Source organism: Rhinolophus sinicus, chromosome 18, assembly GCF_057876585.1.
Source record: "Rhinolophus sinicus isolate RSI-liver-muscle chromosome 18, RSI-T2T, whole genome shotgun sequence".
Classification (NCBI taxonomy): Eukaryota; Metazoa; Chordata; class Mammalia; order Chiroptera; family Rhinolophidae; genus Rhinolophus; species Rhinolophus sinicus.
The window spans coordinates 48,263,268-48,335,356 of record NC_142518.1 but is presented as its reverse complement, the minus strand read 5'-3'; the positions used below and the strand labels follow the sequence as shown (position 1 = coordinate 48,335,356).

Here is a 72,089-nt window from a genome sequence, read left to right as displayed (position 1 = left end):
TGTAATAAGTTTTGAAATTAGGAACTGTGAGTCCCCAACTTTTTTCTTCTTTTCTGAGATTACTTTGGCTATTCTAAACCCCTTTAATTTTCACATGAATTTACAGATTGTGTTAAATGTGCATATCAGTTGGGGTGGAGGTTAGGAAATTTGGGGAAATAACTGCTAATGGGTACAGGTGTTCTTCTTGGAGTGATTTAAATATTCTAAAATTGATTGTGGTGGTAGTTCCATGACTCTGAATATGCAAAATACATTAAATTGTACACTTTAAAAGAGTGAATTTTATGATATGTGAATATCTCAGTAAAGCTGCTTCATGAAAACAGAAATAAATCTAATGGTTAAATTTGGAGTTTGGTCATAACAGATTTAAAATATTAAAGGAGTCAAATATTAAATCTGAAACTCACTGCAACATTCAAGTTCAATATGAAATCAAATGATAGTATTCAAACTCAATGTGAAGATCCTAAAATGGTTATAATCAGTCCTTGCAACCAAACGGTAAAATAACACAATGAGAAAGGGCAGTACAGCACATAGAAAGATTTCTAACAGGCTAAAGTTCAATATTTAGTCAGCTGCTATGTTTAGGTTAGACAAGTTTTGTAATATGCATAAACACTGTGTTTTTTCAGTGTCATTCATGTTTGCCAAATGTAAATCTATTCATAGATTCATCATCAACAGTTTCATTCATTTTTTTTGGTACTCATTGAAAAAAAAACAGGTATTTTTATGTTCATTATATGTAATAAAAGAATTTTAATGGAAATTAAACTTACTTAAATTGCAATTCTTTTTATATTTAAAATTTTAATTGAAATATTGAAGTGCATTGACAGCAACAAAAAAACCCCAGAAATGTTAAATTGAAAAGATAATGGTTTTAAATTTTCATTTCAGTGAAATTATGTGGTATACATATAATGGTATACATGCCGCATATTTTCCAGTCTTATCAAGTCCACATCTTATGCGAGGAGGCTGAATTATTCCACAAATCGGGCTTGTCATTCATACCAGCCCTGCTTGTCTACAATGGTAGCTGGTCAAGATCAAATTTTCTATTTTGGCTGGGCACTAATATAGTCTTCCTCAATTCCAGCACATTTCCTTAGCATGGGTTTACATGGCTGTACTCAAGGCACAGTTCTACTTCTCTTTAGTCAAGGAAGAAAAAAAAGAAATGCTAGTTATTCAGCACTTCCTGAGAAATACATAGTTCAGATGGTCACTGAATTGTTCAGTTACATTAAAAAAAAATCAGGCAGCTGCACTAAGGCCTGGGAACAAAGCCAGAGCCTTTAATACAAAAATACTTCTCAAAGTGTGGACACACTACACTACTATGGGTGCCCCACAAGATAATTTGGGGAGGATACATTGGCAAGTATTCCAGTAGTTATATCTTTGTTTTAATGTGTATTACAAAAATAAATAATTAGCACAAGTCAGTATTTTTACAAATATTACTTATGTAGGATAAGTAAAGATATAATCATTAGTAATTCTTAGAATGCCCATTTCTCTTCTTTTATAATTTCCTCCTCAGTAAAGCCTTCCCAGACTTCCACACATTCAGACAGTATTAAATGTGAGTAAATCAGTTCTTACTCTGATTCCCATTTTGCACATATCTTGATTATATAACCTCTCTGATTACATTATAATTTTTGTAGGCACACCTATCTTTGTATTATATTGCAAGTTCCTCAAGAACCAGAGTCAAATCTTTTTATTCTCAATGCCAATGCACTGGCTAGGCCCTGGGAAGTACTCAGTGAATATTTAGGAAATGAATGAATGTGAATTACAGCTGTGGTCAGGATTATTACATTTTACAAGCATAGATCTAGTAGATATTTCACAGTTGGAGGCAAGATGGCACTGTGTCTGAGGGAGAACTGAAAATTTAAAACTGTAGGACAGGGAACCAAGCATAATTAATTCTCTATATAATTACATTAGCAATTTTTTTTAATTCTGAGTTTTCTTATAATTACGGATTTCTGAACTAAAATTCAAAAGTAGAATTACTAGGTAAAATAAACAGGTATTTTCATGTTCATTATATGTTGAAAGAACTGAAATGTAATTAAAAGAGCACAGGCTCTAGAGTCAAACTCATCTGAGTTTGAATTCTGGCTCAGCAATTACTAGCTGCATCATCTGTAAACTGAGGACCAGTGATAATTCCTATAAAGCCTAAACAGTACCCAACACACAGTAAGCTTCCAATAAATGGTAGTTGTTATTAATTTAATCTGGAGAAAAGTAGGAAATATCTTACTAATAATCTCCAACTAGTGACTCTCCGCAGGTCTGTCCCTAGAGCAAAATATAAAGAAGTCCAGTTCCCCTTTTTATCTTGCTCCCATTCCCATCCTAACCCCTCTCATAATAGCATTTTGATTATTGTTTTCCAAATTTATGCCAAGCACCAATCTAAAGCACAGCTGGTCTCTCGCCCTGAAGTTCCTGGTATAGATCTTCCTTATACAAGGAAATAAATCATTTTCTAATTCACACTTTCCTGGTGACAAGCAGATAATGGTTTGTAATTAAAAAGCTTTTTCATTCAATTTCTACTGGGTTATACTAAATCACAATACTGTCAAGCCAGAAAAGTACTTAATTAAGCAGAGGAGGTGACAATGAGTCAGTGTACTTTGTTGGAAAAGCTACAGGCCAAAAGTTGAAGTAGAAGACCTGACTGCTATTCTCAACTTTGCTAATAACTTACTTATAAATCTTAGTTGGATTGTTTCATTGCTGTAGTACTCAACTTCATTGCTTACATATGATTAGTTTTATGCAGAGACAACTGGATGATATTTTGGAAAAAAATAAAGCTATATCCCTATCACCCCTTAAAAAATAAAATCCAGAGGACTGAATAAATATTTAACTATTAAAAGTGAAACTATATAATTTCTAAAGAGAAGTGTGGATTGATATGTTTATAATTTTGAAATGGGGAAGTTCTTCTAAAAGAAACAGAACCAAGAAGTCATAAATAAAAAGTGATAAGAGTACAAAAAATCTTAAATCTTCTGTCTGGGAAAACATACCAGTATAAAAAATACCTCAGAAGATGAAAGATGAAAATCAAGTAGAAAAATAAAGGATATGATCTAATAATTCACAGGAGAAAAATACAAAAGGCTATTAAACATATAAAAAGATGTTCAACTCTATTCATAATCAAGGACATACAAATCAAAAAGAGACATTTTAACTTATCCAACTGGTAAAAATTAATATGTTTTAAGATACTAAATACTGGCCAAAGTAAGGGAAGTGGGCATGCTTCTGTGTTGGTCAGAGTGTAAAGTAGTGCCACTATCCAGAGCTGATTCTTGCTACCTGTCCCTGAGGCACTTCTGTTCCAATAATTTTCAAAGATACACCTCCTACAGCATTCCTACTTTCTTATTTGGAATCCAACAGCCACTTTATAATCTGGGACACTAAGTGCCAAGTAGGTACACTGGGTCTCACTATCCCATCCGCTGTCATCTCTGCCTTGAGGAAAGTTCAAAGTCTCCTTCAGTATGGTTCTTTCTCTCTCTTCTACTCTTTGGGACACCTTATTCTCTTTGATAAACAAGTTCCACAAATTCCAAGAATATAGACAGCGTAATTCTCAAAGCACAGCCATCAGCAACTGGATGAGAGGGGAAAAAACATTCAAAAAGATATATGCACCACTATGTTCATTGTAGCATTATTTAAAATAGCCAAGATATGGAACAAATCCAAGTGCCCATCAATAGACAGCTGGATAAATAAGAAGTGGTACATATATACAATGGAATATTACTCGGCTATAGAAAAAGAATGAAATCTTACCATTTGTGACAACACGGATGAACTTAGAGGGTATTATGCTAACTGAAATAAGTAAGACTGAGAAAAACAAATGCCATATGGTCTCACTTATATGTGAAATCTAAAGGACAAAAAACAAACAAATAAAACCAGAAATAGACTCATACAGACAGAGAACAAACAGATGGTTGCTAGAAGGGAGCGGTTTTGGGAGCAGGGTGAAAAAGGTGAGGTGATTAAGAAATGTAAATTGGTAGTTACAAAACAGTCACAGGAATGTAAAGTACAGCATAGAAAATATAGTCAATAATGTTGCAACAACTATGTATAGTGCAAGGTGGGCACTAGACTAACTGGGGTATCAGAGTATAAATTACGTAAATATCTAACTACTAAGCTATACACCTAAAACTAATGTAAAATAATATTGAATGTGAACTGTAACTGAAAAAAATAATTTAAAAGATTTGTGTAAGTTCTTGAAATGGAAACAAAATACAAATTAATACTTAAAGAAATTATCTTGCCACAGTTATTTTAAAGATAAAATAAAGATTACTATATATAATAGACTACTACTTTTGTTGGCAAAAGTTAGCATAAACTAACAAAATAATGTTTCTGTTTTCAAGAACAACACAAATAATATTTTTCACAGAACAAAACACACCTCATAGACCAAAATAGCATGCATTTTACTACTTTCTAAAAATCTCTATTAAAATAAATAAATAAAAATCTCAAGATTGGGTCCATGCTAGTGGATTAGGTAAATGCTATGCCTACTGCATCCCAGGATCACACTAAAATTACAAATAAATTATTAAAAAATCAACATCAAGAATTATCAGAAACTCATAGACACAGACAATAGTTTAGTGGTTACCAGAGGGTAAGGGGGGTGGGGGGTGGGAGATGAGGGTAAGGGGGATCGAATATATGGTGATGGAAGGAGAACTGACTCTGGGTGATGAACACACAATGGGATTTATAGATGATGTAATACAGAATTGTACACCTGAAATCTATGTAATTTTACTAACAATTGTCACCCCAATAAATTTAAATTAAAAAAAAAAAGAATTATCTGAAGACTGGCTGAACAGAACCCCTATAACTAAGGATATAAAGAAGAGGCCATATCAAGACTGGTAGGAGGGATAGACTTGAAACAGGCTGACCCCAAACCCAGAGATAGTGGTTGAATGCCTAGAGGGACACTTCAGTGGCAGAGGTCCCCCCTGAAGAGGGAAGGGTCCCAGCCTCATGCCGGGCTCCCTAGCCCAGGGGTCCTGTGCCAGGAAGAGGAGTTCCCATGGCACGTGGCAGTAAAAATCAGCAAGGACTCTGTCTGCCCTTCCCAGTGAAAGGACAGGCGGCTGGAAACCTAGACATCCTCTTGTAGAACTGGCACATAGACTTGCTTCCTCTCAGGCACTCATCTCGTCTCTGGTGGAGGGGCGGCAGCTCAGCAGAACCAGGGACATGAGAGGAAGGACTGAGTTGTGTGGCTTCATGGTGGGAGGTGGAGGGATCGGAGCCACTGTTGTCCCTGTGCGGAGCCTAACACACGTATGGCCTACAGAAGAGCACCATCTTTTCAGTGTTAAGCCCTCCCACAAAGGGCCAAGTCTGGGACTGCATTGGTCAGGTGGAATCCCCTTGTGTGCACTTCCTTGGTGATGCCCGGGGTCCCTGTGCCCCTCATAGCTGGTGTTACATTGCCCAGGAAACTCTTGACTGCTTGATTGTTTGCCCCAGCTCACAGGCTGCAGAAGCCCGTTTGCAGTGGACAGAGGGCCCGTGGGGTCCTGGGAAATATTTATTGGTCAGTGGTAACCCAAGACCTGCACTGTAGCATCTCCGGGGCAGCTCTTGGGAAACTACAGGCCTGAGATAGTCAGTGGCTGGCTGCGGTGTTCTTGGGGTGTTTTTGCAGGGTAGTCATGGTCACAGCAATGGTGTGGGAACTGCGAATGCATTGACTTTGTAGAAACCACTGACCACAGCCCTTAGATCCCTTGCACCCCACCCTATCAACCTAGAGCTGCATTGCCAGGGGCATTCTAGGTGCCTGGGTGGACAACCCTGCCTTAGAGCAGCAGACAATGTGCAACAGCCTGAGGAGATTTTGGTGGTGGACAGTGACTCAAAACCTGCGCCACAACTAGCTCTCAGGAATTTGCGAGCCTGAGGCAACTGTCGGCTGGTTGCAGTGTTCTAAGGGTGTTGTGTGAAGTAGTTACAGGCTAGGTGCTGCACTGAGGCAAGCGGTGGCTGGCTACTGTGTTCTAGAGGTACTGTGCAAAGTGGTCACAGGTTGTACCCTGACATAAGAATTGAGTCTGCATTAACTTTGTGAAAAGCACTGGCCACGTCTTGGGACTCCCTGGGAGTCCACCCCACCCAGCTAGTGCTACATCACTGAGGGCATTCTGAACAGTGGGTCCACCACACAGCCCATGCATCTAAGGAGACTCTTTCAATGGCTGGGCCTTACGGGTAGTTGGTGGGTGACATTAGGCCTAGGGGGCCCTAGGCCTTTTGCTAAGCTGCCTCAAGCACTCTATTGGTGACAGCCAGTCTCGGTTCACAGCAAGGGCACCCCCACATGCCTCCAGGTCCAGCACAGGCAGCAGCTAATAACATATACCTTTGTGATTCCTACTAGGTAGCTGTGGGCCAGTAACAGGCAAAGCAGAAACTGGCCTGCAGGGGAGTCTCTCCCAAGAGACACCAGGCACAACACACCCAGAGGCTAGCTTCAGACTACACCAGAACACTACCTGGTTAGACCCACAAGTGACACATGCGAAGGGGGTGTGTCAACAGGCACAAGAGCCTATGTGGGCAAAGTCTCCTCTGAGGGGTGAGTTCCCGCACAGCTCATACACTGTGAGCATAGCCAATCCTCACAGTCAGTCAGCCTGGGAGTTTGTCCCACCCACTGACATGCCAAAAGCAATCAAGGTTCAACTAGAACAGGAGAACACACACACACTAAAGAGACCCTCTTGGAACACACGCAAAGGAGATCAGGGAGACTGTGCCATTGAACCACACAGGACACATACTACATAAGGCTACCCATCAAAGACTGAGAGACAAAGGAGATCTACCAAATACATAGACACAAACAGAGAGAGGGAGCCAGAATAAGGAAATATAAAAAACATGTCCCAAATAAAAGAACAGGAAAAATCTCCAGAAATTGAACTAAATGAAAAGGAGGTAATCAACCTACCAGAAGCAGAGTTTAAAACACTGGTTATAAGAATGCTAAAGCAACTTAAGTAAATGCTATGCCTAATGCATAGCAAGCATAAAGAAATAGCAAGCATACAGAGAGAGCAAGCATAAAGAAGAACATAGAAACCATAAAAAAATAAAAATGTCAGAAATAGCAAATATAAAAACTGAAATGAAGAATACATTACAAGATATTAATAACAGATTAGATCAAGAAGAGGATTGAATCAGTGACTTAGAAGACAAGGTACTAGAATACACCCAATTGGAACAAGAATAAAACAAATAGAAACAAGGAAAAAAAGGAAGATGATATGAGGGACTTGTGGAACAACATTAAGCATAAAAATATTCACATCATAGGCGTACCAGAAGGAGAAGAGAGGGAGCAAGGGATCAAGAACCTATTTGAAGAAACAATGACTGAAAATTTCCTTAATCTAGTGAAGGAACTAGACATACAAGCCCAGGAAGTGCAGAGTCCCAAGCAAGATGAACCCAAACAGGCCCACACAAAAATAAATCAGCCCACACAAAAATAAATCATAATTAAAATGGCAAAGGTTAAAGACAAAGAGAGAATCCTAAATGAAGCAAGAGAAAGACAACTAGTTACTCACAAGGGAGCTTCCATAAGATTGTCAGCTGATTTCTCAACAGAAACTTTGCAGGCCAGAAGGGAGTGGCAGGAAATATTCAAAGTGATGAAAAATGGGGGCCTACAACCAAGACTACTGTACCCAGAAAGGCTACCATTTAAAATTGAAGTACAGATAAAGAGCTTCTAGACAAGAAAAAGCTAAAGGAATTCGTTATCACCAAGAAAGCATTACAAGAAATGTTAAAAGAAATTCTTTAAGCAGAAAAAAAGGAGAAAACAAACAAACAAATATCAAAAATATGAATGATAAAATGGCAGTAACTATGTAGCTTTCAGCAATCGGTATAAGTGTAAACAGATTAAATGCTCCAATCAAAAGAAATAGGGTAGCTGAATGTATAAGGAAACAAGATCCATACATATGCTGTCTACAAGAGACCCACCTCAGATTGAAAGATACACACAGACTGAAAGTAAAGGGATGGAAAAAGACATTTCATGCAAATGGAAATGAAAAGAAAGCTGGGGTAGCAGTACTTACATCAGACAAAACAGATTCAAAATGAAGACTATAATAAGAGACAAAGAAGGACATTACATAATAATAAAGGGATCAATCCAAACAGACGGCATAACCCTAGAAACGTTTACACACCTAACATAGGAGCACCTAAATTTATAAAGCAAATATTGACTGACATAAAGTCAGAGATCAACAGTAATACATTCACAGTAGGAGACTTTAACACCCAACTGACACAAATGGACAGATCTTCTAGACAGAAAATCAACATGGAAACAGCAGCCTTAAATGATGCACTAGACCAGATGGATTTAATTGATATTTTTACAGCGTTTCATCCCAAAGCAGCAGAATACACATTCGTTCCCAGTGTACATGGAATATTTCCCAAGATAGATCACATGTTAGGCCACAAAACAAGTCTCAATAAATTTAAGAAGATTTAAATCATACCAAGCATCTTCTCTGACCATAGTGGGATGAAACTAGAAATCAATTACAAAAAACAAAACACACACATGCACACACACAAACACATTGAGACTAAATACCATGATACTAAATAATGAATGGGTCAACAATGGGATCAAGGAAGAAATCAAAATATACCTTGAGACAAATGAAAATGAAAACACAATGACCCAAAATCTACACACACAGTGAAAGCAGTCCTAAAAAGGAAATTCATAGCAATGCAGGCCTACCAAAACAAAAACAAACAAACAAAAAAAAAAACAGAAACAAAAACATAAACATAAACAAAAAGACATGAAAAGTCTCAAATCAACAGTCCATATTTACACCTGAGGGAACTGGAAAAGGAAGAGCAAACAAAACCCAAAGTGAGTACAAGGAAGGAAATCATAAAGATCAGACCAGAAATAAACAAAACAGAGATTTAAAAACAAACAATATATCAAGGAAACCAAGAGCTGTTTTTTTTAAAAAAAATAAGCAAAATTTACAAACATTTAACCAGACATATAAAGAAAACAAGAGAGAGGATCCAAATAAATAAAATCAGAAATGAAAGAGGAGTGACAACAGAAAACAGAGAAATACAGAAACTTTTAAGAAAATACTACAAGCAACTGTACACCAACAAATTGGACAATCCAGAAGAAATGGATAAATTCCTAGAAGCATACAATCTTCCAATGCTAAATCAAGAAGAAACAGAAAATCTGAACAGATCAATTTCTACTGACGAAATTGAATAAATTATCAACAAGTTCCTAACAAACAAGTCCTGGACCAGATGGCTTTCCAGGTGAATTTTACCAAGCAGTGAAAACAGAATTAACCCCTATTCTCCTCAAACTATTCCAAAAATCCCAGGAGAAGGGAAGGCTCCCAAATTCATTTTATGAGACCACCATTATCCCGATCCCAAAACCAGACAAAGACATTACAATCAAAGAAAACTGTAGGCCAATATCCCTAATGTACATAAAGGCAAAAATCCTCAACAAAATATTAGCAAACTGAATTAAATACATTAAAAAGATCATACAAAACAATCAAGTGGGATTCATTCCTGGTATGCAAGGTTGGTTCAATATCAACAAATCTATTAACATGACACACCACATAAACAAAATGAAAAATAAAAAACATGATCATATCAACAGATGCAGAAAAAGCATTTGACAATATCCAATATCCATTTATGATAAAAACTCTCAGCAAAGTGGGAATAATAGAGAGAACATATCTCAACATAATAAAGGCCATAGAAGACATATCCACAGCTAATATCATATTCAGTGGGGGAAAGCTAAAAGCATTCTCCTCAAGATCAGGAACAAGGCAAGGATGCCCATTTTCAATGCTTTTATTCAACATAGTACTGGAAGTTTTAACCACAGCAATCAGAAAATCAAAAGAAATAAAAGGCGTCCAAATGGGAAAGGAAGATGTAAAATTGTCATTATTTAGAGATGACATGATACTATATAGAGAGAACTCCAAAGATTCCATAAAAAAAATTAGAATTGATAAATGAATTTAGTAAAGTAGCAGGATACAAAATTAATAGTCAGAAATTGGTTGCATTTTTATACACCAATAATGAACAAAGAGCAAGAGAAATGAAGAAAACAATCCCATTTACAAGTGCATGAAAAAAATAAAATAAAATACATTGGAATAAATGTAACCAAGGAAATAAAAAGCTTGTACTTAGAAAATTATAAGATGTTGACATAAGAAATTAAAGAAGATACAAATAAATGGAAACATATACCATTCTCATGGATAGGAAGAATAAATATAGTTAAAATGTCTATACTACCCAAAGCAATCTATAGATTCAATGCAATCCAAATCAAAACACCAATGACATTTTTCACAGAACTAGAACAAATAATCCTAAAATTTATATGGAACTATAAAAGACCCCAAATATCCATGGCAACCCTGAGAAATAAGAACAAAGCTGGAGGTATCACACTACCTGATATCAAATTATACAAGGTGATAGTAATCAAAACAGCATGTTACTGGCATAAAAACAGACACATCGAACAATGAAACAGAATAGAGAGAACAGAAATAAATCCATGACTATATGGTCATTTAGTCTATCACAAAGGAAACAAGAATTTACACTAGGGTAAAGACAGTATATTTAGTAAATGGTGCTGGGAAAACAGGACAGATACATGCTAAAAAATGAAATTGGACCACTTTCTTACACCATATACAAGAATAAACTAAAAATAAAATAAATACTTAAATATAAGACCCCAAACTATAAAACTCTTAGAAGAAAATATAGGAAACTCTTACATATTACCCCTAGTAGCATTTTTACTGATATATTTCCTTGGCCAAAAGAAACAAAAGAAAAAATAAACAAATGGAACTACAACAAAATTAAAAATGTTTTGTACAGCAAAGGAAACCATGAACAAAACAAAAAGACATCCTACTGAATGCAAGCAGATATTTGTCAGTGATATATCTGATATGGGGTTAATATCCAAAATTAACTTAAAAACTCATACAACTCAGCACCGAAAATATCAAATAATTCAATTTAAAAAATGGGCAAAGGGCCTGAATAGACATTTCTCCAAAGAGAACATACAGATGGCCAAAGACATATGAAAAGATGCTCAACATCATTAATCATCAGAGAAATGTAAATTAAAACTACAATGAGATATCACCTCACCTCTGTCAGAATGGCTATCATCAGTAAATCAACAAACAACAAGTGCTGGCGAGGATGTGGAGAAAATGGGAACCCTCATGTATTGTTGGTGGGATTCCAAATTTGTGTAGCCACTATGGAAAAAAGTATGGAGGTTTGTGAAAAAATTAAAAAAAATAGAACTACCTTGTGACCTAGCAATTCCATTCCTGGACAATTTATTGAAAGAAATCCAAAATACCAATACAAAAAACAAATATGTGCACCTTTATGTTTACTGCAGCACTATTCACAATAGCCAAGATGTGGAAACAACCGAAACGCCCATCAACAGACGATTGAGTAAAGAAATTGTGATACATTTATACAATGGAGTATTACTCTGACATAAAAAATAATGAAATCTTACTATTTGTATCAACATGGATGAACCTAGAGACTACTGTGCTAAGTGAAATCAGTCAGATGGACAAGACAAGTACCATATGATCTCACTTATATGTGGAATTTAAAGAACAGAATAAATGAGCAAACAAAACAGAAACAGATGCAAGGATACAGAGAACAAACTGATAGTTGCTAGTTGGGTGGGGTGGGGGATAGGTGGGAAAGGGGAAGGGATTAAAAAGTATAAATTGGTAGTCACAAAATAGCCACAGGAATGTGATATACAGTACAGGGAATATAATAAATAATCTTGTAAAGACTATGTAGGATGGGTACTAGACTTATCGGAGGGAATCACTTCATAGATTATATAACTGTCTAACCACTGTGCTGTACACCTGAGACTTATATAAAATAATGTTGAATGTCAACCATTTTATATATATATATATATATATATATATATATATATATATATATATATATATATATATGTCATAGGATGTAAAGTACAGCATAGGGAATAGGAATATAGCCAATGGTATTGTAATAGCTATGTGCGATGTCAGAGGGGTAGTAGACTTGGTGGGGTTATCACTTTGTGAAGGGTGTAAATGTCTAAGCATTATGTTGTTTTATACACCTGAAACTAATAAAAATAAAAATAAAATAAAGAAACCAAGAAAAAACAATCTCCAGTGTGGGCCTTGTCCAGTAGACATTAAGTGCTGAATGGCAATTAATCTCACAATAAATTTAGAAGTGAGCTAGAACATAAAAACAAAAGGAGATTGAAGGAGTAATTCTATTTCCCTTCAATTTGAATCAGAAATGAATCCATACATGAAATAGACTAGATAACATATAATCCAACAAGTAAACTATTCTTTGGGCATATTTAAAAAACTATATTGTCTTATTTGCATTTAGAAAACATAACCCTGAAACCAAGGGAAGAAGTTCCTAAGATATGTATAGTTTATTGGAAATAATGAAATATGTGAATGTAGATTTATACCATTGTCATCAAAATGTGTAGGAACTGAGGATGCCAATATTCTTCACTGTTTACTCATCTCAATATAAAATATAATTTCCCAGGTTTTAAGTAAGTGGGAAATGAATGAAGCATGTCAGCTATTGTCTAACAAATGAATTGAACATAGACTGACAAAAAGAGGATAAGAATAAACAAATGAAAAGAATGAATCCTTCAAAAAGAAGTAATTGGAGGAAACCTGCAGTACATTTTCCACCATGTGCATAGAATATAAGAATACCGAGATGTTTATAATTTATCCCCCCGAAAACGACTCTTAAGAGATTATTCCTTTTTTAGTGGGGATGTCAAATAATTTAAGTCAAGGTACTTAATGATACAAATTAATCAAATAAGGGTTCAAATATATTTTTCAATATGTTAATTTCTTTGAAATCATGTTCAGAGATGGTGTTGTTAAAAAAAACACACTATTAGAAAATGGTGTAGTAAGTAAACGCTGTGCTTACCTCTGATGACCACATCAAAATTAAAACTAAACTGCAAAACACCCACCATTAAGAATCACCTAAAATCTTGCTAAACTCAAGCTCTACAACTAAGGACTTGCAGAAGGAGCCACCTCAAGACTGGAAGGAGGGACAGAGATGTGGAATGGGCCAGTCCCACACCTGCTTGTGACCATTAAAAATTGGGAAGTATATGTCAGCTGTTGAGGTCCCCCCTGGAGGGGGCTAGAGGTCCCAGCCCCACCCCAGCCCTGGGTTCCAGTGTCGAGGAGAAAAGTTCCCACAATTTCTGATTGTGAAAACCAGCAGAGATTGCAACTGAGATGGAGGGTGGCTCCTCCAGAAGAGACCGCACTCGGACTTACCAACAGAGTCACTGGCTTTGAGTTCCAGCGCAGAGGCAGAAGGGACATACGGGGTGGACAGGGTTGTCTGGTTTCAGGATGGGCACTGGAGGGACAGCTTCCTCCTGGTCAGAGGAGCTGGCTGAGGCCATTGTTTCTTTGTTGAGCTCATCCCAATCCCACCATGCAGAAGCAGTCAGCGCACATTCACCATGGGCTGTTGATTCGAGACCTGGCTCCACCCAACTTTCAGGCACACCCAAGCCGCTTCCAGTGGATTTTTTGTACAAACTGCCTGCCTTGGCTCATGCTGCAGACTTTCCTGGGGTCTCTCAAAGGTTCACGGAACCCAGACAAGTAGCATCAGGCTTGATAGTGTCCTATACCTCTGGATGAGCAGCCCTAAGTTGGCACTAGCAGCAGCTGGCCTTGGTTCATGGCTTGGCCTCTCAAGGCACTTCCAAGCATGGCACAGGCAGCAGCCATCTTCAGATTGCTTTGTGGCTCCTACAGGATGACCCCGGGTTGGGCACTGGGCCACCAGCTGAACTTGACCTGCAGTGAGTCCCTTCTCAGATGGCCCTGGAACTGGCGTGACCAGTGGCAAGCTTTGAAAAGAGCTGGAGCATCACCCAGCCACCTCCAAGGATGACAAACCCAAGGGGCAGATCAGGCAGAACCTGCTCTGTAGGGTTAGCCCCTGCACCACAACTCCTGCATTATAGTCATGCCCAGTCCTCACAACCAATGAGCCTGAGGGTCAATCCAAAACTCAACTATAAGAGGAGGGCACACACAACCCACACAAGGGACACACCTGGAGTGTGGAACTCAGGTGACCAGGAAAACTGTGTCACAACCCCACAGCATACCTCCTACATAAGGCCATACTACTAAGACCGGGAGACATAGCAGCCCTACCTATTACATACAAACAAACCCAGAGAGGAAGCCCATTGGGGAAACATGTCCAAATAAAAGTACAGAACAAAGCTCCAAGAAAAGAACTAAATGAAATGGAGATAAGTAATCTACCAGAGGCAGTATTCCAAGCACTGGTTATGACAATGCTCACTGATCTCAGGGAGAACTTCAATGAAGCAATCAGAAACATAAAAATGGAGATAGACAACATAAAAAGAACCAGTCAGAAATAAAGAATATAATAACAAAAATGAAGGATACATTACAAGGAATCAACAGTAGATTAGATGAAACAGTGGATCAAATCAGCGATTTAGAAGACAAGGTAGCAGAAAATATCCAATCAGAAGACAAAAAGAAAAAAGGAATCCAAAAATAATGGGGAGAGTTTAAGCGACCTGTGGCACAACATCAAACACTCCAACATCCACATTATGAGGGTACCAGAAGGAGAAGAGAGAGAGCAAGAAATTGAAAACCTATTTGAAGAAATAATGATGGAAAACTTTCCTAATCTGGCAAACGACATAGATATACAAGCCCAGGAAGCACAGACAGTCCCAAACAAGATGAACCCAAACAGGCCAACACCAAGATACATCATAATTAAAATGCCAAAGGTTAAAGACAAAGAATCTTAAAAACAGCAAAAGAAAATCAGTTAATTACCTACAAGGGAGCTCACATAAGACTATCAGCTAATTTCTCAACAGAAATTTTGCAGGCCAGAAGGGATTGGCACAGAATATTCAATGTGAAGAAAAGCAAAGACCTACAGCCAAGATTATTCTACCCAGCAAAGCTATCATTTGGAATCAAAGGACAGATAAAGAGTTTCCCAGAAAAGAAAAAAAAAAACTAAAGGAGTTCATCACCACAAAACCAGTATTACAAGGAATCTTAGAGGGATTTCTTTAAGTTGAAAAAAAAATATGAATAATCAAATGGCAATAACTACATATCTATAAACAATAACTTTCAATGTAAATGGATTAAATGCTCAAATCAAAAGAGAGGTGCTGAATGGCTAAAAAAACAAAACCCTCAACACACCTCTGACAACAAGGGACAGGTCTTCCAGACAGAAAATCAATATGGACACAATAGTCTTAAGTGACACATGGAACCAGTTGGATTTAATAGACATTTTCAGAGCATTTCACCACAAAGCTGTAGGATACACATTCTTCTGAAGCACACATGGAACATTTTCAAGATATACCAAATGTTAGGCCACAAAACAAGTCTTAATAAGTTTAAGAAAATTGAAATCATACCAGTTGTCTTCTCTGACCACAGGGCTATGAAATTAGAAATCAACTACAGGAATAAAACTGGAAGACACAAATTCATGGAGGCTGAAAAACATGTTACTAAATAATGAATGGGTCAAGCAGGAGACCAAGGAAGAAATGAAAAGTTATCTCGAGACAAAAGGAAATGAAAACATGATGACCCAAAATCTATGGCATACAGCGAAAGCAGTCCTAGGAGGCAAATTCATAGCATTACCAGGCCTGCTTAAAGAAACAAGAAAAGTCACTAATCAACAGTTTACCTTCACACTTAAGGGATCTGGAAAAAGAACAGCAAAATAAGCCCAAAGGAAGTACAGGAAAGAGATAATAAAGATCAGAGTGGAAATAGTGAAATAGAGACCAGAAAAACGATACAAAAGACCAATGAATCCAAGAGTTGGTTTTCAGAGAAGATAAACAAAATCGACAAACCTTTAGCCAGACTCACACACAAAAAAAGAGAGAGGACCCAACTTAACAAAATCAGAAATGAAAGAGAAGAAGTGACAAGAGACACCACAGAAATCCAGAAAATTTTAAGAAATTACTATGAGAAACTATATGCCAACAAATTAGACAACCTGGAAGAAATGGACAATTTTCTAGAAGCATACAACCTCCCACGGCTAACTCAACAAGAAACGGAAAACCTGAATAGACTGATTACCACCAGGGAAATTGAACCAGTAATCAACAATCTCCCAACAAACAAAAGCCCTGGACCAGATGGCTTTACAGGTGAATTTTACAAAACATTCAAAAAGAATTACCACCTATTCTCCTCAAGCTACTCCAAAAAATCCGGAACGAGGAAAGGCTCCCAAACACTTTTTACGAGGCCACTATCACCCTGATCCCAAAATTAGACAAGGACACTACAAAAAAAGAACACTCTAGGCCGATATCTCTAATGAATATAGATGCCAATATCCTCAAAAAATATTAGCAAACAGAATTCAGCAATGCATTAAAAAGATCATACAGCATGATCAAGTGGGATTCATTCCTGGTATACAAGGGTGGTTCAACATCCACAAATCAATTAATGTGATACACCACATTAAAAAAATGAAAAATAAAAATCATATGCTCATATCAATAGATGCAGAAAAAGCATTTGACAAAATCCAGCAGCCATTTATGATAAAAACCCTTAAGAAAGTGAGAATAGAGGGACCATATCTCAACATATTAAAGGCCACATATGATAAACCCACAGCTAACATCATACTCAATGGGGAAAAGCTAAACCCATTCCCCTTAAGATCAGAAACAAGGCAAGGTTGCCCACTTTCTCCTCTTCTATTCAACATGGTGCTGGAAGTTCTAGCCACAGCAATCAGACAAGAAAAAGAAATAAAAGGAACCCACATTGGTAAGGAGGAAGTAAAATTGTCATTATATGCATATGACATGATACTATAGAGAAAGAACCCTAAAGACTCCACCAAAAAACTATTAGAAATGATGAATGAATATATTAAAGTAGCAGGATACAAAATTAATATTCAGAATTCAGTTGCATTTGTATATACCAATAATAAAATATCAGAAGGAGACACTAAGAAAACAATCCCATTTATAATTGCTTTAAAGACTATAAAATACCTGGGGATAAATTCAACCAAAGAAGTAAAAGATCTGTACTCATAAAATTATAAGACACTGAAGAGAGAAATTAAAGAAGATACAAATAGATGGAAACACATACCATGCTGATGGATAGGAAGAATTAACATAGTTAAAATGTCCATACTGCCTAAGGCAATATACAGATTCAACGCAATTCCTATCAAACCACTAAGGACAATTTTCACAGAAATCAAACATACAATCCTAAAATTTATATGGAACCATAAAAGACCCTGGATAGCCTCGGCAATTTTGAGAAATAAGAACAAAGTGGGAGGTATAATGAACGATACCTGGCATCAAACTATAGTAGAAGGCTACAGTAATCAAAACAGCATGGTACTGGCATAAAGACAGACATATAGATCAATGGAAAAGAATAGAGACCCCAGAAATAAATCCATGTCTTTATGGTCGTTCAGTGTATAACAATGGAAGCAAGAACTTACAGTGGGGTAAAGACAGCCTATTCAATAAATGGTGCTGGGAAACCTGGACAGACACATGCAAAAAAAAATGAAGCTAGACCACCTCCTTACACCATATACAACAATAAATTCAAAATGGATTAAAGACTTAAATGTAAGATCTGAAACCATAAAATTCCTAGAAGAAAATATAGCAAGAAAGTTAGACATTACCCGGAGTAAGATTTTTACTGATATATCCCCTCGGGCAAGGGAAGTAAGAGAAAAAATAAACATGTGGGATTACATCAAACTGAAAAGTTTTTTCACAGCAAAGAAACCAACAGTAAAACAAAAAGGCATCCTACTGAATGGGAGAAGATATTTGCCAATGATATATCCGAAGAGGGGTTAATAACCCAAATTTATTTAAAAAACTCACTCAACTCAACTCCAAAAAGCAAACAACCCAATTAAAAAATGGGCGGAGGATACGAAGAGACATTTTTTCTAAAAAAGACATACAGATGGCAAACAGACATATGAAAAAATGCTCAGCCTCACTAATCATTAGAGAAATGCAAATAAAAACCACAATGAGATACCACCTCAACCCAGTCAAAATGGCCATCATCAATAAATCAACAAACAACAAGTGCTGGCAAGGATGTGGAGAAAACAGAACCCTTGTGCACTGTTGGTGGGATTGCAGATTGGTGCAGCCACTGTGGAAAACAGTATGGAGGTATCTCAAAAATCTGAAAATGGAAGTACCTTTTGATTCAGCAATTCCACTCCTAGGTTTCTATCTGGAGAAATCCAAAACTCTAATTAAAAAAGATTTATGCACCCCTATGTTTATTTTAGCACTATACACAATAGCCAAGACATGGAAACAACCGAAATGCCCATCGGTAGACGACTAGATTAAGAAACTGTGGTACATTTATACAGTGTATTATTACACAGCCATAAAGAAGAATGAAATCTTACCACTTGCAACAATATGGATAGACCTAAAGTACATTATGGTAAGTGAAATAAGTCAGACAGAGAAAGACAAATACCATATGATCTCACTTATATGCGGAATCTAAAGAAAAGAATAAGTGAATGAACTAATCAGAGACAGTTTTGGAAACATGGAGGAAAAACTGAGGGTTGCTAGAGGGGCGGGGGGGTGGGGATAAGGGGAAGGTGAGAGGTTTAGAAAATAGTCGGTAACCACAACATGGTCATGGGGTTTTGAAAATTAATTTGGGGAACGTACAGAGGGATAGTGGATGGGGGGAGGGGTGTTCACACAGTGTGAAGGATATAAATGATAAAAGTCTAAGTTTTGCTTTGTCTTGTGCACCTGAAACTAATAAAATAATAAAAAAAAATGAAAAAAAAGAATAAATGAATGAACTAATCAGAAACAGTTTCAGAGACATAGAGGAAAAACTGAGGGTTGCTAGATGGGAGTGGGGGCGGGAATAAGGGGGACTGTGAGATTGACACAGGGATAGAGAAGCCAATTTGGGGAATGTAATCAATAATGTTGTAAAGATTTTGTAGGGTATCCGATGTACACTTGTCTCATTAGGGAGACCACCTCAGGGATGATGTAGATGCCTGATCAGTGCACTGTACACCTGAAGCTGAAGCTGAAGCTGAACAATAATGAATGTCACCTACAAGTTTATATATGTATATAGTTTATATATACATGTATATATACAAGTTTATATATATATATATACAAGTTTATATATATATACAAGAAACGGAGTACAGCACTAGGAATAGGGACAGTGGAAATGTAATGGCTGTATGCGATGTCAGAGGGGTAGTCGATGGGGGAAGGGGGGTTGTCACTGTGTGAGAGATATAAATGATAAATGTCTAACTATTACATTGTTTTGTGCACCTGAAACTAATAAAAAAAAGTTTTAAAAATAAAGAAGTAAACAAAACCCTTACATATGTTGACGACAAAAGACTCACTTCATGGACTATTTAGATGGCTGACCACTGTGCTATATTACTGAAGCTGAAGTTGAATAATATTGAAGATCAACTATAATTATATACATATGGAAAAAACCTGTATTAAAATTGTAATACTTAATGTATACCAACAACAAGTCACCTTTGACTTCTGCCATTAGAAGAGGTGCTCAAAATGGTTGCTATAATCGTTATTTTAATACAGTTTTTCCCTTTCTTAAAATGTGTATACATTTTTTGGCTATATATATATGGTCATGGGATGTGGAGTACAGCATAAGGAATATAGTCAATGGTATAGTAACAGCTGTATATGATGTCATAGGGGTAATAGATTGGAGGCGTTGTCATCTTGTGAGGGGTATAAATGTCTAACTATTATATTGCTTTGTACACTTGAAACTAATTTTTTTAAAAAGGCTCACTTCAGATTCAAAGACACACACTGACTGAAAATAAAGGGATGGAAAAATATGTTTCATGAAAATGGAAACAAACAAACAAAAGAAGCTGGGGTAGCAATACTTATACCACACAAAATAGACTTTAAGACAAAGGCTATAACAAGAGACAAAGAAAGACCTAGTAATCCTACATCTGGGAGACCCAGATGAACCTGGATCAACCCAAAATGCTTTGAGAAGACGTGCTCAACCATATGTTCATTGAAGCATTATTGACAATAGCCAAAATTTGAAGGCAACGTGGGTGTCCCTGAATGGATGAATGGATTAAGAAGAGGTGATATATATATATATATATATATATATATATATATATATATATATATGTATGTATGTATGTATGTATGTATGTATGTATATATATATATATATACACACACACACATACATATAATGTAATATTACTCAGCAACAAAAAAGAAAGAAATCTTGCCATCTGCAACAACATGGATGGTCCTAGAAGGTATTGTGCTGGGCGTAGTAAGTAAGACAGTGAAAGACAAATGTCATATGATTTCATTTATAAGTGGAATCTAAAGAACAAAATAAACAAAATAATGAAACAGAAACAAACTCATAAATACAGAAGACATTTTGATGGGCACCAGATGGGAGGGGGTTTGGGGTGGGTAAAAAAGGGGGAAGGGATTAAGTAGTACAAATTGGTTGTTACACAGTAGTTATGGGGATGTAGGGTATAGCTTAAGGAATATAGTCAATACTATTGTAATAACTATGCATGGTGTCAGATGGCTACTGGATTTCTTGGGGTGATAGATGGGAGGGGAATTGGGGGCTAGTGAAAAAGTTGAAGGGATTAAGAAATACAAATTGGTAGTTACAAAGTAGTCATAGGGATGTAAAGCACAGGGAATGTAATCAATAATATGATAATAACTATGTATAGTGCCAGGTGGGTACTAGACAAGGGGATCACTTCATAATTATATAAATGTTTAACCACTATGCTGTACAACTGAAACTAATATAAAATAATATTGAATGCCTAAAAACAACCACTATTAGCTTAGTCCACATATGTAAGTTACAAAAGTTACCCAATGTAATTTTGATGTTGGATGAAGACTTAAACACAAAAAAATCATTTTCAATGTACTTCTCAAAGCAAATTATACAATTAGAGTCTCCATACTTGTAAACTAAACATTCTGACACAAATGCACAAATTAAAGTTGGTAACATTGAAGAAATATTACATGTTAGTTTTGAGATATGCAGTGTTTGATGTTGAGCAATCTTTTGGTCTTAACCCAGGATGACACCTCTGTTTGGGCCATCAGAAAAGAAACTACCCACAAAACATCCCAAACCAATTAGGTTAAGAAAGCACTAATATGCCTCTACAAAGCTTCCTGGAGCATGCTGGAAGTGCCAGACAGAAAAAATGGTGGCTCTGGATTACTGGCCCAACCTGATACAGTCATCATATGCAGTGTTTGATGTTTTCACATATGCTCATATCAGAAACCATTTGTGATTCTTTAGAATCAGGTGATTGCAACTCACTGGTGAAAGGCTTGGCATGGTTTGATCTCATGGCTTTGCCTAATGTTCACAGAAACCCCACTGTACCCACCCCAGTTGATAGTGTGTGTTCATGTTCTACTGCTACTTGCTTCCACAATGCACAATTTAATATAAAGGAAAGTAAGTTGCTATGCATATCTCTTTATCACGAATGAAACAGTTCACAGAATTCCACTCTCCACCCTCCACATGCTACCACATTAACATTCTCAGTGTGTGGAAGGCTGGATGACACAAACTGTTATAGTGAGAAAATGTTCCATTTGTGATCTGTATGCCTGAGGAAAAGCTTTGGAGTTGAGGAGGAAAGCGGAAGCCTTCCAGTTGTAGCTTTGCTCTTAATGTGTTCTTTTGCTGCCACAAAAACTAGTAGACTTAAAAAAAAAAGCCATGGTGTGAGTCACTTGTAACCTCTTGATCCACTGTGATGATTCTTCCTGTCTCCTTTGCTGAGTCAAAGCTTTGCAGTAGGCAATGCAGACAACAGTTGCTGGACATGTGGAATGACACCTCACAGTGGAATGGGCACTGGCAGGCAGAAGGCAAAAGCTGTGGCAGAAGGAAAGGCTAGTGCTACAGCACAGATGGCAGCCAATAACCCCACACCTTGAGCTAGATCTCATAATACTGGAAATGTCAGATCTTCACCCATCACAGCTGATCAGCAGCTTTCACAAGTGGGTCTTTCAGGAAGCCAGAAGTGGAGCAAGGGATATAAACATCATCTACGTTTGGCATGAGAAAACTTTATAAAACTCTTGCTCCAGTTTCTTCTCTATCTAGTCTGTCACATGAACTAAAGTCACTTCTCTCTCTCCAAGTTTTGGCAGAGGTTTCAGCTCTACATACGGTGGCTTCTGGAAACCATACCGTATTTGGTCAGTTGGGGAGGTGGAATGCTGACTGCCAAGGTTCCTCTACATTCTTGTATTTCTACAGTTAGCAGCAGGGGTGTATGGGAGACTTCTTCAAACTTCTTTTTGATGAACTCTGTCTCTGTTGCCTTTTGGAAATATTTTGATTTGGTATTTTTATCAACAAACCTCATAGTCTTACTGGTTAGATGACCGCCAACTTACCCTTCGGCCCCTGGGAGAAGCGGTTTGTCTTCTGTGCTGGACTCTGGTTCATTGTCTTTGTCAAAGGAGTCATCAAGCCAGCACTGGAGAGCTCCTCATCGTTGTCACCAGACAGCATGCCATGGGCCTGCAATCTTCTTTGCCAATTTCTCCAACCTTCAGGATTTCAACAAGAAGCTCCTTACCTAGCTTGGTCAAATTCATTTTGGTCTCTACAGTCATCAGAAAGGAACTATTGTAAGACATTTCCTTGGTGATCAACATAAGGCTACAAGGCCTGAAGGATTTTTGGCACAGCTACCACCATGTCAAGTTCCATCAGAGTTAGCTCATTCATAAAGTAGGGGAGTTGTGTTTTGCTTTTTCATTTGGATTTTCTTAGACACCACATTAGACTAGTACTCCTCTCCTAAGAAGTCTCAAAACATTCTTCCAAGGAATGCGTTCACCCAGGCTTCCTGTTCTTCCTCCTCAGGGTGGAGCCTCTGGCAACCTTTTCCCAGCTGTGGGGCTGCTTTCCACACTCTGCACAGGGCTCCTCTGGGGGTTTCAGTTACCCTAGGGGACACACCTGGCCATGAACACACTATAGTCCAGGAGCATCTTCTGCCGCACACTGCCCACCAGCTCCTTCTGCTTTGGCTGGCATATAATCTCCTCCACATTGCCTTTGCTGCTGCTGCGACTGTGGGTCAGGTGCTCCGAGGAACTGCTGTGTCTGCTGTGTGAGGGCAAAACCCCTGGTTTACTTCCAGGGACACCAGGTGGCTTCTTGATTTCCAACTTCAGCTTAGAAGCCAGAATAAGTCTCCTAAACCACTCCTCTTTTTCTCGGCCAGTTCTCCCAAACAGATACAATATCTGATCTTGCTGGTCAGATCTTGTTCCCTTCTGAGGATGGGTGGCTTCTTAGGGTCCTCACCTCCCAGCTGTCTCAGTTGGTAGCTTTTCTCCTGAAATCTTTTCATCTGTCTGGGCCTTGGACATAAAGTCACCTTGTTGACCAAGCTTGATACAAATGGGGTAATTTTTATTCCAGATTTGTTTTTGAACCAAACTTTTAGATACAAGATAAATCTTGCTCTCTGAGAGATCATAGATTTTCTGGTTGATGTAGGTGACCTCTGGTTTTGTTTCATGGTAGCTTGCCATCCTGGATATATTTTTATTGAGCTTTGAAAGTCTTAAGATTCCACCATCAAGTTGAACAAAGACTGAATGTGTCAAAGTCACATGGTAGGTTTCTGGATCATAGTTGTAAATTTCATTCATCCATCCCTTTAGTATTCATGGTTCTTTGATATCCAGAGATCTTGTGCTCCAGTGTTGTTGATTTTCATGTAGTCTGTGATATTTATGAGCACTTGGTGGTGTAAAAAAACAAACAAATCATGCAAACTGCAGTCGTGAATACCTGGCCAATTCCCAGAAAGAGTCCATTCACATATAGGGGAGAAGAGGATGAGGTGTGCGTAGACACACAGTATAAAGAAGCCCAATGTCTTCACTGATAACTCTGGATGCTGCATGGCCGAGCCCACCTTCTTGTCCCTGTCAAAAGCTGGACCATTGTCTGCCAGCATCTCTGGCTTGAGAGGCATAACTAGGAGCTTTTCAACTTTACTCTCCCCTTCCATTTCCAATCAAGTTCCTCAGTGCACAGTTTACAAAACTCTTCATCTTCTTTGCTCACTAAGGCAGACAAAGAACATTTCTCAAGGACTGGAGAACTTGTCTTCAGGCTCAAATCCTTTAGACTGCTCACCTGAGAACTTTTCAGTTCTACTTCTCTTATGGGCTCATCAGTGGACTTTGGGTGGTCACTTTTGGGGATGCTGGGATCACTTCCATCACTGTCCCCCTCGGAATCACACTCCTCTTCCTTGATGCTGTAGCAGTTATTGCTTTCCAAATGACTGTTCAAGCTGGACAGATTACAGAGTTCTGAAGCACTTGAAAATAAGGCTTTGTGCCTATGGCTGCCATTTTCTTCCCCTATAATTTTACTAAGGAGCTGAAAAGGTTTGTATATGACTTCTGAAATGTGTTGCTTAGTGTCTTTGATTTTGGCTTCCATTTCAGGCACTTTAAAAAAGGAGCATATTTACCACCCAAAGTCAGTTCTCCTTCCATCACCATATTATCTAACACCGTGAACACACAATATGATATATAGATCATGTATTACAGAATTGTACACTTGAAACCTCTGTAATTTTACTAACCATTGTCACCCCAATAAATTTTAACAATAAAAAATAGAATGTGTATCAGAGGGAGAAGTCACTGGGGAAGAAGGTGCTGCTTTGGAATCATCACCTCTATTTCATGGCTGTGTGAACTGCTTGAACAGGTGTAAATTCAGCTTGAAGTCAGGTGGTTTATAGGACACAGTATCTGACTCTTCCCTGGAGGTGTCTGTGGGCAGAGACTTAACTAAAGTCTTCATCAAGTGCCTGTGCCTTGGGGGGTGTGGGGGTTCTTTGTCTCCACCTCAGTCAACAGGGATTTCACAAGGCTCATGTAGGGTTTTGCAGTGGAAAGGGTGGAGGATGAGGCACTGGATGAGAGGACAAGAGACTTGGAAGAAGAAAACAAGGGAGAGGAAGAACTGGTTTTCCACTGAGAAAGGGATGACACACTGGGAGGACTAGCTAAGGACCTTGATTAAGATGACCTTGGGGACATTGCTAATTACACTGCACTTAATACTTGCACTGTTGGAGAAGAGGCCTCCAACAGCTTTACAGTGTTCTTGGAGAGGAGCAAAATGGCAGGGGACCTGGACAGTCCATCTACCAGGATGGACTGGGCCTCAAGGCCGGCAGGGTCATGGCCAGATAGAGGTCTTCCTTGGCTTCAAGCCCCCTTCCAATGCTCTAATTGTCCAGCCCCTCAAGATACTTCCTGAACTCCTCCTCCTCCTTCCCGCCGAGAAGTGAATGGCAATAGTGTCTCGGGACACGGACCTCTGCACGTATGTGCACTCTGAGAGCTGATGGTTTTAGCATGTTAATGGTTTTTCGGCATCGCAACCATTGAGACTTGGCATTGCCGGCTTTACAAAGACTTAGGCTTCGGGACCCACTGGCTGCCTCATTACTGCACCAGCATCCATTCTTTGCAGCCACGGTGGTTCTGGCTTCGACTCCAGCTCCGGCTGCTGTCCTGCTGCCCACCCACCCCCAAAAGATAACTTCTTAATGGTTTTTGTCCAGTGGATCTTTTCTCTCTTCCTTCTTGCACTCTTTCTTTGCTGTACACTCTGAAGCATTTTCAGACTTAATTCCTTTGTTGTACAGCTGTTTATTCATTTATCCTCTTGAAGGGATATACAGTTAGTAAAAACAATGGCACAGATTGCCAATTCCCCAAAACAAAATTCACTCGAGTTCTACTATTTCATCAGAGCATTCATATCTACAGTTCAAAGATTCAATAAAACTAGTCTTACCTTTTTTATCACACTTTAGATATGTCTAAATTTAAACAAGCTTCAGTATGGCCCACGTGTTTTAAGTAATTAACAATAAAAGAAAACAGTTTGGAGGGTTATATAGTGCTTATTATAAAACAATCTGCTGTGTAAGACTCTAAGTGAGTGGATGAAAGCCAAAAACAAAACAAAACAAAAAGGTAGGGGGAGACCCTAGTATGATGCAAAGTTAAGAGAATCATTTCTCTATGAGCATCTTAAAAATCCAGCATTTACCTTTAGCTTGTGATTAAAATGGTATCAGTTTACTAAGCTAAATATTTTTATTAGTGAAGATGTTGGTTTCTGACACAACATGTTTGACAGGTTGCCACTATTTTCTCAATGAAAGGTGATTGTTTTCTAATCAACCCTCACTGAGGGACAGTTGGATTACACCAAAAAACTGATCTATCTTTATTTGAAAATAAGCTCTAGTCTCATATAGGTAGTACGAGGCATTTATCAACTTTTAAATTATTTTTAATAAATTATTTTTATAAGCATAACCAGCATTAGTGAGCTTTCTAAGGAGAGAGAAGCCTGAAGTATTAAATTAAAATATAAAAAGCCAAATTATAATTGTTTTAAACTAAAGATGCTATTGTCTTAGTGTACCATAATATTCATACAACTTGTAGAATTGTCCCAATCTACAACTTAGTAGTTTATATGCTATGGACTAATATCTATGCTTCTATATGATAAGGCTGATGGTAAAGTATTACAAAATCTTTAAGATTTTAAAACTCATATTTCATGCAAAAACAGATATTAACCATAACCAAAAAAAAATAAATTAATTAAGTTCATTAAATAGAATTTAGTAAATTTAAGGGAATCAGAAGTCTATAGCTAAAGTTAGAAACTTTAACACCCTTCAAGTAAATGAGGATACCTACTGGAAGTTGGAAATGTTCAAATAACTTTTAGCCGATGAAAAAGCACATCTGTAATTTTGTTTGAAAACTCTTCTGGCAAAAGAAAAAGGAAAACATGGGCAAGTACTTGGCAAATTCTAATAGTCTCCTCTAAGCTTTAAGGTCTGAGCCTAAAAATAGAATTCTTTCAAATTATTACTTTAAAAGTAAGTAGAAATTTTGCAATTAAAAATATAAAATTGTATTATATTCCTTTTCCCTTAACAAGCAGCCCCATTTTTTTTTCTATCATTGGAAAATTATTTTCCAGATCCTTCCTATCAGAGATCACTCATTAATTATTTTATTAGTCTCGGGTCTGCTGTGAATAAATATAGAATATGGGAAGCTTTGAGTCCTCAGGATTACAGTTTTTCCAGAGTTTCAGCTATGTACTGTCATCATTTTAAGCAAATTCCTCAAATCAATCTTAAACAAATCTCAAAAATCAGTGCATTGCTATATTTGGCTCACTGTAGACTTACCATTTATTTTGCCTTCTAAAAATACCAGCCAACAACATATTTAAAACACAATATTTTAATTATATGCTAGAAGTTTTGAATTATTATTTGCTAAAAATAATGAGTAGTTTTTTGATAGTCTTCATTTTTGGTAATATAATGGGGATAATAATGGTAATGGATGAGGCCAAAATTAAAGATAATTTAATAGGGGAAAGAAAATATCTATTAATAATCAATCAGTATTTTGAGATGCCATTGCATGCAGTGTATATAGAGCTACTTTTAATAAGCATCATATATATATATATATATATATATATACACATATATATATACATATATATGTGTATATATATATATATATATATATATATATATATATATATATATATATATATATATAATTTTAACTACAAATAATACAGAATATTTGAAGACCATTTTTATCTTAACTGCCTAATGTCCCTTTTCTCATAAACACATAATCTTAATATTTTCTTTTGGAGTCTCTCTTAAACACGTTAATGTTGGTACTTTTCCTCTATAATTTTTCATATCATCTTGTGTCATTTCTCAATGGTTACTAAATGGACATGCTAAAACTCCTGTTGGTAGTAGGCATACTTAATACCCAGGAGAAATTAGAGAGTACTGGAGAATTGTCTGGCAATCAACTTTCATAGTCATTAATAAATAATCCAAAAAGAGAAATAAGCCAATGTAATTTTAGGAAACAAATAAACCAATAAAAGTCTAACTTTGACAATTATATAAAAATAAAGACTTTACTAAGAATAATTTATTTAGTAAAATAGTTTTTATAGTTAGTGAATTCTATAGGAGGTATATACTATACTGTGCTGAGAAAATAGGCAAGTGGAACTAAGTATGTAAAATTTTAAGTAACTGAAGTTGTAGCACTGAGTTGTTGGGGAGATAGTGGAAAATATCAAGCTTGCTTGTGTCATATTGAGTGGTACAATCTAAATGATATAGTAGAAGAAGAAGGTAGGATCTTTTAGGGCTGAAATTATTGGAGAAGGCTTTTTTCAAAGAGGTGATATTTGACTGGGGTCTGAACAATTTGGTAAACATTTGCTAGGTGAAGATAGAAGAGACTGGGCTACTGTTGGTGGTAATAATTTAACAAAGGCAAAGAGCCTAGAGCAGGTTGGTTTGTACAAACACCATCCTGGTTCATGGATGCAAAGGAATACATGGGGGGGGTGGTGGTGTCAGGAATTAGAGAAATGTTTCACACAGAAAATTTTCTTATGCATGCATGCATGGCTCTTTTTTCAATCTGATAAGACATAAATCACAGTTGCAACAGGTTAGACTGCATAGAGGAAAAACTGACCAAAAAAGAAAATTGCTGACAAATTTTAAGAGGAATCTTAGAGCTATCTGACCTGCGCCATTTTGCTTTGCTTCCAAACTAGGTTTTACCTCCCAAGGCTCCTCATGACCATTTGTTTCTATCCACTTGGGCTAGGCAATCTGTTCCCTGAACAAAAACAAAGTTTCTCTGCCTCTGCATTTGCTACAATATAACAGTCTATCCAACAGTTAAGAGCCAAGTCAAATAACACCTCCTCAGCAAAAGCTTTCTCCAAAGCTTTCAGTCCTAAACAATAGTCCCCTTCTGTTCTCTGATTGAACTTAGATTGCACCACTTACATGATACAAGCAACCTTGATTTATAAATATGTGTGCATCTGTTTGCTTTACCCTACAAAGTTGTACAAATTCGTAAAGGCAGAAACCATGTAATGCAACTTTTCATGCCACAGGGTTTGCATTTTCATAGGCTACTCTACAAAAACAAAATCCAACTCACAAAATAATGCTAAATAGATACTTGTTGAATGAATATGTTCCAGTGTTGACACACATTTCGTTCCCTTCATGTTTCTCTTTATCCTTATGAAGCACTCCTTATATCGAACCCATTTTTATGCTTACCTTCTAACACTTGGAAAATAAAATGATTGAAACATATCTAGTCTCACCCAATAATGACTTCACCGTAAGGGCAAAAAGAGGCACCTAGAACATCTAAGGATGATACTAATACCTGTGGACAAAAGAAAGCAATTTAAATGTCTTTCTGATTTATCTACTTGAAACACAATGCAATATGAGGTTGGAGGAGGGAAATTGAGCTGCAGTCAAACAATTTTATACTACGGATGTTTAACGCCATACTGTAGGTGCTGGGTAAGAACGGGCAGAAATAAAAATGTGGTTTTCTTCTGTTAGGCTATATTTTAGTTTGAAGGGATGGTTTGGTCTTCTGCAGCAGCTATGAATATTTATTTTTTAAACTGATGATTCCAATTTTTTAATCCATATGAACACAAGTGAAATTCTAACTTTAAGTACCTGTTCAAAAAGTTAATTTCCTTTTTTGGATTTACCTCCCAGAATAGGGATTTGGGTTGTTGGAGCACTTTTAAACCCAATTAGCTTTTACAACAACCAAAGCAAGGCACTGTGAGAAAGGACTTCAGGGATCTGGATCCTCTGTTTTACCCTTAATTATCCTCAAGTACTTTATTTACCAATTTCCACCCCGACTCCCACAACTTTTAGGTCTCAGGAAATAACTTTGGAAGGCAAATAGAAGCTTCTTTTAGAGTAGAAAGCCACTTAAAAATGGATAGGACTAGGGCGAGGCTAGGGAGGCATGCTCCTTATGCACAGAATAGGAAAGGGGCACCCTCATACTCAGTAATGAAGATAAGTATTTAATGCACTATTTTAATGATGTAAATTAATGCAAAAAAGTCCATGATGAACAAAACATCAATTTTTTAAATAATGACAGGATCCTATCCTGCACTTGCATGACTCATCTAAATTGCTTTAATTTCCTGAGTTTTTGGCACATCCTTAAATGTTGCAAAAGAGGTGAGTGCCTTAATCACCTTATTCCAGTCCAGGCTTTCAGTCCTAAACATTTTCATGTATGAATCTCCCCAAGTCTCTTCACTAAACGCCACCTTTGGATTCAAAATCCATTGTATCAGCACTTTTCCTCTGGATAGACCTCTGTTACTACGAACTTCATGCGGGGGTCCCATCGAATTATTGGTGGACTCCCACCAAGTGGAATAACGTTATTTATCAGGTGTCCCCGCCTTCAGGTATCTCCTACTCTTCCAGCTCCCAGTTTTGTTTCTAATTGTGGGAGACAGTCCATTTTGACACCCTCTTCATGCCAGAACCACAATTACAATTCTGCTTCACTCTTTTCTACTTTTGGAATGAATATTCCCCTCAGTTCATTTCCAGCCTCTTGCCAAAGGTGTAATAGAAAAAACGAGCCTACACTCAACCGGGTCTCAAAAGAACTCCGCCCTCCCACCAGGGGAAGAAGTAAAAGTGGAGAGTTTGGGAGACTGTGAAGAAAGCAACTGCAGTGACTTTAGCCTGTCATTACAATATAAAATATAAAAGAAAAAAAACGATCAAGACTACTCTGGCTTTCTCGCTGGGCTTATGCTTGAGCACTTTGCGTCTACAAAGTCCGCGTGCTCCTCCACCCCATCAGCGGTCGGAGCCTGCCGTAGACAGGAGCTTCGGGCAAGTCCGTTGGCCACGCCCCCTAGGCTGGTTACCTCCTCTTATTGGCCTGCTAGCCTGTCACTCTAATCTGGCTCCCACTCCAGCTAACCATTCGCGTAGTTTGGTTGCGTCTTGGTGTGTTTAATGTTGCCAATACGAAGGATTTTTTTTTTTTTTTTGGACGGGGGAGGCGAGTCCAGGTCGTGCTGCAATTAGTTCATTGAAAACTCAGTTGCTCTCCGAACGGGCAGAGACTGCTTTTGGCTTTTTTTCTGCTGACTGTTAAGATCTCCTGTAGAGAGCTGCAACAATGCCCAAAAGAAAGGTAAGTGAAATGGGAAGATAGAAAGGGGATTAGCGACTGAAATACATATTTTCTATTCGGGAGAGATTTTTCTTTTTTTTTTTTTTTTAAAAAAAAAAGCATTTTGGCTTCTAGTTCGACTTTGAGATGTATTGAGTGGAAGGGGAGGGAATGGCAAAGGACGGTCGGTGTAAGGTTTAGGATAGTTTCCCATGCAACTAGTAGTTCACTTTTGACTTGTTTTGTTTAAGGGAAAGAATCGCTTAAGAGGTGTCTCCATGCTGAATTACAAACAGCCATAGCGCTGTGCTGTCGCTTCCTACCCCACCCCCCTTCCTCCGCTTACCCTATTGGAGAACACTTCTCCCAACCACACTTCCAGGCACCAGTTTCCTCCTCAGCCTCCGGCTTTTCTCTGGGAACCGTCCCGTTTGGGGGAACGAAAGCCATGGCTTTCTCCCATATTTGCCTTTGTTCTTCCCGTTTTCTTTTTCCTTTTTTCCCCCTTCCCTCCTCCACTTCTTGTCATGCCAGATGGCTATGCAGTGGTAATCCTGTGCCATTAGGCGGCGCAGACTTCAAACTGTCCTAGAGAAGGGAAAGATTCACCACTGTAATTAGCAACTTTAGGGTTGAGAGACCTGGGGCTCTCCAAACTTTGTCTAAAGGTGTAAACTATTATTGATGTTGGGATAGCATGGATTTGGCCACTTTAGACATACTGAATTGATCTGAACTATTCAAGGGCTACAGGTATCCTGCAAAGCTTCACTTCAAAATTCGTGGCTCCCCTCACGGACGGGAAATAAATTCACGTTCGGTGCTTGTTTTGCGAAAGGAGGCGGGGGGGTCCTTTAGCAGTGAAATTGAACGTTGTTTCATGCTTGATAAAATTGTAAAACGCTGTGCCAATCTATGAATGTTTTGATATTTCTGTTTATCCATTCGCCTTCCCTATTTCTATAACATAGGAATAAGACCGAAATTCCCCGGTGCTCTAGGGCTGTGGTATGAATCGTGCAACAGTTTTATAATTCCCAGGATAGAGAGCTGACACGGAAAGCAGTGGTTTCTAAACACCATCCCCCTTCCTGAGATTCCCGCCACTGCGCGTTTCTAGTCTTGTGCAATAAATAGGTCTTACTATTTTACAGAGCTGACAGCAACCTTGTAGCAGGTAGTGGCGGGAAGTTTTAAAAACGCGGCTGGTTCCTCAGAATAACGCATTGACGTTGTAACAAAGAGGTCCCCCCCCCTCCAAAGCATTGTGGGGGTTGTAGTTCTTGTATGCAGAGCTTGGAGGGGAGGATAGTCCAGAGTTTATAGGGTCAGATAAATACAATTGCATGTCAAACATAAGACAAAACAGGGAAATTGCATGAAACTTCGCCTTCATTCTGCCCGCCCCCACACTTCCTTGGCTTTAACACTGGCTATAGCAGGTGGATATTAAAATTAAAAAGGGTTGTTTTTAGGGCATGCAATGTAAACAAAAGGGTGAAATTAACTATCATTTGTGTAAACTTATGTCTTGAGAAGGCACTTGCATCTTGGTGCACATTTGCACATTAGTAGACGGCAGTATGTAGCTTGCTACTAGGAAGAACACAGCTACTTGAACGGGAATCCAGGTAAAAGTCATAAGCAGTTATATTGCAACTATAATCCATAAGCAGTATTTTCTGGTCTGTATGTTTATATCAATGACCTTATTTCTGTATGCTTTTCTCTTTTGTGTAGGCCGCAGGTCACGGTGACATGAGGCAGGAGGTGAGTTTCTTTAGTTTTAAAATCTGTCCGAAAAAAATACACTCGTTTTGGAAACTTGAGACTCATAAGCAACTGAAAAATAGATGTTGGTTAGTATATTTTACCATGAGTACCAATACTGTATGACAGTGAGCTCTCAGAAATGTAATAGGTATTGAAAACTCCAATCTTCTTGAAATTTAGAACCTTATTGTGATAAGATATGGAGAGAGTTTCTTCCTTTTAAGCAAAGTAATTGCTTTGTCAGTCTACAATAAAGGGCTATATTTTCATTTCTAAATATGCTGCTTGTTACTAGCCATTGTGTTCATTTAACCTAGCAATTGAAGTTTAATTTGGGATTTTGTTTTTCTTACCTGTATGAAGAATCTAAGAGGGAAAAATCAAAACATGTTTCCACTATGATATTTTATCATCTAGTTCATAATTACTTCTTTAATAACAATATTTATGTAATGCTACACTAAATATTTTCACCACAATATAAATAATTCTAGTTTCATGTATCCATAATTCTCTTAACTGATAATGTTTTTTCACTTATAGCCAAAGAGAAGATCAGCCAGACTGTCTGCTGTAAGTAGCCTTTTTAAAAAGCTGCCCTTGTATTGCAAAATTGTCATTTTAAAATTCAGGTAATCCTGGACAATACTATATTTAATACAAGATTTATTTTTAACATTTTAAGAGAAAAACTTTAACATCAAGGAAATGCTTTCTTTCTACTGCTCAGTTTGAACTATACCCATTCATCATAATTAAGAGTTTGAATTTTATTGTTAGTGATCCTTCTTCAATTATGATTTCTTCCCTTTTCCCCCATGACTTCTGTTTTGTGATGCAGATGCCTGTGCCCATTATGCCAGAGTTGAAGCCCAAAAGAACATCAACTACAAGGGTAAATATTAATGCAGTATTGAGAGAAAATTCTTTTCTTCAGAAATAATGTTTTGTAAAAGCACACAGCTGATTATTTTGCTGTTTTTATTTTCTGTTCAGTTAGTAATATGTTACATTATACTCTATGACACACGTAATCCCTTTGAGAAGGGGATATTTATTTGTTCACTGTATTTTGGCATTTTCATTACGAAGAGACAAAAACAAATTTTTAGTTGAATAGACTCGTAAAATGTAATGTTTTTGACATCATATACTCAACAATACCCATCTTCCTGGGAAAAGAAAACATGTAATTGTAGTAACCAAAGTAATGCTTTTTAATAATAATAACTAGCATTACAGTTTGCAGAGGGCTTTCACATGCATTTTTTTTTCAATTTTTCAATTACAGGTGACATACCATATTATGTTAGTTTCAGGTATACAACACAGTGATTAGTCATTTATATAACTTACGAAGTGATCACCCCAATAAATCTAGTGCTCATCTGTCACCATACATAGTAATTACAATACTAACTATATTCCCCATGCCATACTCTACATCCCTGTAACTATTTTGTGTTTATACTAGTTTGTACCCCTTAATCCCCTCCCCCCTTTACCCATCCTCCCAGCCCCACCTCCCAATCCAGTAACCATCAAAATACTCTTTGTATCTATGAGCATGTTCCTGTTTTGTTTGTTTGTTTGTTTTAAACATTTTTATTAGTTTCAGGTGCACAAAACAATGTACTAGTTAGACATTTATCATTTACATCCCTCACACAGTGACAACTCCCCTCCCCCCATCCACTATCCCTCTGACATTTCACACAGCCATTACATTTCCACTGTATCTATTCCTAATGCTGTACTCTGCTTCTTGTAACCATATATACATATATATATATATATATATATATATATATATATATATATATATATAAAATTATAGTTCACATTCATTATTGGTCAGCTTCAGCTTCAGGTGTACAGTGCACTGATCAGGCATCTACATCATCCCTAAGGTGGTCTCCCTAATGAGACAAGTGTCCATCAGATACCCTACAAAATCTTTAAAACATTGTTGATTACATTCCCAAATTGACTTTCATATCACTGTGGCAATCTTGTGGTTACCAACTGTGCTTTCTAATCCCCTCACCTTCCCTCTTATCCCCACCCCCCATCCCACCCAGCAACCCTCAGTTTTTCCTCTATGTCTCTGAAACTGTTTCTGATTAGTTCATTCATTTATTTTTCTTTAGATTCAACATATAAGTGAGATCGTATGGTATTTGTCTTTTTCTGTCTGACTTATTTCATTTAACATAATGTTCTTTAGGTCCATCCATATTGTTGCAAGTGGTAAGATTTCCATTGTATAAATGTACCACAGTTTCTTAATCTAGTCATCTACCAATGGGCATTTCGGTTGTTTCCATGTCTTGGCTATTGTGTATAATGCTGCAATAAACATAGGGGTGCATAAATCTTTTTGAATTAGAGTTTTGGATTTCTCCAGATAGAAACCTAGGAGTGGAATTGCTGAATCATAAGGTACTTCCATTTTCAGATATTTGAGATACCTCCATACTGTTTCCCACAATGGCTGCACCAATCTGCAATCCCACCAACAGTGCACAAGGGTTCCGTTTTCTCCACATCCTCGCCAGCACTTGTTTGTTGATTTATTGATGATAGCCATTTTGACTGGGTTGAGGTGGTATCTCATTGTGGTTTTTATTTGCATTTCTCTAATGATTAGTGAGGCTGAGCATTTTTTCATATGTCTGTTTGCCATCTGTATGTCCTTTTTAGAAAAAATGTCTCTTCCTGTCCTCTGCCCATTTTTTAATTGGGTTGTTTGCTTTTTGGAGTTGAGTTGAGTGAGTTTTTTTAATAAATTTGGGATATTAACCCCTTATCGGATATATCATTGGCAAATATCTTCTCCCATTCAATAGGATGCCTTTTTGTTTTACTGTTGGTTTCTTTGCTGTGAAAAAAACTTTTCATTTGATGTAATCCCACATGTTTATTTTTTCTCTTACTTCCCTTGCCCGAGGGGATATATCAGTAAAATTCTTACTCGGGGTAATGTCTAACTTTCTTGCTATATTTTCTTCTAGGAATTTTATGGTTTCAGATCTTACATTTAAGTCTTTAATCCATTTTGAATTTATTGTTGTATATGGTGTAAGGAGGTGGTCTAGCTTCATTTTTTTTGCATGTGTCTGTCCAGGTTTCCCGGCACCATTTATTGAATAGGCTGTCTTTACCCCACTGTAAGTTCTTGCTTCCATTGTTATACACTGAACGACCATAAAGACATGGATTTATTTCTGGGGTCTCTATTCTGTTCCATTGATCTATGTGTCTGTCTTTATGCCAGTACCATGCTGTTTTGATTACTGTAGCCTTGCAGTAGAGTTTGATGTCAGGTATCATTCATTATACCTCCCACTTTGTTCTTATTCCTCAAGATTGCCGAGGCTATCCAGGGCCATATAAATTTTAGGATTGTATTTTCTATTTCTGTGAAAAATGTTCTTAGTGGTTTGATAGGAATTGCGTTGAGTCTGTATATTGCCTTAGGCAGTATGGACATTTTAACTATGTTAATTCTTCCTATCCATCAGCATGGTATGTGTTTCCATCTATTTGTATCTTCTTTAATTTCTCTCTTCAGTGTCTTATAATTTTATGAGTACAGATCTTTTACTTCTTTGGTTGAATTTATCCCCAGGTATTTTATAGTCTTTGAAGCAATTATAAATGGGATTGTTTTCTTAATGTCTCCTTCTGATATTTTATTATTGGTATATACAAATTCAACTGAATTCTATATATTAATTTTGTATCCTGCTACTTTAATATATTCATTCATCAGTTCTAATAGTTTTTTGGTGGAGTCTTCAGGGTTCTCTCTCTATTGTATCATGTCGTCTGCATATAATGACAATTTTACTTCCTCCTTACCAATGTGGGTTCCTTTTATTTCTTTTTCTTGTCTGATTGCTGTGGCTAGAACTTCCAGCACCATGTTGAATAGAAGTGGAGAAAGTGGGCAACCTTGCCTTGTTTCTGATCTTAAGGGGAATGGGTTTAGCTTTTCCCCATTGAGTATGATGTTAGCTGTGGGTTTATCATATGTGGCCTTTATTATGTTGAGATATGGTCCCTCTATTCTCACTTTCTTAAGGGTTTTTATCATAAATGGCTGCTGGATTTTGTCAAATGCTTTTTCTGCATCTATTGATATGAGCATATGATTTTTATTTTTCATTTTTTTAATGTGGTGTATCACATTAATTGATTTGTGGATGTTGAACCACCCTTGTATACCAGGAATGAATCCCACTTGATCATGCTGTATGATCTTTTTAATGCATTGCTGAATTCTGTTTGCTAATATTTTTTGAGGATATTGGCATCTATATTCATTAGAGATATCGGCCTAGAGTGTTCTTTTTTTGTAGTGTCCTTGTCTAATTTTGGGATCAGGGTGATAGTGGCCTCGTAAAAAGTGTTTGGGAGCCTTTCCTCGTTCCGGATTTTTTGGAGTAGCTTGAGGAGAATAGGTGGTAATTCTTTTTGAATGTTTTGTAAAATTCACCTGTAAAGCCATCTGGTCCAGGGCTTTTGTTTGTTGGGAGATTGTTGATTACTGGTTCAATTTCCCTGGTGGTAATCAGTCTATTCAGGTTTTCCGTTTCTTGTTGAGTTAGCCGTGGGAGGTTGTATGCTTCTAGAAAATTGTCCATTTCTTCCAGGTTGTCTAATTTGTTGGCATATAGTTTCTCATAGTAATTTCTTAAAATTTTCTGGATTTCTGTGGTGTCTCTTGTCACTTCTTCTCTTTCATTTCTGATTTTGTTAAGTTGGGTCCTCTCTCTTTTTTTGTGTGTGAGTCTGGCTAAAGGTTTGTCGATTTTGTTTATCTTCTCTGAAAACCAACTCTTGGATTCATTGGTCTTTTGTATCATTTTTCTGGTCTCTATTTCACTATTTCCACTCTGATCTTTATTATCTCTTTCCTGTACTTCCTTTGGGCTTATTTTGCTGTTCTTTTTCCAGATCCCTTAAGTGTGAAGATAAACTGTTGATTAGTGAGTGACTTTTATTGTTTCTCTGCTTAGGCCTACAATGCTATGAATTTCCCTCTTTGGACTGCTTTTACTGCATCCCATGGATTTTGGGTCATCGTGTTTTCCTTTTCGTTTGTCTCAAGATATTTTTGATTTCTTACTTGGTCTTATGGTTGACCCGTTCATTATTTAGTAACATGTTATTTAGCCTCTATGAATTTGTGTCTTCCAGTTTTTTTTTCCTGTAGTTGATTTCTAATTTCATAGCACTGTGGTCAGAGAAGACAACTGGTATGATTTCAATTTTCTTAAACTTATTAAGACTTGATTTGTGGCCTAACATTTGGTCTATCTTGAAAATGTTCCATGTGCACTTCAGAAGAATGTGTATTCTGCATCTTTGTGGTGAAATGCTCTGAAAATGTCTATTAAATCCAAGTGGTCCAATGTGTCATATAAGGCCATTGTTTCCATATTGATTTCTGTCTGGAAGACCTGTCCCTTGTTTTCAGAGGTGTGTTGAAGTCCCTTACTATGATAGTATTACTGTTAATCTCTGTCTTTATGTCAGTCAATATCTGTTTTATATATTTAGGTGCTCCTATGTTGGGTGCATAGATGTTACTAGAGTTGTCCTGTTGTTGGATCGATTCCTTTATTATATAGTGTCCATCTTTGTCTTTTAATATATTCTTCATTTTTAAGTCTATTTTGTCAGACATAAGTATTGCAACTCCAGCTTTTTCCTCATTTCCATTTGCATGAAATGTCTTACTCCAACCCTTGACCCTCAGCCTGTGGGAGTCTTTTGATCTGAGGTGAGTTTCTTGTATACAGCATATACAAGGGTCTTGCTTTCTTATCCACTCAGCTGTCCTATGTCTTTTGATTGGAGCATTTAATCCATTTACATTTAAAGTGATCATTGATAGGTACATAGTTATTGCCATTTTTTAATTTATAGTTATATTGTTTTCATCTTTCTTCTGTGTACAGAAGCCCTTTTAATATTTCCTGCAATGCTGGCTTTGTGGTAATAAATTCCTTTAGCTTATTCTTTTCTGGGAAGCTCTTTATCTCTCCATCAATTTTAAATGATAATCTTGCTGGATAAAGCAATCTAGGTTGTAGTCCTTTGTTTTCCATCACTTTGAGTACCTCCTGCCACTCCCTCCTGGCCTTCAATGTTTCTGTAGAAAAGTCATTTGATAGTCTTATAGGAGTTCCCTTGCATGTAACCCGCTGTCTTTCTCTTGCTGCTTTTAGGATTCTCTCTTTGTCTTTATGTGACTTGGTGTGAACCTGTTTGGGTTTATCCTGGTTGGAACTCTCTACACTCCTAGGCTTGTATGTCGATTTCCTTCCCCAGGTTAGGGAAGTTTTCTGACATTATTCAAATATATTCTCGATCCCTTGCTTCTTCTCTTCAGCTTCTGTTATTCCTGTGATGTGCATGTTGTTGAACTTGATGTTATACCAGAGTACTCTTGAACTATTTTCATTGCTTTATATTCTTTTTTCATTTTGTTGTTCCATTTGGGTGATCTCTGCTAACTTGTCTTCTAAGTCGCTGAGTTGATCTTCTGCTTCATCTAACCTGCTGGTAATTCCTTCATATGTGTTCTTTCTTTCAGTTTTTGTATTCTTTAGTTCTAATTGGTTGTTCATTGTGATTTCTCTATCCTTCTTTATGTTGTCACTAAGCTCCTTAAATATTCTTATCATCAGTGTCTGATAGGTTGGTTACCTCTGTTTCATTTGGTTCCATTTCTGGCGGTTTCTTCTGTTCTTTTATTTGGGATATGTTTCTTTGTTTCCCCATTCTGGATGACTCTCTGTGTTTGCTTCGAATTAGGTAGATCCCCTTGGGTTCTTGGTTTTTGCTGGGTTATCTTATGTAGTGTGTCCTTTATATTTGACTTGCACCACTTCCTTCTTCTCCTGTGCATGTGCTCCAAAGGTGACTCTTGTGTTGTGTATATTGTCCTGTTAAAGTTGATCTTTAATTGCTTTTGGCTTTTCTGTAGGTGGGATTGACTCCTAGGCTGACTAGTTGTGTGACTTGGCTCTGCCCACAGTGGATGTTCTGCTGCGTGAGGGTTGACCACTCAAATGAAGTTTGGCCCCTATGGCCTCTTGTTTCTGTGGAGAATTCCCTCTGTGTGTGCCCCTGTAGGTCAAACCTGGTAATACTCTGGTTTGGTCTGGAGTTGGCTTCTGGGTGTGTTGAATCTTATGCCTCTTGAGCTGGGCCCTGGTGTACGGTAATTTCAGAACAAAGCAAATCACCAAGCAGAAGAACAACAACAAAGTAAAAACCAAATACACTCACATGTAAAAACAACTGATAACCCACACTCAACCCAGGCAAAATTATCAAAAATACAAAAACCAAAACAAAACAGAAAAAGCAGGGCCAGTGTTGGCTTAAGCCCAACAAGTAATCTCCAGGTTATCCTCTGCTGTACCAAAGAGTCCTCTGTGTCTTGTGCATGCAGAGCTGGCCACCTGGTGTCCAGAGTGACCCTGGGACTGCAGTTTTAGATGAGTGGGGCTATGGGGTCTGGATGGTACTTTTTAGAAAATCAGTGCAGTTTCTGCTCTTGCCTGCACATATGTGCACTGAGAGTAACCCAGCCAGCCCTGTGCGTAGGTCTCCTGAATCTTAGGGGACTTCTTCCGTGTGTGTGTGTGTGTGTGTGAGTGTGTGTGTGTGTGTGTGTGGAGGGTGGGAGATTTCGGAGCTGGTGAAAGCCCAGAGCTGCATCTGTTGCCTACTGCTGACCCCTGGGAGTGTCTCTGCAGTTGTAATTGCCCTGCCCTAGGCAAGCCAGAAAAGGTGGGGACCGGGGATGGATGAGTTTTCTCTCTCCCAGTCCAGCAGTATCACACTCTTCCCAGCCTCTTCCCTGGGTCACAGCTGCAAGCTGGGTCTTCCCCGATCCTGAGCACTAAGGCTCCTCTGTGATCTGACACTACTCCTCAGTTCAGGTGCCAGCTTGAGTCTCTGGAAGGGTGGGGGTAGCATTGGAAGAGTGGGGGGAAGGGGCCCAGGTATGGTGTTTATGTTCTTTGTCCGACCTAGGGCCCAGCTGGAGGTTACTGCCTCAAACGCTGGATATCGTGCTCTCTCGGCGGGAGAGATCAACTGTGAGACAGAGCCCACCTCCTGGCTTTTGTGTTCTCTGTTCTGTCCTGGAATCCCCTGCGTCTCTGCAGCCGAAGCCTGAGTCTCCACTCTGCTCCCTTCCCTCTTCCCCTGCTCGCCCAATTTGCCCACCTGCAAGTAATCCTCGTACGAGTCTCTTAGCTGTTCTGTGTGATGAGCAGAGAGTCCTTTGATGGGTTATAGATGTTCAATTTGTGGTAAGTTCAGGAGGAGAACTCAAGAAGACCACCTGGCTGCCGCCATTCCTATCACCTGTCTCTTGTTTGTTCATTAGATTCTCTAGATTCCACATATAAGTGAATCATATGGCATTTGTCTTTTTCTGTCTGACTTACTCTACTCAGCACCATACCCTCTAGGTCCACCCATGTTGTCACAGATAGCAAGATTTCATTCTTTTTTACGGCTGAGTAATATTCCATTGTATATATGCACTACCTTTTCTTTATCCATTCACCATTGATGGACACCCAGGTTACCTCCGTATCTCGGCTATTGTAAATAATGCTTCAGTGAATATATGGATATACATGTCCCTTTGAAGTAGTGTTTTGGCTTCTTCAGAAAAATACCACAAGTGGGATTACCTGGTCTCTTGTTACAGCCTTTGTTTTAAAGTCTATTTTGTGTGATATAAGTATTGCTACCCCCAATTTTTTTTTTATTTCATTTTCAGGAATATCTTTTTCCATCCCTTTACTTGCACTCTGTGTGTCTTTCAGTCTGAAGCGAGTCTCTTCTAGGCAGTGTATTTAAGGATCTTGTTTTCTTATCCATTCAGCCACCCTATGTCTTTTGATTGGAAAATTTAATCCTTTTACATTTAAAGTAATTGTTGAGAGATATGTAGTTACTACCATTTTATTATTCATATTTTTTATCTTTTTTATACTTCAAGAAGTCCCTTCAACATTTCTTCTAATACTGGTTTGGTGGTGATGAACTCCTTTAGCTTTTTGTTGTCTAAGAAGTTTTCATCTGTCCTTCCATTCTAAATGATAGCTATGCCGGGTACAGTAGTCTTGGTTTTAGGTCCTTGCTTTTCATCACTGAATATTCCGTACTAATACCTTTTGGCCTGCAAAGTTTCTGTTAATAAATCAGGTGATATTCTTATGGGAGCTCCCTTGTAGGTAACTAACTGCCTTTCCATTGCTGCTTTTAAGATTATCTCTTTGTCTTTAACCTTTGACATTTTAATTATGATGTGTCTTGGTGTAGGCCTGTTTGGGTTCATATTGTTTGGGACTCTCAGTGCTTCGTAGGCTTGTATGTCTCTTTCCTGAGCCAGGTTAGGGAAGTTTTCCATCACTATTTCTTTAAATAGGTTTTCAATTCCTTGCTCTCTTTCTTGTCCTTGTGGCACCCCAGTGATGCAAATGTTGGTATGCTTGATGTTGTTCCACAGGCCCCTTAAACTATCCTCATTTATTTTGGATTCTTTTTTCTTTTTCTGTTCTGATTGGTTGTTTTGTGCTACCTTATCATCCAAATCATGATTAGATTCTCTGCTTCATCTAAGCTACTGTTGATTCCCTTTAATGTATTATTTTTTAAGATTTTTATTAAAATATAGCTAACATACAATATTATATTAGTTTCAGGTGTACACCAAAGTTACTCAATATTCATGTATCTAAAGAAGTGATTGCCATGATAAGTCCAGCAATCATCTGACAACATAACACATTATTACAATATTATTGACTGTATTTCCTATGCTGTACATTACATCCCCATGACTTACTTGTTTCATACCTAGAAATTTGAACCTCCCTTTTTAAATTTTTCAATTACAGTTGACATCAATATTATTTTATATTAATTTCAGGTGTACAGCATAGTGGTTAAACATTTATGTAATTTAAGAAGTGATCCCCTTGATTAGTCTAGTACCTATCTGTCACTATATAGTTATTACCATATCATTGACTACATTCCCTATGCTTTACTTTACATCCCCATGACTATTTTGTAACTACCAATTTGTACTTCTTAATCCATTCACCTTTTTCACCCTGTTCCCAACCCCCTCCCATTTATCATCCCAACAAATCTAGTACTCCTCTGACACCATACATAATTATTACAATATTTTTTACTATATTTCTTATGCTATACCCTAAATCCCCATGACTACTTTGTAACAACAAATTTGTACTTCTTAATCTGTTCTCCTTTTTCACCCACCCGCCCAATCCCCCTCCCATCTAGCAATCATCAGTACGTTCTCTGTATCTATGAGTTTCTTTCTGTTTTATTTGTTTATGTTGTTCTTTAGATTCCACATGTAACCAAAATCACATTCAATCTGTCTTTGTTTGACATACTCCATTTAGCACAATACCCTAGATGTCCATCCATGCCTCCGCAGATGGCAAGCACCCATTCCCTTCCATGGCAGAGCAATATTCCATTGTATATATGTACCACCTCCTCTTTATCCATTCATCCATCGACAGAAACCAAGACTGTCTCCACATCTTGGCCATTATACACAATGCTACAATGAACATCTGGATGCACACGTCCCCTTCAAGTAGTGTTTTGGGTTTCTTCAGATAAATAACCAGAGGTGGGATTACTGAGTCTTTCTTTGTCCTTTGTTATAGCCTTTGTTTTAAAGTCTATTTTCTAGTATAAGCTACCCCAGATCTTATTTTTTCATTTTCATTTTCCTGAAATATCGTTTTTCCATCCCTTTCATTCTGTGTGTGTCTTTCAATCTGAAGTGAGTCTCTTCTAGGCAGCATGTGTAAGGGTCTTGTTTTCTTATGCATTTAACACCCTATCTTTTGATTTGAGCAAATTAATCCATTTACATTGAAAGTGTTTTTGTTGATAGATATGTAGTTATTGCAATTTTATTATTCATATTTTTAATATATTTTCCATCTTAAGTCCCTCTAAGATTCCTTGTAATACTGGTTTGGTGATGATGAACTTCTTCAGCCTTTTTCTTGTCTGGGAGCTCTTTATCTGTCCTTCGATTCTAAATGATAGCTTTGCTGAGTTGAGTAACCTTGGTTGTTAAGTCCTTGCTTTTTATCACTTTGAATGTTTCCTGCCAATCCCTTCTGGCCTACAGTTTCTGTTGAGAAATCAGCTGACAGGGTTATGAGATCTCCCTTGTAGGTAACTAACTGCTTTTCTCTTGCTGCTTTTAAGATTCTCTCTTTGTCTTTAAACTTTGGCATTTTAGTTATAATGTGTCTTGTTGTAGACCTGTTTGGGTTCATCTTGTTTGGGACTCTGCCATTCCTGGGCTTGTATGTCTCTTTCATTTGTCAGGGTAGTGAAGTTTTCCACCAGTATTTCTTCAAATAGGTCTTCAATTCTTTGCTCTTCAGGTTTGCAATTTCATCCAATTCTCTTGTCCTTCTGGTACTCCTATGATGTGAATGTTGGTGCACTTGGTGATGTCCCAGAGGTGCCTTAAACTATTCTCACTTTTTTGGATGCTGTATTCTTTGTGCTGTTCTGATTATGTGTTTTCTGCTCCCTTCTCTTCTAAATCACTGATCTGATTCTCTGCTTCATCTAATCTACTGTTGATTCCTTCTAATGTAGTCTTTATTTCAGTTATTGTGTTCTTATTTCTTACTTTTGTTTTGTTTTCTAGCTCCATTTTTATGTTTCCTATTCGTCTGTTGATGTTCTCCCTGAGATCATCGTGCATCCTTATAACCAGTGTTTGGAACCCTGCATCTGGTAGATTGCTTGTCTCCATTTTATTTAGTTCTTTTTATGGAGCTTTGTTCTCTTATTTGGGACATGTTTTTGTGTCTCCCCATTTTGGATTCCTCCCTGTGTTTGTTTCTATGTATTAGGGACAGCTTCTATGTCTCCCTGTCTTAGTACAGTGTCCTTAAGTAGTAGATGTCATGTGTGACCCAAGGGTTCAGTCTGCCTCATCACCTGAGCTGGGTGCTCCAGGTGTGTCCCTTTTGTGGGTTGTGGGTTGTGTGTGCCCTCCTCTTGTAGTTGAGCCTTGGTTGCTGTTTGCACATCAGTGGGAGGGATTGATTCTCAGGCGATGGGTTGTGAGGACTGGCCATGACTACAGTGGAGGAGCCGTTGTGTAGGAGCTGACCCTACAGAGCAAGATTCACTTTAGTAGGGCTCTGGTGCCTACCCAGTTTGCCCTTTGGATGTGTCATTTTTGGAGGAGGTTGAGTGGTACTCTGGTGTGGTCTGAAATTGGCCATGAGGTATGTTTGTTCTGGTGCCTTTTGGTTGGTCTCTGTTGTAGGCCCATGACAGCTGCTGCCTGTGCCCTGCCCAGGGTCACTTGGTATGAACTACAAAGTGATCTGCAAATGGTTTCCACTTGGGCTGGCTTGGAGGTACATGGGGGAGTTCAAGCTGTAAAACATGGTCAGCTGCCACTAGTGCCAAGCTTGGGGCATCTTAGCAAGTGGTAACGGGACACACCGAGGCCAGATACTGCTTGTTTGGGGTTTGTGAACTTTGGAGAGATTTTAGGAAAGTCCACAGCATGAGCCAAGATAGGCTGTATGGAAAAGCAACTTGAAGTGGCTTGGGTGGGCCCCAAAGTTGGGTGGGTGGGGTCTCATGGTATCACCAGGGCAGGACAAACTGTGTTAGCCAGGTTGATGGAGACTTGCATATGGCAGCCACCTGCCTCTGCACACTGAGTGAGGGGAAGGCTTGACATAGGAACAATGGTACCTTCTAGCACTTCTGTCTGGGAGAAAGCTGTCCCTCCAGCTCTCGGCCTGAAGCTGGATAATTCAGTTCCTCACCAAATGTCCCTGGCACCTTTTGAATTGCTGCCTCAACACTGGAGCTCACAGAAAATGAGTCTTTCAGTGAGTAAGTCCCTGCCTGGGCCCTTTAATGGGAATGCCTGGGACTCCAGCAGCCCTCCATCTCACTCAACCACAATCTGCACTGGTTTTCACAGCTAGAAGTTATGGGGACTTCTCATCCTGGCAGACACTGGAACTCTGGACTTGGGAGCCTTGTGTGGGGCTGGGACTCCTTGCTTCCCAGTGGGAACCTCCCCAGCTGAGATATCCCTCCTGATTTTTAACTGCCACACGTGGGTGTGGGACCATTTGGTTCTGCATCTCTGCCCCCCCTACCAGTCTCAACATGGCTGCTTCTGTATATTTTTAGTAATAGGATTTCTTTTCTGCTAGCCTTCAGGCAACTCTCAATAGTTGTTCTGTAGTTTAGCTACAATTTTGAGATGGTCGTGGGAGGAGGAAAGCACAGTGTTTATCTCCTCTGCCATCTTGGAGGAACTTGCTCACGTACATTATTGTTAAATGGACACAGTTAATTATATGTAGGCTTCTATGCTCTGGTGTTATGGCTAAAGACATTAGAAATAGAATAGCCTCAATATTAAGTTCACTTTTCCTCCTGCATTTGTATTTACTTATGTGTAAATGTGTGACAATAATTCAGTTTCATTTCTTTCTTTCAACTGCTTTAACTGAGGTATGATTGATGTTTTAAGGATTGTTTAAAATCTTAAAATCAAAAGTTTAAAGCTATGAGGAACATTAGAGTCATCTAAATCCATCATTTTGTGGTTGAAGAAACTGTAAATTATAGTCATATTTGTAAAATCCTTGACTAAAAGATATTGCTAAAACTAGGGCAAGAGAAGTTTTAGTAATAATAGTAAGTAACAACAAAAGAGAAAGTTTCTTTTTTTTTCTCTGTTTCACATTTCAAGGTTACTATTGTAGAAAATTAGGTACTCAATTTATAGGTTATGAAGATAGTAAACACTGTCTATTTCCTTTAAAAATAGAAGATATTGCTAGAATAAAACAGATACTATATAATCATGTACTTTAAAATACTTTACCCTCCTTGGCTCTCAGTTTCTCATGTGTTAAAAGAGTAAAGACATATCTATATTGCATTTCACAGTTTCTAAACTAATTTCACATATATTTTATCATTTGCTCCTTACATCAAATAAGTAGCAGATCCTGAATTTAAACACAGATTTTTCTGGCCCCTTAACCCAGTACATTACATACATACTTAGGCAAAGAGTTTTCTTGGTAAAACAATCATGATTCAGGTCATCCCAAAACTTGTAGACACAAAGATTGAATCACCTATGTATTCTCTTTCAAGTATATCTAAATTGATAATCTCACTAGTATTTCTCTTAATTATTACCAATGTGAAGGCTTTGTAATCAGCAAAACCTTGCTGCTAATTATTAGACATGACAGAGATAAACTGGCTTCTCTAGTCAAAGAAAGGTAATTTATCAAAGTCTAACCTGATGCTGGCAATTGACCCTGAGCGGCATTTTAACTTGTTGCTTCTCATCTAAAAGAAAATTTCTTTGATTTATATCAGAGGAACGTTATTTATTTATTTATTTATTTATTTATTTATTAAATTTATTGGGGTGAGACAAACAAATGAGAAACAGAAACTCATAGACATTATTTATTTTTAATACTGCTTCAGTTTATAATGAAACTGAAGATGTCAAGTGATAATTTTGTCAATTTAAAGTTTATACAGGTATTTCATAGGTTTTTTTTTTCATAAATTATTACAACTGGGGCTGTTTAATCAATAACCAGTTAAATTGCTATATTTATTTTTATTATTTTGTGCTGCTGGACAGAAAATGAAAACAAAAACTGATATGATGGAAAAAACCACAGATACAAGTACCAAAACCATAGTTGAAACCACGCAAGAAGAAGTTGTTAAAGAATACAATGAAAATGCTGAAAATGGAGAAGCCACAATTATAGAGGTATCTTACAATGCTAACAGATTTGTCTATTTGAAAGTTTAATAATGGGTGCAACTGAAAGAAATCTTATTTGCCTTGTAGTTCAAAAGTTGAAAAACATTAAATGAGGCAGTCTATAATGCCTTAGACCATTCAGGCTGCTATAACAAAATACCACACACTGGGTGGTTTATAAACAACAGAAAGTATTTCTCACAGTCTGGAAGCTGGGAAGTTCAAAATCAAGGTAACAGCATTTTTGGTGTTTGGTGAGGACCTGCTTCCTGATTTATAGATGACACTCTTCTCTCCTGTCATGATGAAAGGGGCCAGAGAGCTCTCTGGAGCCTCTTTTATAAGGACACTAATCACGTTCATAAGGGCTCTACCCTCATAACTTAATCACCTCCCATAAGACCTACTTCCAAATACCATCACATGGGGAATTAGGTTGCATTAGATGAATTTTGGGGTACACAAGCATTCAGTCTGTAGCATATAGTATAATGTAAGTGAGGGGAGAATAAAGAAACTTTAAATATGAGATTTACATGTATGGGTAGTGGGAGCAGTGGCTTAGCATTGCTATTAAGAAAACAATGCCAGTGATCATGATATACTACTAATATAATGACTCTTATTAAATACAGATTTAATTTTCTATTTCCTTTGTCAGTACATGGATTATTTGTAATCCCTTTTCCAGATCATATTTTTCTCTGCCCTAAAGATTGCAAAAGAACTCATTATGTAAATGTTTCTAATAGTTATTGCTTTGCATATTTAATGCATACCACATTTTTTTAGGTATTATAGTAAAACACTGAAAATGGGATGTAGTGCGAAATCTACAAACCAAACCTGTGCATATAGGGAAAATCTTTTGTAAGTGATCCTGTGACAAACGGCAAAATACTTTTCAAGTAGCTTTTTACAAAGGAAACCTAAATTTCACCATTATAGAAACATAATATATTATTTCTTCAAGGAATGTATTTTTGTTTACATGCATGCCACTCATTGAGAATTGCTGATATAAAATATATGTCATTTTTCTGTATTTACTCTATTTCTTCATATTTATAATGGAAGTTATATGAATAAGTTTTCCTGAATTTATTGTTCCAAATATCTATTTGTATATTTGTGTGAAGTTATTAATTAATCCTATTTCTTAGAATTATTTTTCCTTGTGATGTGATATTTAGTAGGCCTTTTCCATGGGAAAATCACTTTTTTGTAAAGGAAGTATTATTATTTCTATAAAACAGATGTAATCCTGTCTAAATATTTAGGGGAAACAATTCTAAATTTACAAATACAATCTTGTTTTTTTCTCTATACGTATAGGCACCAGCTCCTGAAAAAGAACGTGAGGAAGTAAAAGAAGAAAAAATTGAAGATATTGAAGAAGAAGGAGGAAAAAAGACAAAAACAGTCGCAGCAGAAGGAAAAAATGAAAAAGATCAGAAAGGAGATGGAGAAGATCAAATCAAGGAAGAAGAGAAAGGAGAAGATGCAAAAGAGGACAAAGATGGAAAAGATGATGAAGATGGAAAAAAGAAAGAAGATGGAAAAGAGGAAGAAGACCAAAAAGAGAATGGAGATGAAAAAGAGGGTGAAGATGTAAAAGGGAAAAGAGTTGACAAAGAGGAAGAAGACCAAAAGAAGAAAGATGAAAAACAGGGTGAAGACGGAAAGGGGGAAAGAGAAGATGGCAGTGAATCTGAAGGTGAAAAAGATAAAGAAGATGAAGAACAGGGAGAAGACAGAAAAGAGGATGAAGATGGGAAAGAGGGTGAAGATGAAAAAGAGGATGAGGATGGAAAAGAGGAGAAACATGGAAAAGGGGAGGAACATGGAAAAGAGGAAAAAGATGAAGATGGAAATGAAGAGGAAGATGGGAAAGAGAAAGAAGATGAAAAAGAGGGCAAAGATGGAAAACAGGAAGAAGATGGAAAAGAAAAAAATGAAAAAGGAGATAGGAAAGATGGAAGAGATGGGAAAGAAGATAAAAACAAGGCTGAAGTTGAAAAAGAAGTAGCCGAAAAAGAAGAGGTCAAAAAAGGAGATGGAAAAAAAGAAGAGTCTCAGAGTATTATTTAAAGCTGCCCTATATAGTTTCAATAATTTGGTAATGTGTACCTCCATGTTGTAATGTTAATAGAGATGAATATTTTTATCAAATATTTTATAACTGCAGCTTTTCCTTAGTATCAACTGAATTTCAGAACATCTTCATACTGATCATTAGCCACAAAGTTCCTAACATGAAACCTTTATCTATAAACTTTGTGATTGTAATAGTAGAATATATAGAAAAAATACACTTTCAACTTTTTAAGTTATGTATTAAATTTTGAAATTAATTTTACTCCTATATATGTGACAATTTCATTAAGTGGAAAGATCCAAAAAAAGTTTCTTCAAACGTTCTTGTGGTTCTCTAGGATGCTTTTATAAAGAAGGTGAACTATTTTCATGTAATGCTAAGAGTTAGAATTATCTTTCCCAAATATAACTTTATTACTAGTTTGGGAAAAAAATAAAATTGCAATTCCATTTTTAAAAGAAATGCAAATGTCTATTTCAGAAGGGCGGTTCTGATTATGTGTATCCACAAAATTTTACTGGATTCATCTTAATAAAAATTTTCTTCAAAGATGACTGCAGTTTGTTATATCTCCAAAAACATAGTTAATGAGATATTATAATGCTTACTTTTTTCTATTGTGATATTCATGAAAGCATTTAAATGTTTTTGCATTTAGGTAAAATTAATATAACATAAAATTCACCATTTTAAATTACACAATTCATTGGCTTTTAGTATATTCACAATGTTGTACAAGCATCACCACTATCTAATTCCAGACCACCACCACCCCACCCCTCCACACACACACACACACTGGTCCCTGACAACCACTAATTTACTTTCTGTCTCTATGGATTTGCCTATTCTGAATATTTCATATAAATGGAATCATGCAACATGTGGCATTTTGTATCTGCCTTCTTTCACTGGGCATGTTTTGAGTTTCACCCATATTGTAGCATGTATCATTACTTCATTTCTTTTTATGACTGAATAATATATTGCATCAATATACTACATTGATTTGAGTTGTTTCCATGTTTTGTCAATTATGAATAATGCTGCTATGAACATTCATGTGCAAGTTTTTGTGTGCATGTATGTTTTAATTTCCCCTGGGTATATATCTAGGAGTAGAACTACTGGTTCTTGTAATAATTATATGTTTAACTTTTTGAGGAACTTCCAGATTATTACACAAGGTGGCTTCAGCATTTTATATTCTCACTAGCATTGTATGAGGGTTCTAATTTTCCCACATCCTTGTCAATACTTGTTACTGCCTATCTTTTTTGTTACAGCCATCCTAGCAGGGAGTTTAGGGGTGATCAAAATAGTGATTTTGATTTGCATTTTCCTAATGAAGTTGAGCATCTTCTCTTGTGCTTATTGGCCATTTGTATTACCTTCTTTGTAGAAATGTCTAGCAAATCCATTGCCCATTTTTTACTTGGTTTGTCTTTTTAGTGTTAAGTTGTAAGATGTATATATTTTGGGTATAAATCTCTTATCAGATATAATGATTTGCAAAACTTCCATTCTATGGGTTGTCTTTTCATTTTTGATAGTATCCTTTAAATGCACAAGTTTTAATTTTTTTTTAATTAAATTTATTGGGGTGACAATTGTTAGTAAAATTACATAGATTTCAGGTGTACATTAAGTCCAATTTATTGACTTTTGTTGCTGGTGTTTTTGGTGGCATATGTAAGAATCTGGTACCCATCCCCAGAGCACATAGATGTACACCCATGTAAAGAGTTCTATGGTTTTCTCTCTTTTAGGTCTTTGATATGTTTCATGTTAAATTTATTATATGTTGTGAAGTAGAGCTCCAACTTCATTCATTTACATGTGGCTATCCATTTGTCTAAGTACCATTTCTTGAAAAGACCATTTCTCCATTGGTCTTGGCACTCTTCAAAAATCAACGGGCCACAGATGTTTGATTTTATTTCTGGGATCTTTATTCTACATCATTGATCTGTATGTCTGTTTCTTTGCCAGTACCACGCTTTTTATTACTGAAGAACTGTAGTAAGTTTTGACATCATAAAGTATGTGCCCTGCAACTTTATTCTTGGTTGCTCAGGGTCCCATACAGTTCTATATGACTTTTAGGATCAGCTTGTTCATTTCTACAAAACAAAAAGGCATTTGGAGTTTTGATAGGGAGCACAATCAATATGCAGATAAACTTGGGAAACATTGCCATATTAACAAATGTCTTCTAATCCATGAACATGGGACGTCTTTCCATTTATCTGGGGTCTCTAATTTTAGCACTATTTTGTAGTTTTTAGTGTACAAGTCGTGCACTTTCTTGATTAAATTTGTTCCTAAGTATTCTTTCTGATGCTATAAATTGAATTGATCTCCATTTAGGGTTGTTAGTTGTTAGTGTAGAAATACAACTGATTTTTGATTATTGATCTTGTATTCTGCAATTTTGCTTAACACATTTATTAGATTTAATGGATATTTTGTGGATTCTTCAGAGTTTTCCACTTATAAGATCATGTCATCTGCAAATCGAAGCTGTTTTACTTGCCAATTTGGATGCCTTTATTTCTTTTTTCTTGCTTATCTTTCCTGGCTCTAAAAAGGCTTCACATGTGTTAAGAATAAACAAGGAAATACACAAATTCAGAGTACAACTTTCAAAGCATAGACCTCTGACTCTACCTCTTTCCCAGGTCTGACAGGCCCTGCACCATTTCATACCTTCTCTCAAAACTTGCTACAGTAATCAAAACCAACCTGAATGGACTGGTGAAACTTCTAGGTACCTTACCTGGATCTCTCACTTCCTGGCAATATTCTGCAACCACAGAAAATGTACAGTCAACTCCCAACACAGAAATTGTTCTTTTGAGCACCTTAATTCCCTTTCATTGTCAAAGCTAAAATAAAAGTACCAATTCTGTTTTATTCCTTAATATTCCAAGTGACAAGAACTGTGGTAATGAGTAATCTTAACTTTTCAAGTGAAAGCCTACCCTTTACGTTAAGTAGGTAGCCACCTTCACTTTATGACATTGTTTTAACTATATGATAAAATATTCATATAACAATGCCATGGTACAATACAGAAGGATCATCCTTCACACCATGATACCGAAGTAAACTTTTTTCTCCAGATCTCACATTGTTTTATTTCTTGATGTTTTAATTGGATCTTGTCCTTTAGCACCAAAATTTTGCTTCATACAATTCCTCTTCTAAAAGGCTCAATAGTAGTATGTGAAGGGAGGAGTGTAGTAGGGAAATGCTGATTTATAGAAGCAGCACACCATCAGTGTAAGTGAAAGTGGATGCAAATTGTAAATTTATAGCAGAACAATTCTTACTAAAGATATAGAGAAATAGAGAAAGGTATAAAAAAAATCTTCAGGGAACCCCACAGAAAAATTCAAGAAATACATTTGGAGTTTCTTTAGTAATACAGAAGGTGCCAAAAAAATGTATATACATTTTCAGAAAGGAAAAAACTGTGTTAGTTGTAATAATCGATATATACCAATAACAAAAGATGAATACAAGTCACCTGTGACTTCTGCAAATACAAGAGGTGCTCAAAGTGGTTACCATCAGCATCCAGACACTTCCGATGATGGTGAACTACTACTTGAGCATAGCTAACATTTCTTAAAATATGTATACATTTTTTGGCACCCCTGTATAAAGTATCTTTTGTTAATCTCATTGGCAACACAAGTTTTTTGCTAATACACTAATTCATCACAATAATTGAGTATACAGTGCTGAAGTTTTAGTCTAAAAATTTCTGTTGTGACTTTAAAGTGTTTGCCCCATTCATAACCATGAATTTGGCTGGGGTAGGCAGGCCACAGAATAAAAAAATAATGGGAACAACCCTTGAAATCATTGTAATTAGATGGAAAAGTATAATTTAGTCTATTGCTGTACTTTGAGAAATAGGGTTTACTATACACAATTCTTCAGGGGCATATCTGCTGCATAAAGCAAGGCCTATCAATGTTTTCCCTTAATAATGTTTAACATGTTTCATGCTTTTTCATGCTGAACATTATCCTTACTTAAAAACCTGTGTTTGGGATGGTATAAGCAAAGGGAGACAGAACAAGTGCATGTCATAGCTGGATTCTAATTTCATAAACCATAATATAAGTATTATTAATGAGATCACACAGATAAATCTTGACATCATCTTAAAAATCAGGTTTTTAAAATCCTCAAACAGTAATGTTTTGGTCTTAGAATAATTATTTTTCTTCAAGATACTATTGGCAGAAATTTTATAAAATTAAAAAACAACTGTGGAAAAAGTTGGTTAATACATAAGGAATGGAGAAAAACCTCACCAAATCAGCTGCAGTTTACAGCCTCCCATGCTAAAATTAAGTTAAATTTAAACCACACAGTAGGTAAATGACTTTTGTGAAGGTACTTTTCTAAAATACAGGAAACATTTTTTAATGTTATATTTACACATTAGATATTATTTTTATCTTAAAGTACGTGGATTTAAGACTTGTCATTAATAATAATTTGCCTCATGAATATAATATACTCTTTCACATTATGTTGATTTCCTTAACTTGGAAAATAGTACACAAAAGTTCAATTTTACATGGAGTAATATTCATTTTCTCTCACCTGTTATCTCTGTTACTAGAGTTGTTCATTCTGATTGTTTATTTTTAAAATCTTTTAAAATGTTTTTCCTATGAACATTGTCTTTACATATATACATTAAGTATCACATAATAGTATAGATCAAAATGTATTCCCTTTAAAAGAATTAAGCATTAAATTCAGAAAAAGATGAAATATTCTTTAAGAACCAAAACTGTTTTAGTATATACTATTTGACAACATATGCCTTTAATCCTTTGGCAAATGCATTGTGCAGTCCAGGTTTAGTGGAGTTTACTGAATAATATAAATGAACTCCAATGTTTATGGACATTTTGTTTCAGATCATATAATGGAGAAGGGTGTGTGTGTGTGTGTGTGTGTGTGTGTGTGTGTGTCTTTTCTAGAGAAGAGAGAAAGAAATAACAAAGTGAGATTGATAATTTTGAAATATTTTACTAGTAGTGGTTTAAGAGGCTATTTTTTTTCATATAGATTAGGAATTTTTACCAAGGGTTAAATAACTTAAATATTTAATATGTATAAAAGTATTTACAACATGCCAGGCACTTCCTTAAGCATTTTATATATATATATATATATTATACATATATGTAAAACATATTTACATATAACAACCCTATGAGGAAAGTACTATTAGTTCCATTTTATAGATGAGGAAACTAAGGCACAAAGGCCAATCAGTTTAGTTTACTTGCAGTAAATCCATGGTTTCCAGGATTTGAACTAGGTTATGCTGTCTCTTAAATGGGCTTAATCCACAAGCCATTTCTGCCCAATAGGATTTTGTTTCATAAAAATACTTTTATAAATCCAATGAGAATTGATGTTACCAGTGTTACAATTTAGATTACTTGATTTATTTAGTCAATAAGTATTTATTGAGTACCAGTTATGCATCAGGTAGTGGGGTTATATCTGTGAAGAAAATAAGGATCTTCCTTGCCCTCATAGATCTTATCCAGCAGAGGAAACCAAATATATATTTTTAATCACATAAGTAATTATATAATTACAACTTTTGTTAATGCTATAGAAGACTCATAAGGTAGCTAAAAGGCAGTATGATAAAGACCTGGGAGAAGCTAGCACTTGTGGGTGGTCAGAGAGGCCAATTTTCATGTAGTGTGTCCAATTCACTCACCCAGACATACAGGTTGATTGAACTCAGATGGGAGGTTCTCACTTGAGTTTTCCCATGCAATTATAGACACACAGTGTCTGGAGTTGCAGTCAACTGAAAACTCAACTGAGAAGATATTTAAGATGACTTCTTCAATCAACTGTGTAGCACTTCAGCTTGTTCAGCTTGGATGGTTTTCCACATGGCTAATTAGCTTTTTTCTTTTCTTTTTTGTGGCATGGTGGTCTCAGGGTAGTCCAAATTCTTACAAGGTGGCTGGTAGTTGGTGGCTGGCTTCCTCCAGAATGTGTGTTCCAAGACACCTATACACAAGTTGCAAGGTTTCTAATAACCTAGCACGGGAAACCATGTATTACCTTTACCCCACGCCCCACCCCACCTCACCCTTTCTTTTTGGTCAAAAAAAGTTCATCCCAAATGCAAGGAAAGGGAAATAGACAAGGACATGAATACAGGGAGGCATGATTCACTGGGAAGCCATCTTTGGAGATTAACCACCATAACGCTCCATTTTTCTGTATAATTTCCAGAATTCCTAGTACATGGATGTTGGACCTTCTGGGGTGATCCTCTATTTAACATAAATATTTTCTCTCCTATTTTGCTTCTCTCTTTTTCTTCTTTCTGGGATACGCCCTTATATTTTCATCAAGATGTCCATTGAATTTTCCATTTATTTTTAATTTCCATGTTCTCTTTCTTGCTCTATGATTTTGCTTTTTTCATATTATGCTGTTCTTATTTCTTTTTTTTTATTGTTCTTAGACTACTAAAGATTTTTTTTTAATTTAATTTTATTAAATTTACTGGGGTGACAATTTTTAGTAAAATTACATAGATTTCAGGTGTACAATTCTGTATTACATCATCTATAAATCCCAATGTGTGTTTCCCACACAGAGTCAGTTCTCCTTCCATCACCATATATTCGATCACCCCTTACCCTCATCTCGCACCCCCCACTCCCCTTACCCTCTGGCAACCACCAAACCATTGTCTGTGTCTATAAGTTTCTGTTTCTCATTTGTTTGTCTTGTTCTTTTGTTGCTTTTGGTTTATATACCACATATCAGTGAAATTACATGGTTCTCTGTTTTTTCTGTCTCACTTATTTCGCTCAGCATTACACTCTCAAGATCCATCCATGTTGTCACAAATGTTCCTGTACCATCTTTTCTTACCGCCGAATAGTATTCCATTGTGTATATATACCACAACTTCTTTATCCATTCATTTATCGAAGGACATTTTGGTTGTTTCCATGTCTTGGCCACCGTAAACAAAGCTGCAATGAACATTGGAGCACACGTGTCTTTATCTCTAAATGTTTTCAGATTTTTTGGGTAGATACCCAGGAGAGGGATTGCTGGGTCATATGGCAATTCTATTCGTAATTTTTTGAGGAACCTCCACACTGCCTTCCATAACGGCTGCACCAGTCTGCATTCCCACCAACAGTGTATGACGGTTCCTTTTTCTCCACAGCCTCTCCAACATTTGTTACTATTTGTCTTGTTGATGATAGCCATTCTGACTTGGGTGAGGTGATATCTCATTGTGGTTTTGATTTGCATTTCTCTGATGATTAGTGATGTTGAGCACTTTTTCGTATGTCTATTTGCCGTTTGTATGTCCTCTTTGGAGAAATGTCTCTTCAGGTCCTCTGCCCATTTTTCAATTGGGTTGTGTGTTTTTTTGTTGTTGTTGAGTTGCATGAGTTCCTTGTATATTCTGGATACTAGCCCCTTATTGGAGGCACTGTTTGCAAAAATATTCTCCCATTCAGTTAGTGGCCTCTTTATTTTGTCAATGGTTTCTTTTGCTGTGCAGAAGCTTTTAAGTTTCATATATTCCCATTCGTTTATTTTAGCTTTTACTTCCATTGCCTTTGGAGTCAAATTCATAAAATACTCTTTGAACCCAAGGTCCATAAGTTTAGTACCTATGTTTTCTTCTATGCAGTTTATTGTGTCAGGTCTTATGCTTAAGTCTTTGATCCATTTTGAATTAACCTTGGTACATGGTGACAAATAGCAGTCCAGTTTCATTCTTTTGCATGTGGCTATCCAATTCTCCCAACACCATTTATTGAAGAGGCAGTCTTTGCTCCATTGTATGTTTTTGGCTTCTTTGACAAAAATTATCTGTCCATATTTATGTGGTTTTATTTCTGGGTTCTCAATTGTATTCCATTGGTCTATGTGTCTGTTTTTCTGCCAATACCATGCTGTTTTGATTATTGTAGCCCTGTAGTACAAGCCAAAGTCAGGAAGTGTGATACCTCCATTATGTTCTTTTTTCTTAAGATTGCTTTGTGTATTCGGGGTCTTTTGTAGTTCTAAACAAATCTGATGATTTTTTGTTCTATTTCTTTAAAATATGCCATTGGGATTTTGATGGGGATTGCATTGAATCTGTATATTGATTTGGGTAATATGGCCATTTTAACTATGTTGATTCTTCCAACCATGAGCACGGATTGTCTTTCTATTTCTTTGTGTCTTCTTCAATTTCTTTCAAAAATGTCTTATAGTTTTCAGCATATAGGTCTTTCACATCCTTGGTTAACTTTATTCCTAGGTATTTTATTTTTTTGCTGCAATTTAAAAAGGAATGGTTTTTTGTATTTCTTTTTTCTGAGATTTCATTGTTAGTATATAGGACTGCAATGGACTTTTGTACGTTGATTTTGTAGCCAGCAACTTTACCGTATTCGTTATTTCTAACAGCTTTTTGGTGGAGTCTTTAGGGTTTTCTATATATAGCATCATGTTATGTGCAAAGAGTGATAATTTAACTTCTTCATTCCCAATTTGGATGCCTTTTATTTCTTTCTCTTGCCTGATTGCTCTGGCAAGGACTTCCAACACTATGTTGAAAAGCAGAGGTGATAGGGGACAGCCCTGTCGTGTTCCTGAACGTAGAGCAAAAGGCTTCAGAACGTAGAGCAAAGGGCCTCATTTCTCCATTAATTATGAGATAGGCAGAGGGCTTGTCATATATGGCCTTTATAATGTTAAGGTATTTTCCTTCTATACCTATTTTATTAAGTGTTTTAATCATAAATGGATGTTGTATCTTGTCAAATGCTTTTTCTGCATCAATTAATATAATCATATGATTTTTGTCCTTTATTTTGTTTATGTGATGTATCACATTGATGGATTTTCGTATGTTGAACCATCCTTGTGCCCCGGGGATGAACCCCACTTGGTCGTGATGAATAATCTTTTTAATGCATTGTTGTATTCGATTTGATAGAATTTTATTTAGGATTTTTGCATTGGTATTCATCAGAGATATTGGTCTGTAGTTTTCTTTTTTTGTGCTGTCCTTACCAGGTTTTGGTATCAGGGTAATGTAGGCTTCATAAAATGAGTTAGGGAGTACTGTGTCTTCTTCAATTTTTTGGAAGAGTTTGTGCAGGATTGGTATTAGATCCTCTTTGAAGGTTTGGTAGAATTCACTAGTGAAGCCATCTGGTCCCGGACTTTTGCTTTTGGGAAGGTTTTGGATGACTGATTCAATTTCGTTACTGGTGATCAGTCTGTTTAGATTTTCCAGTTCTTCATGGTTCAGCCTTGGAAGGCTATATGTTTCTAAAAACTTGTCCATTTCTTCTAGGTTGTTGAATTTGGTGGCATATAGTCCTTCATAGTATTCTTGGATGATCCTTTGTATTTCTGTGCTGTCCGTGATAACTTCCCCTTTTACGTTTCTGATTTTGATAATCAGTGTCTTCTCTCTTTTTATCTTAGTAAGTCTAGCCAAGGGTTTGTCAATTTTGTTAATCTTTTCAAAGAACCAGCTCTTTGTCACATTAATTTTTTCTATTGTCTTTTTGTTCTCTATTTCATTTAGTTCTGCTCTAATTTTTGTTATTTCCTTTCTTCTGCTGACCTTGGGTTTTACTTGTTCTTCTTTTTCTAGTTCTTTAAGGTGTAACATGAGGTTATTTATTTGGGAGTTTTCTTGTTTCTTGAGATAGGCCTGTAATGAGATAAATTTCACTCTTAAAACTGCTTTCGCTGCATCCCAAAATTTTGGTAGGATGTATTTTCATTGTCATTTGTTCCTATGTATCTTTTAATCTCTCCTCTAACTTCTTCTTTGACCCAGTCTTTCTTTAAAAGTATGTTGTTTAATCTCCATGTATTGTGCTTTTTCCTGCTTTCTTTTTGCAATTGACATCCAATTTCAAAGCCTTGTGATCAGAGAATATGCTTGGTATGATTTCAATCTTCTTAAATTTGTTGAGACTGATTTTATGTCTCAATATATGGTCTATCCTTGAGAATGTTCCGTGTACACTAGAAAAGAATGTGTAGTCTGATGTTTTAGGATGAAGTGCTCTATAAATGTCAATTATGTCCATTACATCTAATGTGTCATTTAGGGCTACTATTTTGTTATTTATTTTCTGTTTGGATGATCTATCCATAGCTGTCAATGATGTATTTAAGTCCCCTAGTATAATTGTGTTTTGGTCAATTTCTCCCTTTAGTTCTGTTAGTAGTTGCTTGGTGTATTTCGGTGCTCCCTGATTGGGGCATAAATATTGATGACTGTTATGTCTTCTTGTTGTACAGTCCCCTTCACCATTATGAAATGTCCATCTTTGTCTCTTTTATCTTTTTCACCTTGAAGTCTGTTTCATCTGATATCATTATGGCTACACCTGATTTTCTCTGGATACCATTTGCTTGGAGTGTCAATTTCCACCCTTTCACTTTGAGTCTATGCTTGTCCTTGTAGCTGAGGTGTGTCTCTTTGAGGTGGCATATGGTTGGGTTTAGTTTTTTGATCCAATCTGCTACACTGTGCCTTTTTATTGGTGACTTCAGTCCATTTACATTTAGGGTGATTATTGATATGTGAGGATTTCCTGTCATTCTATCTTTAGTTTTCTGGTAAGGCTGTGTCTCCATTGTTTCTTTGCCTTTTTGTTGCTGTCCATTATTTCTGTGTGGTGGTATTCTATGATGTTTCCCTCTGTTTCTTCTTTTATTTCACTATATATTTCAGTTCTGGATTTATTTTGAGTGGTTACCCTTAAGTTTATGTAAAAGAAAGTTTGATATTTAGAGTATTCCATTTTCTTCAGCACGCTTACTTTCTCCATTCCCATATTCCGGTTCAGGCCTTTACTCTCCCCCTTTTTGAGTTTTGGTTGCCACAAATTGTCCCTGTTGATGGTGGTCGAATAGCCTCCTTTAGTATTTCTTGTAGTGCAGGTCGTGTATTAGAAAATTCCCTCAGCTTCTGTATGTCTGGAAAGGTCTTTATTCCTCCTTCATATCTAAAGGATATTTTTGCTGGATATATTATTCTTGGCTCATGGTTTCTCTCTTTCAATAGTTTGAATATTTGGTTCCACTCCCTCCTGGCTTGTAGAGTTTCTGCTGAAAAATCTGATGATAATCTAATGGGCTTTCCTTTGTATGTTACCGTCTTCTTTTCCCTGGCTGCCTTGAGGATTCTTTCTTTGTCGTTGATTTTGGACAGCTTCAATACAATGTGCCTTGGAGAAGGTCTGTTGGGATTGAGGTAACTAGGTGTTCTATTTGCTTCTTGGATTCGAGGGTCCAGTTCTGTCCACAAATTTGGGAAGTTCTCATTGACAATTTGTTTGAATATATTCTCTGTTCCCTTCTCTCTTTCTTCTCCTTCTGGTATGCCCATTATTCTTATATTGCTCTTTCTGATGGAGTCAGAAAGTTCTTGTAGATTTCTTTCATTTCTTTGAAGTCTCAAGTCTCTTTCTTCTTCCATCTGTGTAATTTCCAGGTTTCTATCTTCAATGTCACTGATTCTTTCCTCCATCTGGTCAACTCTACTACCTAAGCTGGTTGTTTCATTCTTAATTTCTTCTATTGAGTTCTTAATCTCCAGAAATTCTATTTGGTTCTTTTTTAAATTTCAATCTCTTTTGTAAAATGCTCATGCTGTTCTTTGATTGAGTTTCTGAGTTCATTTAACTGCCTATCTGTGTTTTCTTGTATCTCATTGAGTTTTTTCAGAACTGCAATCTTGAATTCTCTGTCATTTAAGTCACATATTTCTGTATCTTTACGTGCCTTTTCTGGAGATTTTTCACTTTCTTTCTGAGCTATCTTGGTGCTTTGATTATTCATGGCGATTACTGGTTTACTATTTCTCTTCCTAGACATCTACAGGAGTGACTTCTGCAACAGGTTGATAGGAAGTGGTCTTTATTTTGTTTTCCAGTACTTGTTGGTATAATGTTTTATTATTTCTCCAACTGCAACTTATTTTTCTTCTCTCACATGGTAGTGCTATGTTTTCTCTGCACTATTCCAGCTTCTCACACAATGGGGAGATTCCCTGGGAGACGGCTTCTCCTCTGTTAATAGTTCGTCTAGGTCACAGGGCACAGTGTCCCGGTAGGTATGCGGAGAGCTTTTGATGTTCCAAAGCTCTTCCAGCTCCTGATTCATAGCCCGTATGTTTCAGCAGTTCTGTTTACTCCTGCAGAGATCCGCCCAGATAGGTGGGGCCAGGGGCGTGGTGAGTTGTGAGAGGTGGCCCAGAGCAATGGCTGCGACCACCACCACAGCTGGTCCTGCTTCCACAGCTCCCTCCCCTTTGCCGGAACTAGTTGGGCTGTGAATTTGTGTCTGTGGTTCACAGTTCTCAAAACAGCAAATTTTCTGTTGTTTTGATCTGACACTGCTACTATTTCGCTTCTAGCACCGGGCAGGTGGGGGCGGGGCGAGCTCTGGGAGGGGAGTGAGGGGGCGGCTAGTCTCAGTGCCTAAGGCTCCGTTCTCTGCTCGGCAGTGAGGGCCCAAACCCTCCCGTTTTCAGCCTTCATCCCTCAGTCTTTTCTTCGAGGTCTCTGCCGTGAGCGTTGGGTTCAGCCGTGTTATATGCTGTCCCCTCAGCCCCGTGGGCCACAAGCGGAGCCCTAGCAGTGCGAGTTCTTCCCTCTTCCGCAGCTGCGGTAATTCCGGGAAGCAGCGAGCTCGGCGCACTGAGCTAGGTCTGCGTCCTGCGCCCGCGCGGCTCCGTCTCCGTGCACTTCTCCCTTTCCTCCTCCCCCCACTCGCGCGAATCTCCCACCTGTAGGTGATTTCAGTCAGTAGTGGGCCTCTTCGTCTTGCCTGTCTGCTGTGCAGGGAGTCCTTTGTGGAGTTTTTGTTGTTCAATTCTTTGTAAATTCCAGGGGAGCTTTACATAGGCTCACCTCACGCCGCCATTTTTCTGGACTCCTCTCCTTTTCTTATTTCTTGATGTAACATTTTTTCTACTCTTTTCTCTGGTATCAATTTTACAACAGTTTTTTTTATTATGTTTTGTTTGTTTTAAATTTTCTTCTGTTCCTTGCATTGTCATAATTCCTCCAAGGCCCTCCCTACCCTGCCTCACCCTCATTTTGGCTTGTTTTGTTGTCTGCCTCAAATGCCTGGTGATTTAGGACATTTGACACTCATAACTAAGAATGGGACAATAAAAAAAACTGATTGGGTGGAGTTTGTCAATTAATAGCACCATGGGATGATTTGTAGGAATCTGGCCATTTCATGAGCAGGATCTACCAATGTCATTCTCTATGAGCCTTTACTCTACAGCTAGTGAGTTTCTCTGGACAGGAATAATGTAAACTCCTGTCTGGATGTACAAGCGTGACTACAGATGATACGAAATCCCACCCAAAAAGAGGCACTGTGGATCTCTGTATTAATCAGGGTTTTCCAGAGAAACAGAATCGAAAGAAAGAAAGAAAGAAAGAAAGAAAGAAAGAAAGAAAGAAAGAAAGAAAGAAAGAAAGAAAGAAAGAAAGAAAGAAAGAAAGAAAGAGAAAGAAGATAGGTAGGTAGATGGATAGATAGATAGATAGATAGATAGATAGATAGATAGATAGATAGAACATAGATAATGGATAGATATATAGATAGATATACACATAAGTAGATAGATTTATTATAAGGAGTCACATAATTATAGAGACTGACAAGTCTAAATCTGTACTATGAGCAAGTAGGCTTAATATCTGTGAGAGTTGAGATTGCAGGTCCAGTCTTAAGGGCCAGCAGCCTAGAGAACAAAGGAGGCCAATGATTCAGATGAAGACAGTCAGCTAGAGAATTTCCTCTTTCTTCGGGAAGTTGGTCTTTTTGTTCTATTCAGGCCTTCCACATTATGGGGAACGATATTCTTACTCAAGTTAATGGGTTTACACATTAAGCTCATCCAAAAATGCCCTTTAAGTTGACACATAAAACCATTACAGTTTCACTGATTAGTATATACACTTTCAATTAATTCATCGTGATATTTTTCAAACAACACCTTACCTCTGTCCTTAGTTGTACCTTGTATCACTGAGTCCAGAGCCATTTTGCTTCAGTCTGTGGTGACTAAATTTCTAGCTTATAGCTGCTTCAACCAGTAGAATGTAGCAGAAGTGGTGCTGTGTTAGTTCTGGGCCTAAACTTTAAAACATGGTTTCTCAAATTCAGCAGTACTGACATTTGAATTTGAATTATTGTTTCCTAAATGAGGCTGACCTGTACGTTATAGGATGTTCAGCAGCATCTCTGGCTTCCACTAGCCAGATGCCGTTTGCACCTTCCCTCCACTTGTGACAACTAAGAATGTCTTCAGACACAGCCAAATATTCCCTGGGATTGGGGCAAAATAACCCCCAGTTGAGAGCCACTTATTTTAAAAGATTAGTAACTTCCACTTCCTAATTCTTGGAACACTCACTTTTGGAATGTGTGTGCTGAGGGAATCCAGCCTCCACATGAAAAGTCTGATCACCCGGAGATAACCATGCTATGAGGAAGCCTGGGTATGGAGAAAAATGACTGGCTGACCCTGAGCTGTTTCAGCCATCACCGCTAAGGTGCCAAACATGTAGATGAAGAAGGCATTTTGGATGGTCAGCCAGTAAAGTTTTCAAATGACTCAAGCCCCTGCTACCAATTGACTGTAACCACATGAGGGAATCCAGATGAGAACAGCTCAATGGAGCCCTGTAAATTCACAGAAGGCGTTATGTTTTGGAATAATTTGTTACAAAATAATAAGTCAATGGAACAAAACTTATCAAAAAAATAATGCAAGAACATTTTCAGGACAAAATTACCTGATTTTCTAGATAAAAAAGTATATATCAAGTGCCCGGCACAATGAATTAAAAAAGAAAAATGTCAAGGAATATCATCTGGAAGTTTTAGAACATTAGGTATTAAAAGGACAGTCTAATAGTTTACAAGTCTCAATCTCATTCTCTCTTCCTCTCCCTTCTCTCTCTCTCCCCTCTCTCATGTGTGCATGTGTGCTTGCACACACACACACCACATATAAATCAGCTCATATGCAAAGGAGAAGAAATAAAAATGGCAAAGTACTTCTCCACAACACTGGAAGCTTGAAGACAATGAATTATGATTTCAAATTTTTAAAAATATGTAATTATTTAATTATGTCAAGTTTGGAGATTCCCTTTTTTAATGGAATATTACTTCATACCTATGGGAATTATTTTACGTTACTACTGTCTTAGATGGAATTAGGATGAGTGCCAGGCCAAATAAAACACGGGAGCAGCATCTATAATGACAATCAACAAATCTAGGATTGGGTTGCCTGAGATAATTCTAATTCTTAGATTGCTTCTATACCATTTCTGAAGATAAGAAAAAATGCCTCTTGTTTTCCATTTTCACGTTCCCTTTTTATTTCCATTTCAAAATATAAAGAATGAGCTCTCCCCCTACAAATGTGTGTGTGTGGGCAGGGAGGGAAAGCCAGCCTGACTACAAGAGCTAACAGAATAACAAATAAATAGAGCTAAAACCTTTATCAGACCATGCCTGGACATTATGCCATATCAGATTAACACCAATTTCCTGAGGCAGCAGTATGATAGATAGCTTTATGCAGACTGGTACAGCCATTATGGAAGGCAGAGTGGAGGTTCCTCAAAAAATTACGAATAGAATTACCATATGACCCAGCAATCCCTCTCCTGGGTAACTACCAAAAATATCTGAAAACATTTATCCATAAAGACAAGTGTGCTCCAATGTTCATTGGAGCTTTATTTACAGTGGCCAAGACATGGAAACAACCAAAATGTCCTTTGACAGATGAATGGATAAAGAAGTTGTGGTATATATACACAATGGAATACTATTCGGCAGTAAGAAAAGATGAAATAGGACCATTTGTGACAACATGGATGGATCTTGGGATTATAATGCTAAGCGAAATAAGTCAGATAGAAAAAGCAGAGAACCATATGATTTCACTGATATGTGGTATATGAACCAAAAACAAAAGAACAAGACAAACAAATGAGAAACAAAAACTCAGAGACACAGACAGTAGTTTAGTGGTTACCAGAGGGTAAGGGGGGAGGCGGGTGGTAGATGAGAGTAAAGGGGATCAAATATATGGTGATAAAAAGAGAACTGACTCTGAGTGGTGAACACACAATGGGATTTATAGATGATGTAATACAGAATTGTACACCTGAAATCTGTGTAACTTTACTAACAATTGTCAAGGTCACCCCAATAAACTTTAATTAAAATGAAAAGAAAAAGAGTAAAAAAAAAGAAAGATAACTTGGTAGATGTAAAATATATGTTTTCACAAGTAACTAAAGTTATTTCATATTCACAAAGAACTCTTAGAGGAAGACAAAATCTTCAACCATCCAGTCAAATATGGAAAAGAACTGGGGATGTGGGAAAAGACTAGCTGACAGGAAAGAATAGGCCTAGAAAAATTCTAGCCATAGTCAGTCACCTCACTTTGATGATTACAGCAATAGTGCTTACCTTGCTAGTATCGTAGAACAGATACACAAGCAAATTAATGTCCCCAAAAATATTACATTCTCATGTAGCCATTCCACTCTTAATACATGTGTACCGATGGAGTACGTCATGAACATGGAGGAAGAAGAATCTACATGTTTAATGGTAACTTTATGATTGTAAGGCCTCATTGATGAGCATTTCAGAATCTCAATGAGAAAATATTAGAAGGTATTACTCAAAATGGAAGATAGATCATTTTATATAAAACTCCAAATAATTAATACTGAGACAAATAAATGTTTTAATGGATAAATCTAATTGGGCATAAATAGTGCAAGGATTGACTTGGAAACAAGCATAGTGAATAAGCTCAGTGACTAGAGGAGGGATGGAAATGTGCAAACATCAAAAGAAAATGTGAAAACCATAACATTTCAAACGTTACCTCATGTAAGTAGTTACTAGGAAGTAGAAACTAGCAGCCAGATGGCTCAATTTAGCCTGTATTCATTTTATTTTGTTCACATAGTTTGTTTTTATTGACTTAGATTAAATTATAACATACATATAGAAATGTACACAAATCATAAGTTAAAATTAAAATAATTTTCTCAAATTAAACATACCCAAATCAAGCAACATAATATCATAAACCCTCTAGAAATCCCTCTTACGCTCCTTTTTACACATTACCCACACCTCTAGCAAGGGTAACTTCAATCCCAACTTTTAAAAATATGGATTAATTTTGTCTCCTTTTGGATTATATATGATCATAAAGTGTGTCCACTTTGGTATCTGGCTTCTATCACCAGATGCCAAATATATCACCATATATATGATCATAAAGTGTGTCCTCTTTGGCATCTGGCTTCTATCATCAAACATTATGTTTGTGAAACTGAATCATATTTTTTGTGTGAGAAGTGGTAGTTTGGCCAATATGTGAACATATCAGATTCTGTTGTATGAACATACCATAATTTATTCCTTTTACTGTCAATGGGAGTTTAGGTAATTTTCTGTTTGGGATTACTATGAATAAAGTTGCTACAAATATTCTTGTGAATAACTTGGGTGACACGCATTTCTGTTGAGTGTATACCTAGGAGTGGAATTTCTGAGTCATAGAGCATGTATCCATCTTGCCAACCAATTTTCTAAAGAAGTTTTATCAATTTACAATTCCATTATAACAGTGTATGTTAGGTGGTGTAAAGCTAGATGCTGTATATTAACCTAATAAATGTAAAAATCTTGATGAAAGAGATAATTTGAAGAGAAAATAGAAATTACTCTATAGAAGACACTGCTAGATGGATAATATAATATCCATTCTCAACTTCTTTCCTCTGCCCACTTCTATATAGAAGGTAGAAAAGCTAACGATAGAGTCACAGATTCTCTTGCAACTAGGGATAGCCATGTAATCAGTTTTGGGTAATATGATATAATAAGAAGTCTGTTGATAGTTGCTGGGTCAACTTTTGCTTTCATGAATAGAAAGTACCATTTCTTCCCCCACCACTTCCTTTCTCAAAGGTAGATGTGATGCCTGATGTTCTGGTAGTCATATAACTATCATGAAGAGAGTGACAGACACACTACCCATGATATTTTTTAAATTTATTTTTGTATTAGCTTCAGGTGTACAAAGAAACCTAATAGTTAGACATTTAACCCCTTATAAAGTGATAACCACCCCCCTCTGACATCTTATATACTTGTTACAATAACATTGACTATCTTCCCTATGTTTTACTCCACATACCATTATTATATATACCTATATATTTAGTTACAGTTGACATTCAGTACTATTCTACTTCAGCTTCAGGTGTATAGCACATTGGTCAGGCATTTACACAGTCTATGACATGATCCCTCTGATAAGTCCAGTGCTCATCTGGCACCTTACATGATCCTTACAACATTGTTGATTATATTCCCCATACTGTATTACCTACCAATTTATATTTCTTAATGCCTTCACCTTTTTTACCCTACCCCCAACCCCATTCCACTCTGATAGATCTAGTACCTATCTGGGACCATACCTAGTTATTACAAGATTATTTTTTAAAATTAAAGTTTATTGGGGTGACAATTGTTAGTAGAGTTACATAAACTTCAGGTATAAAATTCTGTATTATGATTGGTGCAGCCGCTATGGAAGGCAGTGTGGAGGTTCCTCAAAAAATTACGAATAGAATTACCATATGACCCAGCAATCCCTCTCCTGGGTATCTACCCAAAAAAATCTTAAAACATTTACAAGATTATTGACTATATTCCTTATGCTATATCCTACATCCCCCTGACTACTGTGTAACAACCAATTTGTTCTTAATCACTTCCCCTTTCACCCATCCTTGACCCCCACCAATCTTAAAGAAGTCCCTCTAAGATTCCTTGTAATACTGGTTTGGTGGTGATGAACTCCTTCAGCTTTTTCTTATCTGGGAAGCTCCTTATCTGTCCTTCCATTCTAAATGACAGTCTTGCTGGTAGAGCAATCTTGGCTGTATGTCGCTGTTTTTCATCACTTGGAATATTTCCTGCCACTCCCTTCTTGCCTGCAAAGTTGCTGTTGAGAAATCAGCTGACAAGTCTTATGGGATATCCCTTGTAGGTAACTAACTGCTTTTCTCTTGCTGCTTTTAAGATTAACTCTTTGTCTTTAACCTTTGGCATTTTAATTATGATGTGTCTTGGTGTGGGCTTCTTTGGATTCATCTTGTTTGGGACTCTCTGTGCTTTCTGGGCTTGTATATCTATTTCCTTCACCAGGTTAGGGAAGTTTTCTGTCATTATTTCTTCAAATAGGTTTTCAATTCCTTGCTCTCCCTTCTCCTTCTGGTACCCCTATAATGTGAATGTTGGTACGTTTGATATTGTCCCAGAAGCTCCTTAAATGCTCCTCAACTTTTTGGATTCTTTTTTCTTTTTGCTGTTCTGGTTGGGTGTTTTCTGCTACCTTATCTTCTACATCACTGGTTGGATCCTCTGCTTCACCTAATCTTCTGTTGATTCCCTGTAATATATTCTTCATTTCTGTAATTGTGTCCATTATTTCTGACTAGTACTTTTTCGTGATTCCCATCTCCATTTTTATGCTTCCTATCTTTCTGTTGAAGTTCTCCCTGAGATCATTCTTTTTTCATTTTATTTTACTATTTATTGATTGATTGATTGATTGATTGATTGATTGATTTTTGAGCATTCTTATAACAGTGTTTGGAACTCTGTGTCTGATAAATTGCTTATCTCCATTTTGTTTAGTTCTTTTTCTGGAGCTTTGTTCTGTTCTTTTATTTAGGACATATTTCTTTGTCTCCCCATTTTGTTTCTGTCTTTGTTTCTATGTATTAGGTAGGGCTGCTATGTCTTCCGGTCTTGGTAGAGTGGCCTTATGTAGTAGGTGTGCTGCGGAGTTCAGTGGCTCAATCTTTCTTCTTACCTGAGCTACGCACTCCAGGTATGTTCCTTTTCTGAACTGCATATGCCCTCCTTTTGTCATTGAACCTTGGTTGATAATTTCACATCAATGGGAGGGACTGAACCTTGGGCTCACCACTTGTGAAGAGTGGCCTTGACTACAGTGGAAGAGTTGTTGTGCAGGGGCTGATCCTACAGAGCATGATCTGCCTCAGCAGGACTCTGGTGCCTGCCCAATCAGCCCCTTGAGTGTGTCGTACTTGGAGGTGGCTGAGTGATGCTCTAGCTCGTTTTGAAGCTGGCCACTGGGGGCGCTAGCCTCAAGACCACCTTGGAGGGGCTCCACTGTAGGTCTAGTTCAGCCACATCCCATGCCCCTCCTGGGGACACCCAGCAGGAGCCAGAAAGAAATCCACAGATGGCTGCCTCCCTTGCTGTGCTTGGAAGCACCTTGAGAGGCCAAGCCACGAACCAAGTCTGGCTGCCACTAGTGCTGGCTTAAGGCTGCTCAGCCAAATGTATAGGACACACTCAAGCCAGATGCTGCTTGTCTGGGTTTTACAAATATTTGAGAGACACTAAGAAAGTCTGCAGCTTGAGCCAAGGCAGGTGGCCTACATGAAAAAGCCACTGAAAGCAGCCCGGGTGTGCCCAAAAGTTGGGCAGGGCCTGGTCTGGAATCACCAGGGCATGGCGAAGGAATGGCAGAAAATGATATGGTGGCCACCTATGTTCACATCCCAGGAAGAGGGAGGGCTCAACAAAGAAACAATGGCCTCCAGCAATTCCTCCGTCCAGGAGAAAGCCGCCTCTCCAGTCCCCGTTCCAAGCTAGATAACTCAATTCCCCATCATATGTCCCTGCCACCTCTCCAGCTGCTGCCCCAGCCCTGGAGATCAGAGTGAGTGATTCCATTGGTGGGTAAGTCTGCTCGCAGTCCCTTTAAGAAGAGTGCCTGTGAGTGCAGCTGTACTCAGTCTCACTTAGTCACAATCTCTGCCGGTTTTCACAACTAAAAGTTATGGGGACTTCTCTCCCCAGCACTGGAACCCTGGGCTGGGGTGGGGCTGTGTTGGGACAGAGCCCCAGAGAGTAGTTTACAGGCTCTTGGCCTCACGTGGAAGGGTGCTGGCTCGGGTGGTGGATGGCCTTCGGCTGTGGCTGATTGGCCGTCAGCTGTGGCCGGTTAGCTGATTGGCCGCTGGTATAACTGCTGCGGCTACGGAGGACTGCCAAGGACTGCTGAGGACTGTCGAGGATTGCCGAGGAGCCAAGCAGAGCTGAGGAGAGCGGAAGAGGAGAGCCGAGGAGAGCGGAAGAGAGGAGAGGAACAGAGTGGAGGGGAGTCGTCGGTCGGTCGGTTGGCGGAAAGGCAGACGGCAGGTCGCACGTCCAGTGGGCCCAGCCTCCAGTGAGACCATAGTGGTATGACTCCCCTACCTATGGCTCCATGGGTGTTCCTTTTTGGCCTCACCATATCCTGCGTTCTTATGTGGGGAGTGGCACCAGAGACCCCGCGGGGCGCCCCGCACGACAAATGGCGCAGCGAGCATGGTCTCCTGCACAACAGGCTGATATCTCACGCTCCTCTGAGGGATCAGGTGACCCTCACAGCTGAAATA

General features: G+C 37.5%; 1 protein-coding gene and 1 pseudogene across 2 annotated transcripts; one reads left to right on the top strand and one right to left on the bottom strand.

Annotated features, from left to right (window-relative positions):
- Positions 1–22,523: 22,523 nt before the first annotated feature.
- LOC109437981 (testis-expressed protein 2 pseudogene) lies at positions 22,524–26,225 on the bottom strand (annotated as a pseudogene).
- A 5,238-nt stretch (positions 26,226–31,463) lies between these two features.
- On the top strand, positions 31,464–51,014 carry HMGN5 (high mobility group nucleosome binding domain 5). 2 transcript variants are annotated; one of them, XM_074323730.1, is made up of 6 exons: positions 31,464–31,708; positions 33,428–33,457; positions 34,004–34,033; positions 34,302–34,355; positions 48,234–48,368; positions 49,698–51,014. In XM_074323730.1, exons 1-6 carry the CDS (start codon positions 31,694–31,696, stop codon positions 50,451–50,453), a joined length of 1,020 nt encoding a protein of 339 aa, XP_074179831.1. In that variant the 5' UTR covers positions 31,464–31,693; the 3' UTR covers positions 50,454–51,014. The 2 variants fall into 2 exon arrangements, with proteins under 2 accessions (XP_074179831.1, XP_088651047.1); XM_088794921.1 differs by lacking the exon at positions 48,234–48,368 and having other exon boundaries at positions 31,560–31,708; positions 49,698–50,586.
- The last annotated feature ends 21,075 nt before the right edge of the window (positions 51,015–72,089 follow it).

Coding starts and splice junctions, on each gene's coding strand:
- HMGN5 (XM_074323730.1), top strand. Junction 34,356..48,233: donor AAAGAACATCAACTACAAGG/GTAAATATTAAT, acceptor GCTGCTGGACAG/AAAATGAAAACAAAAACTGA. Junction 48,369..49,697: donor GAGAAGCCACAATTATAGAG/GTATCTTACAAT, acceptor CTATACGTATAG/GCACCAGCTCCTGAAAAAGA.